Source organism: Dreissena polymorpha, chromosome 12 (assembly GCF_020536995.1).
Source record: "Dreissena polymorpha isolate Duluth1 chromosome 12, UMN_Dpol_1.0, whole genome shotgun sequence".
NCBI lineage: Eukaryota > Metazoa > Mollusca > Bivalvia > Myida > Dreissenidae > Dreissena > Dreissena polymorpha.
The window spans coordinates 25,021,206-25,093,294 of NC_068366.1; the positions used below are offsets into that span (position 1 = coordinate 25,021,206).

General features: G+C 35.4%; 1 protein-coding gene across 1 annotated transcript; it reads right to left on the minus strand.

Moving 5' to 3' along the window:
* Positions 1–41,731: 41,731 nt before the first annotated feature.
* LOC127852455 (sushi, von Willebrand factor type A, EGF and pentraxin domain-containing protein 1-like) lies at positions 41,732–51,610 on the minus strand. Its single transcript, XM_052386409.1, has 6 exons — positions 51,469–51,610; positions 47,041–47,196; positions 44,892–45,047; positions 43,646–43,777; positions 42,667–42,834; positions 41,732–41,910 (listed from the first exon to the last, which is right to left on the minus strand). The coding sequence occupies exons 1-6, from the start codon at positions 51,608–51,610 to the stop codon at positions 41,732–41,734; spliced, it is 933 nt and encodes a 310-aa protein (XP_052242369.1).
* Between the last annotated feature and the right edge of the window lie 20,479 nt (positions 51,611–72,089).

The window sequence follows — 72,089 nt, forward strand, 5'->3', positions numbered from 1 at the left end:
AATGAATAAAAAATTATTTGGTATTATATTGTTAAGAAATAATTTTATTAATAGGGGGTAAAATAAGAATTAATTTTTAAAATAGGGAGTAAATAAGAATTTGACCAAATTTTTATCTGGAGCTCTGGTGCCAATGCAGGGCCCTCAATCTGTCAAATCATGGTCGAAATTCGGCCGCATTCCCCCACCTGAAAAGTATACTTTTTTCCTCTTTTTGGGGCAAAAATTACCCCTAAAAAAAAATTCTTTTTTTTATTTTTTTAATACATCGATGTGTCCCATGATTATTATATCTCAATTCAATTTTAATTTAATCTTGTCAAACATAATTATGAAAAAAGCAATGAATATAGTGCAAACATGTACAAATGTAATAATAAGAGAGTAAGTAAAAAAATCCCCCAAAAAGGGAAACGCGACAAAGTGACATGGTGAGCTTATGTGACCGGGTGATGTCTGGCGTCTGTATGTGTGTGCGTGTGTGCGTGCGTGCGTCCGTCAACAATTTGTTTGTGTAGACAGTAGAGGTCACAGTTTTCATCCACTCTTTATGAAATTTAGTCAGAATGTTTATCTTGATGAAATCTGGGTTGGGATTGTATTTGGGGCATCTGGGGTCAAAAACTAGGTCACTAGGTCAAAAACTAGGTCAAATAGTAGAAAAACCTTGAGTAGACAGTAGAGGTCTAGGTTTTCATCCAATCTTTATGAAATTTGGTCAGAATGTTTATCTTGATAAAATCTGGGTTGGGATTGTATTTGGGTCATCTGGGGTCAAAAACTAGGTCACTAGGTCAAATAATAGAAAAACCTTGTGTAGACAATAGAGGTTGCAGTTTTCATCCAATCTTTATGAAATTTGGTCAGAATGTTTATCTTGATGAAATCTGGGTTGGGATTGTATTTGGGTTATCTGAGGTCAAAAACTAGGTCACAAGGTCAAATAATAGAAAAACCGTCAACAATTTGTTTGTGTAGACAGAAGAGGTCGCAGTTTTCATCCAATCTTTATAAAATTTGATCAGAATGTTTATCTTGATGAAATCTGGGTTGGGATTGTATTTGGGTCACCTGGGGTCAAACACTAGGTCACTAGGTCAAATAGAAAAACCTTGTGTAGACAATAAAGGTCACAGTTTTTATCTAATCTTTATGAAATTTGGTCAGAATGTTTATCTTGATGAAATCTGGGTTGGGATTGTATTTGGTTAGTCAGGTGAGCGATTCAGGGCCATCATGGCCCTCTTGTTTTGAAATCGCAGGCGAGCGAAAAGTGAAAAATACAAAAAACTAATATTGTTTATATAAATTGATACTATATTTTAACATAGCACATATATTGGTCTTATTTGAGTGCAAAAAAGACTAGTATACATTCTAGTATAATTATCCCGTGTCAAAATAGTGAGCAAAATCCAGTTATAACCCAGTTTTAAACCGGGTTAAACCCTGCGGTATTTGCACCGAGCTAAAAGCGAGTCTTTTAGACACGCTTTTAGCTTACCGACTTGGTTTTTTAGCTTACCAACTAGGGTTTTTCTAAGTTAAATCTTGGTTTATTACAGTTGTTTTAGTAATGATGCATGGGCACAAAAAGAATTTTAATTTCAATAACGTCTGCATGTCATTTAATGTATGATTGAAATGCATAAACTGTATAAAATTATGTATTAAAGTTACCAGATGATTATAATTGTCTTTGTAAATAATATTGTCCTATATGTTATTATGTTGTATACTATGGTGATTATAAAACTTTTGATATGTTCGATAGCTCAAGTTAATGTCAAACAGTCATGACAATTGACTATTCACGAGAATTTCATACCTGAACAGTTATAATCTCAACATTATACTAGTGTGTTCTTAATTGATGTTGGGTCCAATTACGTATTGCAGTTTAATTGTAAATTTACAAACTGCGAAAACAAAGTTATATCATGTTAGCATGCTTTGTTTACACTAGAATAGATCAAAAGACATCATAGAGAAGAGAATTACCAACGCAATTCATTGAGTTTATTTTTTTTGATTACTCAGTCGGTGACAAGAAATATAAGCTACACACAAATATCACACCTTAAACAATTATAATCTCAACACCTTTTACACTAGAATAAATCAAAGTACATCAAACAGATCATAATTAACAAATAATTACCATCGTTTCATTTACTCAGTTCGTATGAAAAATGGACGCTTTGTAACTCGAGGGTTATCCAGGCAAAACAATCAGTTTATCTTCTGTTTTATTAGCTTTATGGAGTATAATAGTGTTTAGTGTTCATATTGGATTTTATATTGTTTCACCGCGTGCATATTGGATTTTTAAGTTATTGTGAATAAAATGGCGTTGAGGACACTAACCCGTCAAGTGACTCATTTCTTAGTGAAGTTTCATTGCGATGGGACCTTTATGATACGAAATCGTGGACACGTGAAGACCGACGACATTAGGAGCAAAGTAAGTACTACGTTGTTTTGCAACTTTTATCGAAAAACCGATAATCCCATGTGTCTCAATTATGATAATCTAATTACTTTTGAACATATTGTTTTATATATGCGTTATGTTGTTAAGAACAATCATGTACACCTATATATAATTATATATTTGATGTGCTGTTATGGTTATTTTGTATAATAACTACTATTTAAACACATAGTAGTAACCGAATACATCCTTCATTATTTGTTTGTTTCATCAGTATATCATTGTACTAAATATATATTTTGTAAAGTATCGAATACTGACGATGACAATTTTTATCAATCCTAAATTGTACGATTGCTTAAAAAAGGTGTTGTGTCTTGCTAACAAGCACACCTTGACATAAAACTTTGTGATTTGTAATACTCACTATTAAAATTTTTACCAATCCTGTAGTAATACTTAAACCACTAATACGATATCCTGTACGAAAACATCTCAAACTTGGACCCTAAACAAATTCTATTATGCAATCAAAGAAGCATGAACAGTATTACTCCCTGAGATTTATTTGTCCGTTTCACATTTATGTACTTAATTATCTATATATTATATAAATTAAAATGTCCATAATAAGCTAATAAAAAAAAGTTGTAATGCTACAATAGGGCACAAACGGCATCGTAAAAGAAAATACGTTTGACAACAATGGGGGTAATTGATATTACGAAAAAATATCTTCTAATTTACAAAGCCATTTAATATCCGTCATGCACTTCGTTTGTAATAGGGCTTTGTTACCATTGTCACTTTAATTTTATAATTAGGTGTATTATTTCATTTATTTTTGCTCTTTTACAAAAAGCAATGCTTCCAATGCATAAACTAAACTATATTAGCACTAAATATTTCAAAAACAATTTAGGTGTCGTTTTTTCCGAGTTTCTTTTCGATTTAATGACTGAACATGAGGCCTTATCACAATATTAATTATACGTTACTGTAACTCGTGCTTTGCCAACCGGTAAATCTTAACAGTTTCATGTCGCTATGCAGAGCTCCAGATAAGGTTTTGTGAAATTCTTAAATTACTACCAGATTTTCAAAAAGAATTCTTAACTCTGAAATTTTATTCTTAACGTTTCTACCAAGTTTTGGAAAATAATTCTTATTTTTTCTAAATGACCTAAAAATAAATAATAATGGTTATTTTCATGCAAAATAATAAAAATAAACATACTAGCAACTTTATTTATACGAGTTCAACAGTGTCTTTTCAGTATTATACAATTTTATTTTTCAAATACCTTCATATGCCCAAACTGTGCTTAGATTGCATGCCTTAGATGAATTTTTACATATTTCACAATTAAAACGGGTCTCCCCTTCAATCTTTTCAACGATTAGCCACGGGACTTGTCCCTTCCACTTGTTCAATGTTTTTTGTGTGTTTAAGTTTGGACCCGTCGTGTCGCGTTTTTGTTGAGCTTTTCCGACTGTGTCGGCAACTGAACATACAACATCGTATAAGATCTTTTCTATAATGTCTTTCTAAACATTTAACTTCGGCTCATTTTGTGTACAATATGTTAAAAGCGTGTTTTTGAACGCTTTGCAGTTTTTTAGGACGCTCTCTGGGCGCCGCAATTGTTTTTTGACAGATAGACTGTTTATTGGAAAAAATGCGCTTTGTTACACAAACCCATCAACCATTCTATATAAGCACCGCAAAGATCTTCAATACGCGAAAAGAACTCAATAAAAATCGATACGAACCGATGTAAAAATAATATTCGTAACTTGATTTTGTTATTCTTAATGGTACGACAAGATTTTAAAATAAATACTTAACGGACTTGAAAATAATTCGTAATTACGAAAATACGACCCTTATCTGGAGCTCTGGCTATGTTTTTTAAGCAACATTTAGGCTTGTCAATTTTCGTTGCATTTCGTCTGTACTTAACAGATTTGCGAAGTGGTGGAAACTTTTCCCCCTCGACCGCTCACTAACAATCTGCTGTCGCCTTGCCCTTCATTGCGACGCAAACTGGAGCCACTTTAAAACAGTGGTCGATGTATCTGTTGCATTGCTCGACTGTCATTTCTTTTTCCCAGAAGTTCTCCAGACTCGCTTGCAGTTCATCTTTTGTTTGCGGACCTTCCTTTGCCACGTATCGTTTCATCTGATTCCAAACGAACTCAATTGGATAAAGATCAGGACTTTCTGGAGCAAAAAAAACATACTTAATGAAATTGTTCGTTGGCGGTATACTTTCACGAAATTGGACTTGATAGAATATACAATCCCAGAAATTGATAACTCCCTGAATACTGGCACGCGCCTCCAAAACGTAACGTACTGAAGAAAACAACAGGGACCTATATGTACCTGTACAAAACAAGAAGGCAAAACGATTGTATCGAATATATTTGAAGATTTAAAAAGTTTCTGTTATCGATCTGATAATAACATTTTAGTTTGTGCGTGTTTTTTTAAATATCAGTTATTAAGTAATTAGAAGCAATAAGGTTCATCTGCATTCAATTAAGAGAAATGAAACTCAGCATGAATATAGGGACCTACTTGTATAGGTCCCTGGCGAGAATAAGGAATTGATTGTCATTAAACATGTTATTTTAACGTGACACGTGATATGTTATCTTAATTACGGTATCTACACATGTGCAGACATGTGGTGTCATGGGCATACCCATAAACGATTTAAATCCACACTTGCGACATCGCCTCCCATTAAGCGGACCTTTATCTTATTTAAATGAATCATCCATAATAAAAAAGTTTACCTCTACCTGAAATCTAACAGAAGTTCGCTAATAAATATTTCTGGACCAATTTTATAATCTCAAACTTCATTTCGGCTATAGATTTTTATATTAACTTTCAAATGACACTTACAAGGGAAATATTAATAACGAAATGGAAAATGTTAAGACAAAAAAAGATATGTTCTATTCATTTAAAAAAGTTTGCCTCGGTCTTGAATCTTACAAGGTTTCTAATTGAGTACCTCCGGAACTATAGAAGTACGGCAATTAATAAGAAATAATACAGGCTTAAACAAAGGCAGATATGTACTTTTCAATAAAATTGGTCACCTCGTCCTTAAATCTTTCAAAGTTACGCTCATTAATATCTCCTGCACTATTTACACTCAAATCACAACGTTTACTTTGGACTTAAGATATTTCTATAACCTTTAAATTTTCATTGAATAATTTTATTCCAGAAAGAAATAATTAAATTTAATACAAAGTGATTACAGAAAGGTATGCTTTAAAAGCAAACTCGGCCTTAAACATTACGTGTTGGCTCTCAATATTGTTGCAGAGACCCATATTTGATAAATCTATCGTGTATATTTCTAATTTAACTTATATTAATTAACGATGTGATACATATGACACTTGGTTTCATGTTTCAATTGTTTTCAATCCTTCTATGCGGAGTCATAAAGTATATACTGTTTATTGGAATAAAGCGGGAGTTCACTATGATTGCGCTGTAATCTGCCAAATTCTTCAGTCACGTGATAGCCAATATGGCGGCGATCAATTCATCGATTCTGTGATTGTCTATTGTGAATGGATTAATTGAAACTTCCGTTATATGATATCAAAATGAGAGTGTGTGTAGATAAAAAGGGGCAGCGTGGGAGTTAGTTCGACATTCTAGTCTGATAGCTATCAATGTTTATTATTATGCCCCCCGTCGAAGAAGAGGGGGTATATTGCTTTGCTCATGTCGGTCGGTCTGTCGGTCCGTCCACCAGGTGGTTGTCAGACGATAACTCAAGAACAGTTGGGCCTAGGATCATGAAACTTCATAGGTACATTGATCATGACACGCAGATGACCCCTATTGATTTTGAGGTCACTAGGTCAAAGGTCAAGGTCACGGTGACCCGAAATAGTAAAATGGTTTTTGGATGATAACTCAAGAACGCATATGCCTAGGATCATGAACCTTCACAGGTAGATTGATCATGACTCGCAGATGACCCCTATTGATTTTGAGGTCACAAGGTCAAAGGTCAAGGTCACGGTGACCCGAAATAGTAAAATGATTTTCGGATGATAACTCAATAAGGCTTTTGCCTAGGATCATGACACTTCATAGGTACATTGATCGTGACTCGCAGATGACCCCTATTGATTTTCAGGTCACTAGGTCAAAGGTCAAGGTCACAGTGACAAAAAACGTATTCACACAATGGCTGCCACTACAACGGAAAGCCCATATGGGGGGCATGCATGTTTTACAAACAGCCCTTGTTCAAAGTTGATTTAATTGCAGGAGGTCTAATATATTATCTGATACCACACTGTGACTCTCATAATCCAGTTAAGATATATCTGCTGATAAGGTACCCACCCAAATAACAATAAACTACATGACGCAATATGGAATAAACCACAGCGCTCGGGTAGCTTGTTAATTTGAGATTCACTCATGATTGATATTTGCAAAAGTTAAGAGAAATAAGACAGCAATCATTCTCTGTGTGACATTACATTTAATCCAGATAATTAAAAATACTGAAAAATATTTAGTGAACAGTGAATATAAAATAAATACCATAAATTAATTAAGTATGATCCATGCACAAAACAATTAGCATTTTATATTGTGTTGTGAATATTTTAATATATTGTACCAGCAAACAATATTACTCGCATTCACATTCTAATTTCCTTATACAAAAAATAGCATGCATCGAGTCTGTGTAGAAAACAATGAATTATGTGTGGTAAATATCCGCAGTTGAGGAAATAAATTGACAAGTCAAGTTATGGTCTGTGTCACCATAAAAACTAAGTGTTAAAAACATTACGTGTGTTTATAAGTTGGATGGTATGTGTCATTTTTTATAGCTGCTGTGTAGATTCACATATAATTAGCGAAGGGTTAAACTAACGTGCTTTTGTTACCAAACCATTGATGCGTACATGTTAATAAAAAAAAGTAGCATAAATAATCCGTGTATATGATCTAGTCAAAAAGGCATAACAAAAATGTGTTTCATTGTTTCTAGTAATATTTATAAATTTAGAATATGGTTTAGCAATTTCGGAAAATACTAAAAGCATATTAAGTTAGGAAATCTGTGCTCATACAATGAGTGGTGTATTTCATACTTGATATAAGCAATCCTTGTAGTATCATAAAAATAACGACATCAACATATCTCTCCAAATTATTAATTAGTTACGTGTACTATGCTTTATAATATCCAGGTTTTTAAATCATCAAAAGGTGCATACAATGGATATTTAAGATTATGTTAAATTTCAGTTTTACTGCTTCATCACAAAGATCATAACTACAACGAACATTTGTGAATCTGAAACAATATTTTGTTTAATTTGTCAATTTACCAAAAAAGGTCCGCTAATAACTGTTGCTTATTGATAATGTGAGGCTTAATTTCAGTGTCGCTTGTTTTTTAAAAACATTCTGGGTACGACATCTTGAAAAAAATGTTTTAAAAAAGGCTTTGGTATACAGTAGTAAACGGTTATTAGCTGCGGGAAGGACATGCAAGTGTCCATCTGTTTTGCAAACAAAAATTGATATACATTAGTTATGAGCTATATTAACTTCAAACAGGATGTTACATGTATATGGCCCACAACTTGTTGGAAACTTTTAATTAAAATATTTAGCTGATCGCAATAATACATGTATTTGAACAGCAAAAATTGCTAGGCATTAGACGTTGTTTTTAACAAGTCAAGCTTAATTAAAGTCTAATGGCGTGATCAAATTGCAATCGCATTCCCCAAAGTTCATTATTAGGCACGACCTTATAAACAAACAAGCAGAATTTTTATGTAGAGACAAAGTCAGGCAAATAATTAAAAGTATTTCATTTGGATCAACAACATTAAAGCATCTGTTTTTATGCATCAATAGTATCTTGCTAAAAAAAAAGGAGATACTGAAAGATGGAATATGGTTTGGTAGTATTTGCCATAAAACAATTATTCTCGAAAGCATGGTTTTAAAATTAATCGATTAAGCATTAACGTTCCCTTTGCTCGATATAATGTAATTTGTATCTACCATCACTTGTATTAAATAGAGATTATAAACGAGCCGCGCACTCGGAAAAAGGGGCTTAAAGCACGTGCGGAAAGTGTCATCGTAGACTAGCCTGTGCAGTCCGCAGAGGCTAATCAGGGTCGACACTTTCAACCTAAACTTGATTTTCTCTAAAGTGGGACATTCTTTAAATACCATATAAGCGAAAAGTTTCGTCTATGATGAATTGGGATGATATTGAACGCAAAAACATTAAGCTCCATTTTCACAGAGCCGCGCTCAAATTGATCTATAATGTTTTTTTCTTGATCCCCATAGAGTCTAGACACGATTATATTTTCCAATCAATATCTGAGCTCAACTTAATGTTGCACAAAGACGCACTTTCAAAAATTCAAGAATAATCTCTAGTAAAGCGTGCACATTTGATCCAGTTAATTAAGGACTAATTAGCCACATTTGAGACGAAACTTCAGAAACTTAAAACAAAATGGCGTAAAGTGGCACCTGCATGTTAGTATAGCTCTTATAAGACCGTGTTGAAAAAGTTAATGTGTGTATCTAACTACAACATATAAACGCATATTATTCTTACCGGACGGCCACACATTCCGCCAATTAATTCCATTCTCTTCCATGAATCGTTTTGACAAGTTGAATCTGTGCTTCGGATCGTTGTCTTGCTGAAACTTATGTCCATCTGGGTAAGTTGTGACCTAACAAACAGAAGCAATGTTTTTTCAAGAATTTCTTCAGTGAAGAACTGGCTGTCCATGATTCCGTCGAAAATTAATATAGATGTGGGACCTCTCCGGCTTATCCCTGCCCACACATGCACTTTTAACGGGTGTTTTGGTTTGGGAATGGATGTGCGGGCAGATCCCTCAGGTCTATAGCTTTTTGTTCTGTTGTTGTGTAGCTGAACAGAACTTTCATCAGTAAAAATGATGTTATCTAAACTATTGTTTGATTCGATCAAAGTCTGACAAAAGTCTATCCTCGGTTGAAGGTTGCGCGTATTGACCATCTGCAAATATCTAGGATTACTATTAGTAAATCTAGCTGCCTTAATTAATCTCCGAGTAGTACTAAGAGAAAAAGTAGCACCATCTTCCTTTAATTCCCTGTGAATATCCGTGCTGGATTGATGGCAGTTGCGCTGCAATGAACTTTTCACTATTTCCAAATCGCAGTATGACACTGACCTAAATGCCTTAGGTTTAGGGATAACCTCATCCGTATTTAACTGTCCGTGAACATATTGCTTAATCCAATATGACACAATTTGTCGCAATACAACAACACCTGTGAGTTCCAACTCTTTCACAATGACTTTTACATTAATACCGGACTTGAACAAAGCAATTATCTTTAATTTGATATCATGCGTCACTTTTCCCATTTTAAACAGAAGGAATAATTGAATAAGTCGCTATAAAACCGAAATGAATGAGTTGATGCTATATCGTTTAACACTCGCAAGAAGTCTGAGACTGCAAGAACTGAGAACCAACATAAATAGCAATTGCAAATTTGACACTTAACTTGTATATTGTATTGCCCGTGTTTTGGGGTCGTTCGTACCCCATTCAGATATTAGGTAAAGATTGAATGAACCGACTCCTCAGGTGAGCGAACTAGGGCCATCTTGGCCCTCTTGTTTATGTACTTGTATTTTAAGTATTCATGTAATCCTACCCTACAATTATCATTTAATATTATGATGATATTGAAGATAGTGTTCAATATATATCTGTACATACAAGAATACATACGTGTACATTGTTTAATAAATAATAGGTGTATCTGGTGGGTAATGGTGTAGTATTAGGAACTTGCTTGGATCGCTCGTTGAGTTTCTTCTGCTATGACTTCTACATGCTTTCGGAAGGCAGCGTCTGGCATTGAGTTGAGAAAAGCCACCCCAGCTGATGTTAAGTCCTCACAGATGTCGTTGCACAACCTGTTCTTTGCTGAAAAGTATGCAAATGCCCCATTCATGTCAGAATGTACCCGCAAACCTGCCACATTTATACACTGTCGCATAATTCTTTCGCATGACACACCGTCCAATGATGGTGAACAAATGTGCCAAATGATTTAAAATCTCACAATGAATAACATAGTTATTGCCCGGACTAGATCATTTATGGCCATTTTCATATAAAAATCCACACTGGGATCGCAAACCCAGACAAATAATTACCATCAAAATTGCCCACAATACAGTACCTTTTTGAAATTTTGAAAACTGACAGCTTAAGTTTTACGGGACGCGATTTTCTGTATCAAGTAGGCATAAAATGCCAGTCAGGACCCATCATATTTGTTTATTTGCATCCCATATCATGTTGATGTATTGATTCTCGTAATTCTCGTAATATCAACAAGAAACTCTGAAAGACAACTGCAGTACCTAATGTTCTAGAAGGATTTACGAGTTGTCTCGGTTGTTGATATATCGACCAATTGTGTTATCGCGCACCTGCTGTTGCTAGGTGCAAAGTCCCGAGTCAGGATTATACATTGCGTAAATGTGTGCTATTTATGTCGCTATGAAAGAAAAGCTTACTGCGATTACGATAGCTTATTATCTGGCAAGCAAGATTTAACTTTAAAAATAAAATACAATCTTTAATTGTATAGGTGTGTGTTAAATCTTGGCTATTGTTTGCGTAAAAAATCGATTCCTATACAGTCTTGGACGTAACCCACTCGACCGTCGACCGAGTCGAGTGATGTTTGCGTCGGTCGAGTGAAATTCTAAGCCTGTAGCCCGATCCGTCAAGTGCATTTTTTCATGTCAGAACTAAGTAACATGTCCGAAATAGATTCATATAGATGCTTATTCATAACTGCATTTGTTATTTCCCTTGAGCACTCATTGATTAGACGCTTATCGAACAGTGTTGTAAGTCAATCTCTCGAGACGCTATAACTTTTATTACTACTGGGTGGAGAACATGCAGCGATAAATTTATTTTAATGTCTTTTCAGCGTTATTTTGAGCACGCAACGCTCACACATCAACTGCAAAAAGAGAATGAAGGTTGCAACAAAAATTATTAACAGTCAATAAAACAAAAATTGCAACATTTTTGGAAGAATAATCAGTCATGGCTACGTTTTGATGTCTCCAAGGAGACTTTGATTCTGAGCCATCATTGCTGACTGGCCGGTAAGTGCAATTCATACATAATTTAAGAAAACAACATGCAATTAAATATCATGCACTAACTTACAAGTATAGTTTTTAACATTTATTTGTCAATTTACGATTCCTGACATTAAATTCAAATGTTTATAATACTGCATTTTAGATGCTGGTACAATTGGCGACAAAGCAGATGTGGCTTAGGCAATATAACAATACTGCTAAACAAGTCGTTATATATCAAGCCGACTCAGAAGTTGGGGCAGAAAGTTACCTTCTTGCTCTACTTATTATGCACAGGTTGTATTGCTAGTTTGACATTGCATTTACTTATTCAGATATTTGAGTGGAAAATTCATACGTTGTAATATTTGTTTTTGTTTTCAGGCCGCCTTTAAGACCTGGATGTCGGTGACTCAGACAATAACCATGAATGGAGATGTCTTGTGACTTTGTGATAAATTTTTTGTCTGATATTAACTGTGAATAAAACAGAATCAAGTGTTTATTTGTTTAATGTTTATTGTTCTATGTTTCTTCAATGCAAATATAGCTAAAAATGTAAAATAATTATGCCCCCCTTCGAAGAAGAGGGGGTATATTGCTTTGCTCATGTCGGTCTGTCGGTCGGTCTGTCGGTCGGTCTGTCGGTCAGTCCGTTCACCAGGTGGTTGTCAGACGATAACTCAAGAATGCTTAGGCCTAGGATCATGAAACTTCATAGGTACATTGATCATGACTCACAGATGACCCCTATTGATTTTGAGGTCATTAGGTCAAAGGTCAAGGTCATTGTGACCCGAAATAGTAAAATGGTTTCCGGATGATAATTCAAGAACGCTTATGCCTAGGATCATGAAACTTCATAGGTAGATTGATCATGACTAGCAGATGACCCCATATTGATTTTCAGGTCACTAGGTCAAAGGTCAAGGTCACGGTGACCCGAAATAGTAAAATGGTTTCCGGATGATAGTTCAAGAACCCTTATGCCTGAGGATCATGAAACTTGATAGGTAGATTGATCATGACTAGCAGATGACCCCTATTGATTTTCAGGTCACTAGGTCAAAGGTCAAGGTCACGGTGACCCGAAACAGTAAAATGGTTTCCTGATGATAACTCAAGAAGGCTTATGCCTAGGATCATGAAACTTGATAGGTAGATTGATCATGACTGGCAGTTGACCCCTATTGATTTTCAGGTCACTAGGTCAAAGGTCAAGGTCACAGTGACCCGAAATAGTAAAATGGTTTCCTGATAACTCAGGAAAGCTTATGGCTAGGATCATGAAACTTCATAGGTACATTGATCATGACTTGCAGATGACCCCTATTGATTTTCAGGTCACTAGGTCAAAGGTCAAGGTCACAGTGACAAAAAACATATTTACAAAATGGCTGTCACTACAACTTAGAGCCCATATGGGGGGCATGCATGTTTTACAAACAGCCCTTGTTACAACATTCATTTCGGGCTAGTTTAAATTGATTCGGGCTAGTGAAATTTCCAAGCTGGTAGCCTGGCTGGGCAAGTTCCTTAAAAAAAATTAATGCCAAGACTGCCTATACTTGTAACTAATTTGACTATGACACAGGCAGCATATTCAGCAAACATTCACTGCTTTTAACTCAAATGGCATGCATTTAACTATTACCTTTTTCGTCTTCAAAAATGTAAAAAAATGGTAGTATACTAAATACAACAAATTCACAACAAAATCAAGTAAACAATACTTGCCATTAATAAAGGACCATCGGCTAAAACACGGTATTGGTGCTAATAGTAGTCTCACTCACCTAAAAAATTGAAATGTTTGATAGAACATTTCAATGAAGCTCATTATATACCTTAGGGTGTCCCCTAGTCAGATCAAGTTAGATTTAGCCTGAACATGCATGCGATTTTGTTTAACTATTATTTCAATTCTGTGGTATAACAACAGTTACAGACACTACACTTGGTGTATAACATGCAATAAAAACAGCATGAAAACTTTAAAACTTTATTTTTTTTCACAGTTAACATCAGTAACAGGATATCAACATTTAAAGTAAACAACATAACTGGAAGTGGTAAACAACTTAATAACAAAATCAAAAGATCTATGACTTTAGATATCACTCAGAAAAAAACCTAACCATGAAACTTTTGCATAACAAACATAAAAGACATAGAATAATCTTATTTAGGCCCTTATCTAACACCAAGATGAATATTTAAACAAACAAAATCATTAATACTGGCCAAAAGTATTTCAAACTACCATAAGAGTAAGAAATACATTGTCCATAAAATTGGTTACAGACACTACAAAACTACAGCATTTGAATACAGCTGCAGAACCATACATATCTCCATAAAATTAATTTAAAAACTAATTCAACATGAACACATTGACTAGAATTATTCATTAAAGGAATGTTGAAGAGTTAATAAAATGATAAAACCACATTGTAACAGGTATATGTCAAATACTTGTGTTAAAAATATGAACTGGTAATTATCACTTGAAAGTTTAATACTAAATAGTGTTTGTAAGATTAAAATATTGAAGTATCATGAATCTTCAATGAATCATAGTCACTTAAGTATTGTTCAACCCAAGGTGCTGACTCAAATACAGACCCATATGTGATTGATCTTTAAGTTTACAGACACTACACATTAAACCTTGATTTTATATTGTCATTTCAAATAAAAGTGTTTATGATTTTTTTTGCAGATTTGTCTTGAGCTTAGACAATTCAGCTGCATTAAACATGAAATGACCCCTTTCATTGACTATTTCTGGAGCTTTTACCCTGTACAAGATAGCATCTAGAGCCTCTTGTGAATATTCATCTTTTTCGGGCCAAACATACATGTTGCCAGACTTTCTCATGTATTTAAGTCTAACTTCATTATGAAGAATGTCTATTACTTCTGCTAAGTATACACATAGAGGTCCCTTCTTTGGCTTAAGTCCTACAGCAACAAATTCTCCAGGGTGGTATTTCTCTATTGGTTTCTCTGTGTTGGTTGGTGCTTTTTTGTCAACTTTGATCTTCTTTGTCACAATGTTTTGTCTTTCTGTAGACTTCCGTTTCTTAATAGGCTTTTCACTTGTTGCTGAGTTATGATCTTTTTGGTTACTTCCTTGTTTTCTTTTCTTGTCATTATTTTCTATTGTTGATGGATTCTTGTCGTTTTGTTGTTTTCCTTTCTGACTTAACAAAGTATCTTTATTGAGTACTAACTTTCTCATTTCCCAGGCATTAACATTTTCGTTGAAGTTGCAACTCCCGTCAACCTTCATGCATTCCTCACAATAACAGCTCAGATTTCTTATGCTTAGTTCATAATCATTGTTTCCTGACTTAACAGCATGTAATTTTCTTGTACCTTGCAGTGTCTGCACATCAGTTTCTTCTCTATTTCTCTCAACATCTTTAACAAGGATGAACTCCCTTCTCGAAACTATTTTAGCTTCATTATCTGTATTTTCCATTTTCAGTTTCTCTGTACAGAAATGATATACATCTTCAGCACAACCTTTAACCTTTCTATTGCTGATTACAGCTCTGTAGCAAGCATTCTTGACTGTCGCACCGAGACCATCGCAAACATTCTTTCCATGTGATGTTTCAAAATAATTTCGTGTTACAGATGGCTTTTTCCTCAGACTTATGTCAGCAAAGGATTTCTTCCCCTTATACTGGGCAGCAGAGCCATCTGTCCACTCATGGATCTCCTCTACTTTCACACCTTTCTTCTTCAGAATTTCTATAGCTTTGTTCTCAAAAGCGATGGCTAAGTCTGCATCATGTTTGGTTTCTTCACTGATGCCAATAATGGCATGCTTTATCTTGAATTCTTCTTCTCCTTGTTTTTCTGTATAGTAACACATGATTGGATGTATTGTAACTTGGTTCCTGTCGAAGAATCCAGATTGTACTTCGCTTTGAAAAACACACCCATAGTTCTCACTAAAGTCCATGATCATAGCAATAGAACCCTCACTTATTCTATCAACACAAATTCCCATCTGTTGTTGTTGCCATTTGGCCTTGAAAACATGCTCTGGATACTCTTGCATGTCCGTTTCTAAGCATGTAATTAATGTTTTTATGTCTGTTTCTTTAGGCACACAGGAGACGCAACGCTTTACTTTATCATCTTTTGCTATTTCTATACTTTCCCAATGATGCCATGATATCTGCCTGTCACTATACTTTTCAACAAATGGTTTAAGGTAACTCTGCAAACATTTCACACCGCATTGTTTGCATTCTCTTCTTAAACATTTCATAGCTGGATTGGTGTCGTATTTACAAAAAGTAGCATCACTTAAGCTTTTCTTATCTACTGAAATTTCATCCAAATCTCCATTTTCTTTCACTGCTTTTTTCAAACTTGTTAAAGCCTCACTTTTTAGGGCCACGTTACAGCACTTTTGGCATAAGCATGATTTTCTGCTTGTTTCAGACACCTTTTTAACATTCACTGGTTTCAATTTAGAAAATGAAGTTAATCCTATTTTGTGACTAGGGTTCCTTAACTTGTACTCTTTGTAGGCTTCTTCTAATGTCATAGTCATCACATGTTTTTGAAGTATTTCTTTTTGACCACCTTTTCTTACTTTCACAGTTTCACGTTTATTAGGCACTTCCCTACTGATTTCTGGACTTAGATTTTTTTAATGAAGAGTTAAGTGCATCCCTTCTTCTTTTTCTTTGTTTCGCCTCCCACCATGAAGAACTAGGTTTTCGCCCTTTCACTGATACTTTGAAATACTTTTTTAGTCTGCGTCTTTTATATTTCTTCAGTACTGCGTCACAAATGATGTTGTATGCTTGTTTCTTTGCACCCCCTTTCCTTGTTTTCACTTCTGAAATGCTCTCTGACACAGATTGTATAACAGAATCTGCCAATTCAAGTTTTTTTCTGCAATCTGGTGTCATTATCATTTTATTCATATTTAGTATCTTTGATGTTGATGGAGATTCAATTAATTTACTTATGATTACTGCTTTCCTCTTGGGAGTATTTGATAATACTTTCTTTACCCTTTTTAATTGTCTGTACAGAGTTGCTTTAGGTAACACTTTATTCATTGGTGAATCTCTGGATGACCCAGTATTTCCTATTTCACAATCAGTCTGAATACACTCTTGCTGTAAACTTTCATTCAATTTGATACGCATTCTCCATGTTTGGGTTCTTTTCACAGCTTCTTTCTTCTTTCTACTTAATTCAACAATTTTCGGACTTCTTAAATCAACACTCTCATTAACCGATAATGCCAGGGCTGCTTTTTGTTTCTTTTTCTGGCGATACCTTTTCATTTCTTCACGTTTTTTTCTTCTTAATTCTTGTTGAAGATTTGAATTGGAAAGTGATTGCTGTTTTTTTAGTAGTCTTGCATCTTTTCTTCTTTCTCTATCAATCCTTTTTAGCTCCTCATGTTTCGCCCAATTTTCCCTCTGTTTTTTTCTCCAGGCTTGTACCTTTAGCCTAGTCTTCTCCCTTCTAGCTTTAATCTTCTCTTCATCTTCTTCTGGCTTATCTTTGCTTCCTCAAATCAAACAACTTCATTCTCATTTTTGTTGCTCTATGTATACTGATGAAATTTAGACTTTACATAACATACTTGTAATAAGTAGGCAATATGCTTTCATACATAAGGAAACTGGAATAACCTGTAGATTCTTAAAGAAAAGTATCTGATTGAAAAAGAAATAGCTTAAAACCTGATGATTATTCAATATTCTAGCACTTACAATGATTGCACACTTTACTTAAAATGTAAACAACAGTCCGGTCAACTCACATGTCTAGTAGTGTCTGTAACCATTTGACAATATCAGCAATGTATCCAATACTAAGTCTGAGCTCATTGAATTCTCATAATATTTCTGTTTGAATTTACTAGTCTAGTGATATGGAATGCAAAAATACTCAGTTTCAATTGCATATTATAAGAAATCACTGAAAATGTTGCCTGTTATCAAAAATCTAGATGAAAAAAACTATAAATATACCAAAATATTACAAATTGCAGAAGACAATATGTCAAAATTTAGCCTTACACATCAATACTATAATAGGAAACATAATTTGGATTCATTTAAAACAAACAAACAGGGATTAAGTCATAGACAGTATAAAAAGGGGATATTGGTTACAGACACTACAATTTAAGAGTGTGCTTTACCAATTCAATACAAACTTACCAGAGTTGTTCCCAGAGGTTTGCTTTTGTCGTCTTCCCATGTCTTAGGGATGTACCATGGTATAGAACAGGAAAAGTAATTAGGCAGCTTCTTGTAGGATAAAAAAATCAGGTAACATTGTCTTGTTGTAAATTACTCAAACAGACAGTGCTGCAAGAATTATGCAATATTCAATCAAGAGAGTTATTGCATCACTTTTTTGCTCTTGGCTGCAGAGGTAAATAGTTGATGCAACATTACATCACATAAGATGGAACTTTCTCTTGAGAAAAACAATGTTTTAATGACAAGTAGAACAATGCTTTTATCTTTCATTTTTTTACCTGTTTGTGTAGTGTCTGTAACTTTTTTTATTGAGTTGCTGTTTTTTAATGGTACAATACAGCGCCACCAATTTTGGCCAACTTGGACATCACATGGATACACATGAGCCAATGTAGGATTTATACTTTTCCATAATGAAACAACAAAATTATTGCCATATAAACTTGTAAAGGTTACAGACACTACAAAATTTAGAACTGGAAAGTTTGACAAAGAACAAGCTCTCATTCGAATATCTTTGCTAGAAATATGATTTAAATGGTTTAACTACTTATTATAATATACAGTTGAGTTCTAGACAATAAAAGTTATAATTAATGTTATTTTGTACACAATGTTGGCATATAACAACAGATTAGTGTTTGAATTTCAGTGTTGAAACAAAACTTCTACTGACGGTATTTTGCTTATAAAATCCATAATATTTTACCGATTTCTTTAATTCAAGAAGCAACATTTGCAGGATAGAATTCTGAATAAAACCAGACCAATAAATGTACAATTTCAGTATGATATTTCGAGAATTCTCTATTTTATATTCAAGCTTTTTTCAAGTGAGACTGCATAACGCTGAAAAATGGCCATTTTTAGAGCTTGTTTCCATGCATATCTCAAGAATGGGTTACACAAACCTCTTGAAATTTTCAGGAAAGTAAGAGAGGTATATGCCAGGCTTACCAATCTTTAATATTGGTTCTTATCGTGTTTACTTTTTTTTCATGCATATAACATGAAAATTCCCTTATTAGCACCAATACCGTGTTTTAGCCGCATGCACGTGTGTGAATGAAAAGAGTGCTATACTACTAATATATCACTAAGCAATATGGGCAGGGTTGTCATTATGATTGTAAGCAAAGGATTATTTTGAAATAGTAACCGATTCGGCCAGGGATCAAGGGAGCCGCCTAGGCCCCCTTGTTGGTCCAGGGCAAGGCCCTGGTAGGGGGGTCAGGGGTGGCAAAGCCCCACGACCGAAAACGAATTCTATACATTTTAGGGACAAAGTACTTCTATTCTCAGAGCATAAAAAGTTAAAATGAGGTCTAAAAAAAATAGAAAATTTTAAGATTTTCACATTTTTAGTATACTGTACAATGTAAAAACATATTATATTGATAGATCTTTGCATGTTCCAATTCTATCCATTACCATAAGCCAGTATTATTACGATTTCTTTTTTCAAAACCAAATTACGGCCAATATTGACAATGAATGTCGTCCGCCATTTAACACAAGTGCATATACAAATTGAATTGTAGGATTGGGGAATTCCCATTGAACATGCGTGAATCACGTGACGCGGTTTTAGAGCATTGAGAACCGTTTATATTTAGTAATTCCGACAAATCAACAACTCAATCTAAATTGTTACATGTACCTCCTTTCAGAAAAGTTTGCGAAAGTAAAAGTGAATTTCTGAGAATAAAAACGCGTCTTTCTTTAAATTTTACCGAGTACTTTTAATTTCGGATCATTATATAACTTGTCAGGTCATTCATGCATGTAGACCTATATGTATGCATAGTTTGGCAATCGCAAAACACGTTATTTACCTACTTATTACATTATGTGTTATGACCATTTGTATAACAGAATACATTATTTAATTGAAGTATTTTCAAATGGTATAATGAAATGTGTTATCCGAAATCATTTTCAGATTTCATTATTTACGGGAAATTAAGAAAATTATAGCAACAGAGACACATTTCTCGTGTTTTTCATGTACAGATGAAAATCATGCCAAAATTAGACTTCATGTATAACATCACGTCATTCTTCCTCGGGGAAAGCGTGGATTTTAATATTTAGATGCTGAATAGCAACTTTATAGCGCATAGGTCGCTAATATCTTTTATTTTGGTACAGGTTTCGCCAAAACTTGAAAAATATGTCAGTCATTTGGACTGACAGACTTGAAATTTTTGTCAGTCCGAATCAGTTACTGTCAGTCCCACTGTCCGACTAAACTATAACAGCAAAACACAACAAAAGAGAGTACCTTTTAGGTGTTAATTGGTTTTGATCAAATTAAAATACAATAAAAACATGTCCAAAGTCGATATAATGAAACAGTTATTATATTAATAATAAACCACATATAAACCAAAGGCATATTAAAGTCTTTTTAGCCTCCAAAGCTCTACAAATCCCTGTTCTTGAAAAGTAAGGGTGACATCCAATCAAGTTTGACTTAATTGCACACATCCATTCACACTTCTTTGGATGACTTAAATTTCTGTTTATTAGCCAATTTCCCAAGTTCAAAAACAACACCTATTGTTAAAATATTTTCTCTTAGCTGAGGTGGTTGATTACCAGGTTCAATTAAATTAATGTCTTTCACACCTATTACTTGATAGAAAGGCCCATGATAATTACCACCATCCATTCTTGTTTTCTAAAATAACACAAAACATAATGCTACAATCTATCAACAACAAATTAACACATGTCCGAATTTTAAATTATCCGAAATATAGTACATTAGGTGGATAAACTTCGTTTGATTTCAGAAATTGTTGGTATGTCAATTAAAATATATCCTTTCCAGAACAATATAATAATGAAACTATTTAACAGAAATGCTCACAAATGCCTGTTGAAACAAGTTTTCATGCGGTTTTTGTTGTGGAAACATTAAATGGAACAAACAAAATGGCGGATGCACCCGGTTGCTTTTTAAACAAAGACCGTTGATTTTGAACTCGCATGTGATAGTCAATTCTAATCCAACTTTAAACATCAAAATGAAGGTAACAAAAAAAGGATTTTGACAAAAGTTGAACAAAACGCATTTACCTTCTTTTAATCCAATAGCACATTAAACACTTTGAGTGATCTTTTTGAAAATATTTTTCATCCGATTGTGTCAGTCAGTTGGACCGATTATCTTAAATGACTTGTCGGTCCTGAGAAAAATTTGCCCGTCAGGACCGGCGGACCGACGGTTTTGGCAAACCCTGTTGGTAGAAAATCGAAGAGCATTTTTTAATATGTGGAAACCTTTTCTCTAACTAAAAAAACTAGTTAATTACGCTCTACAGTGCTACATTCGTTGAGATACGGTCAGTAATACAATGTGAAATGTACAGCTATTTGATACAGTTTCACGTGGGTTCGGCGTGTATTTGGCTGCCTGAGCGCTGATTGGTTGACGTGCTTACCAAGAAGAATTTGATTGACAGCTGGAAAAATCAATATTGGCCACTCGCTGAGAAATTCATTAAAAACAGTAGCTCTTAGGCGGAGTTAATGGACTGACTGAATGACCGGGCGTCGCTCTACTATACTACAGTTATTCCTCATCAATTATTGTCGGTTTGCGTGATCAAAACTTCCGATCGCAATTTTAAAGATTCGGGAATAACAACCGATTTTCTGGCGATTTTAACTAGGGATGTCAACGAATATCCGAATATTCGGTCCCGGACCGAATATTCGGATACTGTTTTCCGAATCGAATATTCGGAAGAAAAAATAAAAAATAATAAATTTCAAAGACTTTGTATTCGTAAAATTTGCTTCAAACATTGTCAAAAAAGTTGTTCCTCGTGTCATAATGTTTATTCCGGTAGGCGCGATAATGCGTCGCTATGGTGATGACAGTATACCGGTCATAAATCCCGCTTAAAGCCAGACACTTTGTGTCAAAATTATGATAGGTGCAAATCGCGTCGGCAATCAAAACACCAACCTGCACTTGATCCAATGACTCGAATTACATTTAAAATTATCAAAGATTAAATGAGAAAAGCCAACTTTGTGTAAAAAACAAATAAGACCGTATGGCAATTAAAACACCGACCCGTCTTGAACTAATAACTCGAATTACATTTAAAATGATCAAATATTAAATGAGTAAAGAAAGAGCCGACTTGGTGTGAAAAACAAAACAGATCGTATGGTTATAATCACGTTGTCCAATCAAAAAAGCTTTTAGAAAATAATTTACTCAACCTCTAATGAGTATTTGCGTATCGTATGGTCCAAACATTAATTAATTACTCAATATTCAATCAGGTATTATACTTAAAGAAATGTTTTTGGTATTTCACCCTCATTTAATTGAAAATATTATAATTGCTACACGCAAAAAATAAATATATGTCCAAGCAAAATGCCACCTACGCCTTACGCTGCTTGGAAGTATTTCACGACATCATCCGATAAGAAGTCGCCGATCTAAGTGTCTTTTAAACGTGGCAACTTTAAAAGACTGACTGTTTAGTCTGTTAAACAGGTTCAAAGTGTGTTGTGGCTATGTGCATAATTCGTTTAAGTTCAGCTTTAATTATATGTAGAGCTAACTGTTTTGTCATGTAATTATTTTGACGTCATGTAATATTATGTTTCTCGTTCTATTGTTGATGTACGAAATTAATAGTTTAAAAACAGTTTTTGTCATTCAATTTTAACAATAAAAAGTAATCAACAAAATCAGCTTCGAATTAGCGACGGCAACGCTGTGTCAATATTTAGTCACTTTCGGTGAACTTCCGGTAAAAACGAAAGTAGAATTCATGGAGTAATGGTATGGTAAACAAAGTTGATTTTTTTCCAACAGATGTTTACCGAATATCCGAATATTCGTTCGGATGGGTGACGGAATATTCGAATACCGAAATCGGTATTCGTTGCCATCCCTAATTTTAACCGATGAATTCAATCGGCAATCGGTTAATAATGACAACCCTGTATGGGACCCCCATTTTTATTGACAGGACCCCTGACAATAATTAACTAGAGTCCAAGGACCCCTGAAAATTTGACATGAATGTAAAATCCTGATTTGTTCACATTCTATAGACCTTGGTGCTACAAACCTTAGCTGTTCACATTCTATAGACCTTGGTGCTACAAACCTGTAAAACCAGCTCCAGCTTCAGATATTTTGGGAGGACGCTTATTCCCGGTGGAGGCTGTCAGCATTTTTTCAAACACATTTGTCTTTAAAGGATCCTTTGTTTGCGGTCCACTTCCATCACGTTTGATGAAGAAAGACACATATTTTAATGTTTTGTCATATAGGACTGATACTTCTTGGTCGATATCTGGATGGAACTTTTTGGGTGATGTCGACGAAACTGAAACGGTGACTTTGTCGTTTTTAAAGTTTTTTTCGTCTACTTCATCAAGTAAATTATTCAACAATTTCCGCCACGAAACTTGGCTGTCGATGGTACATATTTTATTTGTGACAACCTTTTTAGTATTTTTATCCTGTTTTATTGATATAGTGAAACAAAAAGTAAGATCTATCGTCTGCGCTTTAACAGCAGACGCCATTTTCATGGAACACCGCCGATCACGATGACGGTTATAGACCTTTGCATTACTGTGCTAATATAGAGGCATATGAAATTCAAACCATCGGAGCGACCTAGGTTGTATTGCATGTTGTGAAGTCATATATATGTGACGTCACAACTTTGTTCTCAACATTAAATTACAATTTGTGACGTATATTTACCAAAAGAATGGACAGGGATAAATAGGCGCATGAATAAATATTGCAGTCGGCTCTTCTATGATCGGCGAAAATAACGAAAATGAAAAAGTACTTTTTCAGAAATGGCAATATTTTTGGGGGGGTTGGGGGGTAAAAAGTGGGTCGGTCGATAAAGACCAAACAAACTTAATTTTAATTAAGGCCTAACTAAAGAACTAATTAATTACGCTTTATCTACAGTGCTACATGTGTTGACATAAGGTCAGTAATAATCTGAAATGTACAGTTATTTGATACAGTTTCACGTGGGGTCGACGTGTATTCGGCTGCCTGAGCGCAGATTGGTTGATGCGCTTACCAAGAAGAATTTGATTGACAACTGAAAAAATCAATATTGGGCTTTCGCTGAGAAATTCATTTAAAACAGTAGCTCTTAGGTGAAGATAATGGATTGAATGACCAGGCGTCGCTCTACTTTACTACGGTTATTCCTCTTCAATTATTGTCGGTTTGCAATATCAAAAGTTCCAATCGCAATTTTAAAGATTCTGGAAAAACAACAGATTTTCTGGAGATTTTAACCGATTAATTTGATCCGCAATCGGTTAATAATTACAACCCTGAGATATTTTTAAGTTCAAAGACTACGTTAAATGGTTCAGTAATTTTCCATTGTAGTTTTGCTTCCTCGTTTTAGATGATGCTAATGAGTGTCATTGCCACTAATCTCTTTCTTTTTATTTCAATTTACCAAACATTTATACATTAGTTAATTGTTGATTTGGTTAATCAGGTATTGATTTGAAATTATTCGCTGTAACTTGCATTTTCTTTTATACTCTTCAAGTGCAAGGTACCTAATAAACTTACTAGAATTTGGGTGATCCTTTATATAACTGGACATACCATCTCTCCGTACATCAACAGATACATTATATACTCTCCTAGGGTGAAGTATTCTATTTTGTCTCAAGATTCTGAATAGAGTGCTTCTGAAAAGAAAAGAAAACAAAATAGACAAGTCTATAATATGCTAGCAGACAAGTAATATTCGCACTATGTATTTTCATTTTAATAGAAATAAAAATACTTTGTACTAAACATTAATGTCATACATTAGACTACTTATACTGTATCAATACTGTCGGCTTTAAAAGTCTCTTCTTATTTCATTTTGTATATAAAGAGAAGCAATAATGGCAAATAGTTGATATCCAAGGTAGCTTGATGAAACATGCATTTCAATTTTACATTGCTGCTACATATATGTTTATATATTTGAAGTTGTGTATATATATTTTGAGTATAACTGTACATAGGTATTTTCCATTGAACCGCAATATATAATAGGTAATATATGTATTATTCTCTTCTATCCAACACTCTAAGGAAATAAAGATAAATAATATTTAAGGAGGAAGAAAGTGGCAATCAACACAAAATCAAAACCGTTTGATTATTTTGACGTACGCAGAGTTGTATATTTAGCATGGCAAAAATTCATGTATTATACACCTAAGGAAGAAGATTATGGCATTATCGCCACAGGCTGCAGACTGGTACATTTTGTACAAGCAAGTCTTAACTGGAAAGTGTCTCACTTGTGCATTTTGCTTCCAAGAAGACCATCGTCAGCGATTCTAATCACTCTGAATCCCCTATCCAGCAGGAGCTGCAATTGGTCTTGATCAATGTGGTACTGCGATGGTCTCCTGGCACTATGTCTTACTCGAAACCGGCCTCAGATGAAGTGTAGAGCGTATATTTTTAGGTTGTGCAACACTTAACAGTTAAAACTGTATTTCTCCATTAAAATACAATGGAAATATAAACTGGACAAATGGAAAAACATGATTAAAAAGCGACCTGTGCCAACAGTTGGATAGTAATTGAGTGTCTCGTTAAATGATTTCACTTTTAAAACTGATCATTTTGTTTTGCTTATAATCAACATCATACAGAGCAATATATATTAGAAGACTTAACTTTTTAACTTTGTAGGCCTCTTTTTGATGGATCTATTTTTTCCCATAAGAGTCGTCCATTTTCCGATTTACATTCTTGCATCTTAGTAGCACTTATTGTAACATGGTCACACATCACCACACATACCATAATTATGATGGATGTTCAATAAATACACCAAGTGTGCCCATTTGATGACCCTTAAAATAATTAAAATGCAGTTGAAACAGTTCTACACCCAAATAAACAATTTCAAACTGTATAATTTGTTAAACAAACAAACCAACAACACGTACAGATCTTTTTTGTCATTGGGTTGAACAGTCTTTGGTTGCATCTGGATCAGAGTTCATACAAATGTACACATTCTAGATTATACCATTTTTAAGCTCACCTGTCACGAAGTGACATGGTGAGCTTATGTGACTGTGTGATGTCCGGCGTCCGTATGTGAGTGCATGCGTGTGTGCGTGCGTCCGTCAACAATTTGCTTGTGTAGACAGTAGAGGTCACAGTTTTTATCCAATCTTTATGAAATTTAGTCAGAATGTTTATCTTGATGAAATCCGGGTTGGGATTGTATTTGGGTCATCTGGGGTCAAAAACTAGGTCACTAGGTCAAATAATTGAAAAACCTTGTATAGACTATAGAGGTTGCAGTTTTCATCCAATCTTTATCAAATTTGGTCAGAATGTTTATCTTGATGAAATCTGGGTTGGGATAGTATTTTGGTCATCTAGCATCAAAAACTAGGTCACTAGGTCAAAAACTAGGTCAAATAATAGAAAAACCTTGTGTAGACAATAGAGGTCGCAGTTTTCATCCAATCTTTATGAAATTAAGTCAGATTGTTTATCTTGATGAAATCTGGTTTGGGATTGTATTTGGGTCATCTGCGTTCAAAAACTAGGTCACTAGGTCAAATAATAGAAAAACCGTCAACAATTTGTTTGTGTTGTCAGTAGAGGTCACAGTTTTTATCCAATTTTTATGCAATTAGGTCAGAATGAAAACTGGGTTGGGATTGTATTTGGGTCATCTGGGGTCAAAAACTAGGTCACTAGGTCAAAAACTAGGTCACTAGGTCAAATAATAGAAAAACCTTGCATAGACAATAGAGGTAGCAGTTTTCATCCAATCTTTATGAAATTTGGTCAGAATATTTATCTTGATGAAATCTGGGTTGGGATTGTATTTGGGTCATCTTGGGTCAAAAACTAGGTCACTAGATCAAATAATAGAAAAACCTTGTGAAGACAATTGAGGTCACAGTTTTCATCCAATCTTCATGAAATTTGGTCAGAATGTTTATCTTGATGAAATCTGGGTTGGGATTGTATTTGGGTAGTCAGGTAAGCAATTCAGGGCCATCATGGCCCTCTTTTTTCTTTTCTCTCAACTTAGAGGGATATTAATCAGCATATAGCTTTTTAGCTCACCTGAGCACAACGTGCTTATGGTGAGCTTTTGTGATCGCCTTTTGTCCGTGTGCGTTGTGCGGTGTCAACATTTGACTTGTTAACTCTCTAGAGGCCACATTTATTGTCCAATCTTCATGAAATTTGGTCAGAAGATTGGTCTCAATGATATTTTGGATGAGTTCGAAAATGCTTATGTTTGCTTGAAAAACATGGCTGCCAAGGGGCGGGGCATTTTTCCTTATATGGCTATAGTAAAATCTTCTTAACACTATAGAGGCCACATTTATTGTCTGATCTTCATAAAACTTGGTCAGAAGATTTATCCCAATAATATCTTGGACCAGTTTGAAAATGATTCTGCTTGGTTGAAAAACATGGCAGCCAGGGGGTAGGGCATTTTTCCTTATATGGCTATAACTCTTGTTAACACTCTAGAGGCCACATTTATTTTCCGATCTTCATGAAACTTGCTCAGAAGATTTGTCCCACTGATATCTTGGATGAGTTAAAAAATGGTAACCTTTGCTTGAAAAACATGGCTGCCAAGGGGCGGGGCATTTTTCCTTATATGGCTATATATGGCTATAGTAAAATCTTGTTAACACTCTACAGGCCACATTTATTGTCCAATCTTAATGAAAGTTGGTCAGAAGATTCATCCCAATAATGTCTTGGATGAGTTCGAAAATGATGCCGCTTGGTTTAAAAACATGGCCGCCAGGGGGCGGGGCATTTTTCCCTATATGGCGATTGTAAAACCTTGTTAACACTCTAGAGGCCACATTGATTAGTGCTGCAACAATATACCGGTATATCGGTATATATCGCAATTCGCAATCCGCATATTGTATTGCGATACGATTTTCATCATACCGGTACGAAAATTTTACAAAAATTCATACACATTTCGTCCAGAAAAGCCATTCGAAATAATGATAACAAGGTAAACAAAACAAAGCAGTGTATAATGTTTTTCATAGAAAAAGCATTCTGGAAAGTGTATTATACGGAGTAGCATTGTTACATCAGAGCATTCGTTCGATGCTTTTGAACAGATTATCGTTGAATTAATTGCGCACAGCTGTAAATGTTTCGTTCGATTCTGAATTGAGCATTATTAAATTTGTAATCCGAATTTCGGTAATACGCTTCCAAATTTAAATGCTAATGCGACAATACAAAATTCTAGCGTCAAATAAAAAGTGCTTTATTCTTTGTCTCAATAAAAAGCGCGCGAAAATTATGCAGACATGTAGAACGTAGCATGGAAAGTATGGGTGTATTTTGTGTTGTATAAAAACGGGAACATCACGTAAGGTGAATAACGCGTGTTCAGTGGAAAAAAACGCCCCGGTTGGACGTTATTTCATCACATCTTTAAATAGTAACAAATGCCAAAATGTATTTGATACTTAAGAAAATTTGCGAATGTTTGTGTTTCTTGTTATTCTTGAGCACATTTATCGTAAATATTTACCAGAATTTGCTTTAAAACTGGAATATACGGAATTATCGGGTAATTGGCAAGTTATAATTTTGGTACAAGTTAGCAATATATTGCGATATATTGCAATACGGGTTTTTGAATTGACAATATATTGCAATACGGTTTTTGGCGTATTGTTGCAGCACTAACATTGATTGTCCAATCTTGATGAAATGTGGTCAGAAGATTTGTCTGAATGATATCTTGGATGAGTTCGAAAATGGTTACGTTTGCTTGAAAAACATGGCCGCCAAGGGGCGGGGCATTTTTCCTTATATGGCTATATAAAGTTATAGTAAAACCCTGTTAACACTCTACAGGTCACATTTATTTTCCGATCATCATGAAACTTGGTCAGAAGATTTGTCCCAATGATATCTTGGATGAGTTTTAAAATGGTTACGTTTGCTTAAAAAACATGGCCACCAGGGGGCGGGGCATTTTTCCTAATATGGCTATATATCATGCTTTTGTAAAACCTTGTTAACACTCTAGAGGCCACATTTATTGTCTGAACATCATGAAACTTGGTCAGATGATTTGTCCCAATGATATCTTTGATGAGTTCGAAAAAGGTTCCGGTTGGTGAAAAAACATGGCCGCCTGAAGGGGGTGTGGCATTTTTCTTTATATAGCTTTAGTTAAACCTTGTTAACACTCTAGAAGCCGTATTTATTGTACGTTCATCATTAAACTTTGTCACAAGATTTGTCCCAATGATATTTTGGACAAGTTCGAAAATGGTTCCAGTTGCTTGAAAAACATGGCCACCAGTGGGCATTTTTCCTTATATGGACTTATGAATCTTCATGAAATTTTGTCAGTATATTTGTTTAAATGATATCTTGGATGTGTATGAAAATGGTTTTGGTCTGTGGAAAAAGGTGGCTGCCAGGGTGTTCACTAGTCATGAAAGATGGTAAGAACATTTTGTTCTAATGACATCTTGGGCTGCACAGAACAGGTCAGTTCCTTTGAATCTCAGGTGAGCGACTTTTAGCCTTTCAGGCCCTCTTGTTCTGTTAAAACCCAGAGCTTAACATGCTTTGTGATGCAGAATATAGCCCCTAATGATAGATAAGATGCATTTTAAAGATTCCCAATTCATCAATTTTGCGACTCGAATTTTTCCCAATTCATTGATTTCGCGACTTGTTTTTTTCCCAATTTTAAGATTTCACGACTCAAAAAATTCCCAATTGTAGGGGTACAGGTACCCTTACCCTTTGGGGAAAAAAACGCTGAACGACCGTTTCTTAAGTAATCCACAGTGTTGCTTGCTCCACGCGTTGCTTAGCCAACGCTCCAAAACAACCTTGTCCACCCATCCTTTCTCCTGGACATGCATCCCAGCAGGGAACTTCTCTTTCGGGACGGTTTTCCTCTTGAAAACCACTGCAGGGGGCAATTTTGTCCCGTCAGCCATGCAGGCAAGAATCACCATAAAGTGACTCTTCTCAGAGCCAGTGGTCCTGATTGATATATTTTTCTCGCCGATCGGATTCACCGTGTTTGAACCCAGAATGTTGAAGCACATCCATATTCTAGATCGGAAACAACTAGAAATTAAACTCCTTCCGCTCCTTAAGCACGAATTTGTTGAAGGAGTCCACTTTCAAATCCACATCACCAGGCCACTTCTGGGCCATGTGAGTCCTTTGGTGTCAGGCCAAACCCACGAAGTGGGTACACCAATCCGCCGATGCATTGAACACCGAAACATCAATGTCGTATTTCGATTCCTTCGCCATCATTAGCGCCTAAGTCTGATGGCATTGCGCAAAACAGCAAACCGACATTGCCTCTGATCTACTATTCAAACGTTGCAAGTCCATCTCCATAGCGTCATACGGATCAGTCCGCACAACACGCCGTTTCTGTTTGCCGGGTCCACTCACAATTGTGTCCTTCATTTTACATCAATCACGCACCAGTTTTTCACTTATACCAAACTCACGTTCAGCAGCACTATTGTTATATAAATTCTCCGCAAACTCTATCACACGTATTTTTAACGCATTGTCATAAGCCTGCCGTTTGCGTTTGCCAGGCATTTTCAAAGATTTAGCGTAAGTCCATTGTGTTCCTACTATAGTGGGGAACTGATATTGTTTTTGCCCTGTCTGTTGGTTTGTTTGCGCCAACTTTAACATTTTGCAATAACTTTTGCTATATTGAAGATAGCAACTTCATATTTGGCATGCATGTGTATCTCATGAAGCTGCACATTTTGAGTGGTGAAAGGTCAAGGTCATCCTTCAAGGTCAGAGGTCAAATATATGTGGCCAAAATCGCTCATTTTATGAATACTTTTGCAATATTGAAGATAGCAACTTGATATTTGGCATGCATGTGTATCTCATGGAGCTGCACATTTTGAGTGGTGAAAGGTCAAGGTCATCCTTAAAGGTCAGAGGTCAAATATATGTGGCCCAAATCGCTTATTTTATAAATACTTTTGCAATATTGAAGATAGCAACTTGATATTTGGCATGCATGTGTATCTCATGGAGCTGCACATTTTGAGTGGTGAAAGGTCAAGGTAAAGGTCATCCTTCAAGGTCAGAGGTCAAATATATGTGGCCCAAATTGCTAATTTTATGAATACTTTTGCAATATTGAAGATAGCAACTTGATATTTGGCATGCATGTGTATCTCATGGAGCTGCACATTTTGAGTGGTGAAAGGTCAAGGTCATCCTTCACAAGGTCAAGGTCATCCTTCAAGGTCAAACGTCATATAGGGGGACATTGTGTTTCACAAACACATCTTGTTGTTTATCTAATTATGCCCCCCTTCGAAGAAGAGGGGGTATATTGCTTTGCTCATATCAGTCGGTCGGTCGGTATGTCGGTCCGTCCACCAGGTGGTTTCCGGATGATAACTCAAGAACGCTTGGGGCTAGGATCATGAAACTTCATAGGTACATTGATCATGACTTGCAGATGACCCCTATTGATTTTGAGGTCACTAGGTCAAAGGTCAAGGTCACGGTGACCCGAAATAGTAAAATGGTTTCCGGATGATAACTCAAGAACGCATACGCCTAGGATCATGAAACTTCATGGGTAGATTGATCATGACTTGCAGATGACCCCTATTGATTTTGAGGTCACTAGGTCAAAGATCAAGGTCACGTTGACCTGAAATAATAAAATGGTTTCCAGATGATAACTCAAGAATGCATACGCCTAGGATCATGAAACTTCATGGGTAGATTGATCATGACTCGCAGATGACCCCTATTGATTTTTAGGTCACTAGGTCAAAGGTCAAGGTCACGGTGACCCGAAATAGTAAAATGGTTTCCGGATGATAACTCAAGAACGCATACGCCTAGGATCATGAAACTTCATGGGTAGATTGATCATTACTCGCAGATGACCCCTATTGATTTTGAGGTCACAAGGTCAAAGGTCAAGGTCACAGTGACCCGAAATAGTAAAATGATTTTCTGATGATAACTCAAGAACGCTTTTGCCTAAGATCATGACACTTCATAGGTACATTGATCGTGACTGGCAGATGACCCCTATTGATTTTCAGGTCACTAGGTCAAAGGTCAAGGTCACAGTGACAAAAATCGTATTCACACAATGGCTGCCACTACAACGGACAGCCCATATGGGTGGCATGCATGTTTTACAAACAGCCCTTGTTAATAAATTATTATTATAATGTTTGCACTCGATAACCCACACTAGTAATAATCCACAAACTATTTTCCGCTTTTAATCCAATAAAACAATGTTATCACTGTAATCCAATCTTTGTACCGGTACTTTTAATCTGACTGTCAAAACAATTGATTAGTGCCTCGGTAAAACACGTTTTTATAACAATTATTGACATAACCAATAGACCGCTAACTCCACCTTTGTTCTACATAACAGTTTCAAAGTCGGAGCTATGCACATACTCAAACATAATTGGACGATAACCAGTGAATAACAAACTCGCGATTTGTTAAACACCAGGTTTTTTTTCCACTTTTTGGGAAGATAGCCCCATGGCTTTGGAATTGGGAATTTTATCGGCATTTTCACGAAATTGGGAAAATAAATTCATTTGCCTTTTTTTCCACACGAAAAGTCCACTGATTAGGGAAATACTAAATTTGATTTAACTCTTTATAATCATTCAAATTAAAAGAAAAAAATCATATAATACTTTGTTAGATGTAATTGAATTAAAATTGAGATGAAATAAACATAAGACTTCTTTCTAAAAAAAAAAAAAAAAAAAAAATTTTTTTTTTTGGCAATTGGGAATTTTTCCCACATTTTGGGAAAAAAGTATACTTTTTGGGATTGAGAACATAGCCGAATTTCGGCTATAAAATCGGGCCAAAAAAAACCTGAAACATATCGCTTCACAAATTAAAGGATTAAATTGTATTTTATCGGCGAAAAGGGATCGATGCTTTATGGCTTCTTGACAGGAAGCGGCTTTCCTTTGATGATGTCAAACTGTCAATTCATACATATTGCGAATTTTGGCGAGGCTTTAAATGATGTCCTTGATTCTTTGTTTACATGAACAGTAAAAAAAACAACACCTGCTAACATGAAGACTTTGGATTAAATTATCTAAAAACAAAATCAAAACGTCTTATCATTACAACTTTCTTGAAAAGAGGTAACTCAAACAAATTGTAATTCTTGGAACTATCTTGTATCAACATTGACCAATGTGTAGGCAATTTTTATCATTTTGTTCTACTAGAATGAAAATAAAATGAAATCTGATCAGAAATACTTTACATTATTTCAATAAATTAAAATAAATCGTACAAACACGCCACAATTGTACTACATTATTTCAAAATAGTTTCATTTTGTTAAGAGCGACTTTTCTTAACAATATAGATTCTTTAAAAAAACTGGATAATACGGAGCGTGGGTGCTACTTTAAAGGCACATGTGACTAAATACTTATGTAAACCAGTTAAGGCCAATTTAATCATGTGCAGATTACAATTGTTGATTGTTTTGTTTTACTTATTACTCCCCAATGCTCCTTTTCTGGTCATGCATGAAGTATTCATTCTCAAATGTGTGGAACTACCTAGTTTGTTTTATCTTAGCACTCGTGTTTTTTTCGGCGTAAGCTGCATAAGCCAGCTTTTCACCTTAGCCTGACCTTTGTAAGTGTCCAATAAAATTCCAATAAAATTTCCCGCGGCTAGGTACGAATGAATACACTTCATTTATTCCATTGGCTGATTTGAGTATACCACCAGAACATTGGAAACATTTCCGCGTCTTTGTAACACTGTTTTACTGTATGAAACAATTTTATCTCGAATGAAAAGGCTTAATAGATAGAACAGTTTTACACTCAATTCTCGACATCAATACAGTTTGTGCGTACACCTTTTATTTTCAGAGTATTACCAGCGCAAGAGCGTTTATACTTAAAAGGCTATGTTCTCATATTTAGTACTTACTTCCTTATTCATGTCAACATGTTAACATGTAAAAGTATAAAGAGCAATGGAAGCGAGGCCTCACTTTAAAGCATTGCATTTCAACCCGCGAGGTATATCGGGTCGATTCGCGGACATTCAGAGTTTATATACAGGTCATCACCGGAGTTGGCGGCCAGTAAAATAATCGTTATATAATAAAGACGCTATCCGTGAACTAGCCCAAACAAAAAAGATCTTTAGCAAATTGTACCAAAATTGTCAATAAATTGGTAATAAATCTGAGAAATACAATTCATTAGCCCCTTTTATTGACAATTCATTCAACGAATAAGCAATAAATTGGTTTCTTCAGTGAAAGCCCTAACCCTATTTGTTGTCAACTCATTATTAAGGCCCGATTTCTGTACAATTTATTTGAGAAAGCAAATACATAGAGTACTCTTTATTGCCAATCCATTGTAACAGAAAAATGTTTAGTACTATTTATTGCCAATTCACTATAGATAGAAATAAGACGAGCACTATTTATTGCCAATTCATTATAGATAATAAGAAATAGAGCATTATTTATTGCCTATTCATTATCAATAGAAATAAATCAAGCACTATTTATTGCCTATTCATTATAGATAGACAAAAATGAGAAATTTGTATTGCTGATCATTATTTTTGCGTAATGAAAATCGTTTCCAGCTAATTTCAAACATTATTTGTAAGTAGCGATAAATTGGTAGATTTTATTTAAAATTACAAAGCCATAAAAAGCTGGTTTCTGTCAATTTTAACATGATTAATTTATACAGTAAGCCTGATTACAATTCTTGTTTATCAGAAGACCAGCCATCTTCATACTGAATTCAATACTAATTTAAATATATATTTTTTGGCAATAAAACTGATGAAGATCAAAGATATTTGCAGTTATGTCTTCCATAAATTAAGGTCATGGACGCTATACCTTGCTCATTGCAGACGACACAGCTAACACGAAAGCAAAATTTGTTTTTCTATGTAAATGAACATTTCTTTGTTTGTTTTTAATCCTTTTAAAAATGTTTTGTCAAACAACAAAACACAGTCAATGAGAAACAAACACATTATTCTAGCAGTTTGTATACATTTTTAACAAAACCTATGCGCTGGCTATATCGATCATATGTAACCGTATAATATTGCGCTGCTTACTTCCCTTTGGTAATATCAGTGTTTGTTCACCTACGAATGTTTGAAGCGTTTGCCGCCATTGCTATTTCGGCATTTTCTTAAGACGTTTATACCGGTTTATAGCCCCGAATGGTGTAAGTTTCCACATGTTATCAATACTATATAACTTGTATTTTGTGAAGGCATTAACTATTTTTGAGGTATATTCATTCATTTTGGGTTTTCAGTAAATGCTATTCGTATCCAAACTACGTCATACCTACCATTTCGACCCAGTTGAGGCTATATGTCCTAAATGTTAGGGTAACTTCCAAAGCTTTTCTTTCGTAACTATGTCATTGTTTATTAATTTGGGAAAGGCTATATGTTTTACCTTTTTTCAGTCATTTTAAGTATTTTTTTTATTACAATACACCATTTTCTTTGTATCATTGATACTTAATTTACTGCCAAACTTAACGTCTTATATTTTGTTTTGCAGCAATTTACCACAGACATCGAGTTGAATCTAAAAATAAAAACTGAATACCACCACATACAGTATTCTTTTTTGACACGATCGGTTCACTATCTGTTTCCAGAACAGAATAGTAAATTGACATACACTTTGCTAGTAGCAGATGGAGATGACAGGTACTGGACATCGAACTAAAAACACATTCAAAATGGTCACACTCAAGTCTCATCTGTATTTGAACCGGCTTTAGAAAGTTTATTGTATGTCAACACAGCGTGAACGTCTGTTATCTGTATAAGGAATGGCTCTTTATGAAGAGAGAATTGATGACTTTAGGATGCGCTGTTCTGCTTTATGGCGCAAAGTGGCTGAAAGTTTGGACAAATTAAGTAAGAAGTTTAACTTATGAGAGTTATGTTGGTTAAATTAACCTGATTGAACAGCAATTACAAGAAACCTATGAAAGTTACGTAAAAGTAAAAGACGCATTTGAAGTGTACTTAAAAAATGTGTAAAGTGAAGCAAGTCTTCAAGAATTATTGGCTCTTACTATACAGACCCGTTGCTACAGGAAAAAGCAAAGTTACACGCGCTGGAAAATATTGACCAAATTAAACAATAAATATTAAGAAAAAAGTCATGTTAAGCATGAAGCTAAACTCTGTTTATGGTGGTGTGAATTAAGACACACAGTTCGAGATACTAGCCGTTGGAGTGAAGTTCAGTGAACTCATCGCATTTAAACAAGCAGAAGCCGAATCTGCAAAGATAAAACAGAAATATACTCAACAGGAAGCAGCTCTTTTAAAACAAAAGGCAGAATCAGAAGCAAATTTTCAAGTTCTTTCTCAGCAAAAAGCTTTTAAAGCCGCGGCTGCATAAATAAAGGTACTACAAGAGCATGATGTCGAAGGCTCTGATGGGTCGGAAAGTCATGTTGCACCAGACATTCAATTCAAATTGCAAACTTTGCCTGTTGTAAAACCTGACAATCTAGTTCAAGACTACATCAAGAAATCCACAAAAAATCCAACAGTATCTGACACTAATATTGGAGAAAATCTGTGCAAATTCCTCCATAAAAAAGACGCCATGTGATTGTCTGTTCAAGTTCAATGAACACGTGTGAATTAGTAGACTGTTTAACTTTCTCTGTATCAATACAATCTGCGTATCTGTACTATAAGTATACCATACCAGTCTACATACAAGGTGTGGGCTTCCGCATACAGGTATATGGACGTTCTATGACCTACGGTTTAGCGTTCAGAACGTCGTGCACATTAGCAATATTCCTTTTTTTCACTATTTCTTTACTCGCAAAAAATTACTAGTGGCTTAAAATTTAACTCGCAATCCGTATTTTTCACTCGCATTTTGCGAGTGTTAATTTCGAGCCCTGCAGTGCAGTTAGCTTGAGATCATCGTACCGCAGAGATCCAGTCTTAGCATGCGAGAAACTATGATCTCGACTGGATGAACGTTATGGAAAAGCGGAGATTGTTCACCAATCTATCACAAGGCGTATTGAATCTTTCCCTCAGTTGACCTATAAAGACTCAAAAAATGGTATGTGCTTAGTGACTTTCTGAATGAAATACGTGCCTTGAAAGAAGACAATGAGTTCTCAACGGCTCTATCGTTCTACGATACTTGATTGGCTTAGCCCCTATACTAGCCAAGCTTCCAGCAAATGTTCAAAAACGTTGGGCAGCCAAAGCCAACGATTACGAGAAGAAACATATCGTTAGTTTCCCTCCATTCACTGCCTTTGTGGAATTCATAAGAGACCAGGCTACTATATGTAAATTGTAAATAACTAATATTGATAAAGGCACCTGATCTGTACATTTACGCAAAACAAAACTCTGCGCAAGTTTTCATTACTTTATAAGAATTATAGAGCTACAATTCATATTTTTAAGATAAAAACATAGTTACATAAATTTTACATACATTTTTGTGGTCACTACCATTTTGCGTTTATTTCGATCCCCTAATTTGAAGAGTATAACTATAACATTTTTGAAACATATTTGAAATATATATTTCATTTTATATACAATTTCATATCATTAAGCTTGAATGTTGATTTTTCTTCGAAAAATACTCTCCATTCTGTATGGTCTCAGACAATTAAAGGCTATATTCTTTTCCTTCAATTACTTCCAAATGATTTCATCATCAATACTACATGTTGTTGTACATGTACATGTATCTATAGCTTACCAGATATCTGATATATTGTATAATGCCCCACCATTAACTGGCAATATATTTCTTTGTAATGTATTATATGTGGAATGATGGGCATATTGCCTTTTTTCCTGAATATATATGGCCTCACAATATGTGTTCATGAACTTTTATTAGCATAAACAACGCTTTCTTATTATACAGCCCATGCATAAAAAATCTCTGTAACAAACCAATACATTTAAAAAGAAAAATACAGGAACAAATTAATACTTTGTTACTTTTAAATTTCCATCAGATTTTTTTTCAGTTTTCAGAATTTATCAACACTATTTATTGCATACTTGTTAAACCGATTTATTGTCAATTTATTGTGTATAGGCTTTGTACTTAAGTCCAATTTATTGTCAGTTTATTGAACGTATTTATTGACAATTCATTTATCATGTATGAATAAATTATTTACAATTTATTGCCGATTTATTGATCCAATTTTTTGCCAATTTATTGCATATTTATTAGATACCCTATTTATTGACAATTCATTTATCATGTATGAATAAATTATTCACAATTTATTGCTGATTTATTGATCCAATTTTTTGCAAATTTATTGTATATTTATTAGCTCATTTGCATGTGATTTGCATTGGCAATAACTATGCAATAAATAGCTTATTTATTGACTATTAGTTAACCATATTGATTCTCAGATTTTTTTTGTTTGGGAGGTGACCTGGAATTTTCTTTAGACCAGAAATATGTTAAATGAAGATATTCAGCAATATAATTATGGTATGTAAATAATAGATTCTTAATGTGTTTTCAACAATACAATGATAAATATTATTGTTGATAAATTTAACAATAATTATTCGTCCATATTGCCTAATGTACTAAAGTGATATTATGAGCATGTAACAGTTTATAGGTGTCTATCGCAACCGTTGATTATTTTTGATGTTTCTACTTCATATACACTTATATTAATTAATGCAGCATCATCATACTAAAACAATATACCAGAAAGAGAAAAATAATGCATTTGAATATCAACCGTACTTTCGTTTGACAACTGATCATGCGTTTACGAGTTGAACCTAAATTTAGTTTTAGTGCAGATTTGTTCATACGACACAAAGACACGAAATTGTTTTACGGATCATTTCAGCTTACAGGACTGGGTGGGTCACGTAAGAATATCGAATATAAAATATATTTTTATAAACAACTGGTAGCAAGGTGAGTTGCAGATAATTAATCAGTAACCACATTTTAACTAACTATTTTGACCTGTTAATTCTTTTCAGCTCAATTCAACAGTGCAAAATGCCCATAATATCACTTTAAGCATTAGCACGATGATAATTGATACTGTTAATAATCGAATCAAATAGCAATGCCCGACAAACCACTAAAACAGGTTTGTTCGAAGAACGCGCCTATAAATACGGATACTTCTCGTGTGGCCGGTTGACTCATATGTTTAAATTTCACTTCCATTCTTCTTTTGGTTTTCTGTTTTGTATCTATAGGTTTATGACCAGCAATATGTTATAATGTAAAATAAGCCGCGAAAACTCCCCGTAACATCCCGTACTGCGTGTGATGCAGCTACGAACTGCACAGAAAAAGATATTCGCTATACTTGATCTCATTCATTAAACTATTTACGCCGTATATCTTTTTTAAAGATATTTCTTGTCATATTTAAGTTGAATTAAGAGCATTTCGCAATATTGGTTTCACACCAAAACATTTTAGTTAGTATGACTGATTTTGGCAACACTTGTTTCCTCTATTACCTTCCACACATGTGGGTGCTTTCCCGTCCCATCCAGTCTCATTTCTACACGTCCTTGAGGTTGTTCCATCAATTAACTTGTATTGTGTAGCACACGTGTACGCGACTGTAGTACCTATTGGCGCTGGGAAGGTTGCCAAAATAGTTGCTGATGTTATGTATCCGTTGCTTATGGTAAGTTCTTGACAATCTATTCAATAGAAATATCCATACATTGAAAGTTGCATCGGCAATACTGAAATATGTCACTGAATGTTTACAAGCATAATCAGCCAACATTAATATGTTAAATTGTATCCATGCAAGGCTTTGAAATGTTCCTGTTCATTGTAATTAAAATTCAATGTTTTATTCAATCTCGTGCTATGTTTATGAGTTGACTTAAAGGTTAAGTTTACATATGAGATTATGAGAAGGCTATTTTATGTCGTCTTATTTGCGAGAAAGCATGATATACCTTTAGCGTGTTTTTGGTAACGCATGTTAAGCATCTATTTTACATATGGTTATTGATATATGCAGTTGTTGACTTACGACAAACGGGGGCCGCCCCGCTCCAACCAGAGACTGCTGTACAAGTTCGTTCTTCGTTTCCGACCCGAGTGAACCCACTTCTGCAGGAGTATGTTGCCTTTGTATTGATAGCCACTTTACCATCGACTTCAGTCAATGTTATATATCCGTTTTCCGGATTAGCCAACGCTTGGCATTCTGGTAATAAATATTAAAACCAAACATAAACAATTAACGCGATATTAACGCTGGTGCTGCTGCTTATGATTATTGTTTCCTTATTACACCCTATGGCCTACAACTAATAACAAACACAAAAACGCATGATGCAATAGACATACTATGAACTGAATGGTGCAACGTTTATCATTTCCTTTTCAATGACCAAAAGACCAGACTTAAGCATTAATCAATATCTAGACATATATAGCGTCATATAACGTGCGTACTACATTCGGGAAGCATTCCCCAGCCAGCGGTCGCTTGGCACGTCAGTGTTTCGTGTCCCACACGATCCAACCCAGAGTTGCATCTGAACATTGTTGAGTCACCCACAGGTGTAATTAAGGTACTGGCGTTCCCCGATGATCCGCCATTGATGTTAGGTAGTATTTCACAACCTGAAATATCAGAAGGTAAATGTTTAAACGTTTTAGGATTTTTACAATTATCTTTATCCAAACAGCTTGAGGCTTGACCTTTAGCCTTTCTCGTTTGTAAAAACTATTCTCTGTTAAATCAGTTCTTGAAGGTAAGGCTTTGCTGTTTCTTCGTTTATCCAGAAATAAAGAATTACATCTTAAAAGCAGTGCTGTTTCCTTACTGTTGACAAATGTTTCGATAGTGTGATTAAGTTCATATATATAAATATTTCCCAACATTACATTTCGTTGTTATTATCTTGATAAAGAGAAATAAAAATCTGTGTTCCTTATCAGTGTGTTAATTTATCTGAATTCTTTAAGTTACAAATGATGGGGATTAGAAATTTTTTATTAAGCAAGTGTTCCGTTTGTATCATAAAAATGCAATTATTTATTTGGTTATTGTGTAATTTAATGCTACGTTAGATCCTTTGTGAATTGTCATTAATCTTGAAGGGGCTTTTTACAGATTTAGGCATGTTTTTAAGTTTGTTATTCAATACTTTAAATTGATAAATGTAAACATTTGATCTTAAAAGCTCCAGTGAAAAATCCAAGAATAAAATTTGAAAAAGAAAAAAGTAACCCTTAACAGGGCTCTTACCCCTGGAGCCCTGGAGTAAAAACCTATCACATATAATGATGGATGTATTTTATACTTTATATAAGCAATCCTCATAGTTTCACAAAATATAACGACAGCAACAGAACTATCCAAATTATTCAATCGTTTCGCGTTGCGACGCTTTATAAGTTTCAGGTTTTTAAATCGTCAAAAGATGAATATGATGGCTATTTTAGAGCAAGGTAAATGTGCAATATTACTGTTTCCTCACAAATATCATAACTAAAACGAAACTTCGCGAATCTGAAACAACTTTTTTAATTTTGTCAATTTACCAAAACGTGAAAAGGCCCCTTTAACACTAACAACCGTACTATATATTTACTTTATTAAGGTAGATGCCGTTTCATGTATTATGGTTAAGCATGATACGTTGTTCAGAACGTACCGCATGTGGGCTTAGTACTATTCCAACCGTTGGCTGTGCATGATGGCTTATCTACACCGTTGATGACAAGATTGGGATTGCATGTGTAGGTTGCTAGTCCACCAACAGCTGTAGTGATTGAATTCTTGTCCACTGATCCATGTTCAGGAGCTGTTAACACTGGGCACTCTGAAAACGCAATTTTAAAATGAACTACAAGACGCATGTAATTTGTTTAAATAACAACAACGAGAAAAAAAAACATGACAAAGCTATAGCATGAATTGGCTTCATTAATGTTATTTTTGCTATTTTGTTCAAATAATAAAGTGCGTCCATATTAACCCTGACTCACTGACTTTTAGACCAACAAAACGACCGACAGACCAAATGACTCAATCACTCACGACACACTGACTCACTGACTTACTTACACACAGCTTGACTCACTCACTCACTCATTAACTTAATTACCAATTGACTGACTCACTTATTTTATTTCTCCCTCAATCAATCATTCAAGGAATCACTCACTGAATCAATGACTTGACCAATTATAAACTCACTCACTCACTGACTATATTGTTCACTCCCTCACTTACTCAATCTTTGTGTCACAGCCAATTAATCAACAACTCAATTCACCCATTACTCAATAACGAAGTGTTATTTCGAGATCAATAAACACAGAAAGTTAAGCATTATTTATTGACACAACGCCATTAGAGCGCCTGAACAAATGGAAACACATTTGTTAACTCGTTTATATTATCTCTATGTAACATACTGTAATGTCGCGTTCTACCGATGTTTATTTTTCAATACTACGCTATATCTTGTGTAATTTATCTATACCTTAAACTACCCAACTAAATCTAGACCTCTGATTAGGAAGATGGTGTTTAAATTATTATATTTTTTACATAAGCGCGTTTTTGAGCGTACCGCATGTGGGTTTTGTACTATTCCAACCGTTGTCTGTGCATGATGGCGTATCAACACCGTTGATGACAAGATTGGGATTGCATGTGTAGGTTGCAACTCCACCAATAGGTGTAGTGTTTGAAACCTTGTCTACCGCTCCATATTCAGGAGATGTTAACACTGGGCACTCTGAAAACGAAATTTTAAAATGAATTACAAGATGCCTGTACTTTAAAAAAAACAACAACAATAAAACAAACAATGGCAAAGCTATAGCATGAATTGGCTTCAGAAATGTTATATGTGCTATTTCTTTTCGCATAATGAAATAAGTCTATACATACCCTGATTTACTGACTTTTAGACGACCGACCAAACGACCGACAACCGTCAGACTGACATAACAACCGACCGACAGACCCACTCACTCAATCACTCACGTCATATTTACTTATTAAGAAACTCATCGACGCACTGACTTACTTACACACCGCTTGACTCACTCACTCATTGACTTACTTAATCATTGACTGACTCACTCATTTTAAATCTCCATCAATCAATCATTCAAGGAATCACTCACTGATTCGGTGACTTGACCAATTAATAACTTACTCACTAACTATATTTTTTACTCCCGCACTTACTCAATCTTTCTGTCACTATCACAGCAATTAAACAACAAATCAATTAACCGATTAATAAAAAACGAAGTGTTATTACGAGAAGAACAATAAACACAGAAAGTTAAGCTTTATTTATTGACACAACGCCATTAGAACGCCTGCATAGAGGCACACACAGTTGTTAACTCGTTTATTTTATCCCTATGTAACATACTGTAATGTCGCGTTAAACCGGTATTGTTTTCTTTTCAATACTACGTCAGATCTTATGATATGTATCTATACCATTAACTACTGAACTAAATCTAGAGCTCTGATAAGGAAGATGGTGTTTAAATTATTATATTTTTACATGAGCGCTTTTTTGAACGTACCGCATGTGGGTTGTGTACTATTCCAACCGTTGGCTGTGCATGATGGCTTATCTACACCGTTGATGACAAGATTGGGATTGCATGTGTAGGTTGCTTTTCCACCAATAGGTGTAGTGGTTGAATTTTTGTCCACTGCTCCATATTCAGGAGCTGTTAACACTGGGCACTCTAAAAATATTGATTAAATCGCAAGATGCATGTCATTATTTTAAAATAACAACAACGACATAAAACTATTCTGTTCAATCAATTGACAATTAAACAATGGCTTGTTCAACTTTGTTATATTAATGAAGTTCGTCTTTATATTGCCTGAGTAAATGACTGTTCAAATGACTGATTCGCCGACCGACCGACAAACCAATCGACTCACTCCGTCACTTATTCACTCACACTCACTCATTCACTAACTAGCTCACTCACTCACTCACTTACTCACTCACGCATTCACGCATTTACTCACATACTCTATATCTCACTCAATAAACTAAGTAGTCACTGTCTTATCGAATAATTTATTACTGACTGAGTGTAAACCTCACTCTCTTATTAAGTGACATACTAACTTACTTAATGTAGAAATTACTAAATGACTAACTCTTTCAGTGACAGACTGGCCTAGTTACTGAAAGACTTACTGTGTGACTGACTAACCAACTTACAATATCGCGCATACACACTTAAATAATGACTCCCTGGCTGTTTATTGTACTTAACAATTGCAAGTCAATGATTGTAATAAACGCATAATTGTTTATAGCTTTCATTGGATTAATGTTTATCAAGATTTTGAAATGTCCATGGTCCTTTCTACATTTATTCTACATTTATCAAAGTCAATAGATGGGCGGATGCAAAAGGATGCCCAATTAAAGACATTTGCTTAATACGTTTATAATATACATTTTTTGTGCAAGTAAGGTTTTTTTATAACATGAGTTAAACTCCCTCCCTCCCTCCCTCCCTCCCATTCACAGAAAATTGTTTTAATGAATCACACACTCCTCGATGAATGTAATGGTGTGTAATAAACTTTTATTATGCTCTCCTACAAAAATTCAAGGATAAATTTGCATAGTGCTATATACATAAGACACATATTAATTGAGGACTGTTTGTCACACTTTGATATGCTTTCGGGCTCCACTTAGGTCTTTATACATCTCAATTTAATACAAACGAACCGCATTCACAAGCATATTGCAATCTACTGCCATCACATATTGTATATCCAAAAACAAATCACCACAAGGTGCTGGTGTTGTCCATCCCGTGGCCTGACACTGTATGTTTCCTGTTCCAGTTAATGGCGCGTCGAAAGTGTATGGTGTCGTTGCGCCAACCAATGTTGTAGCAGGTTGTGTAACTGTCACACCAGCAATGACCGGAACAGCACCACAGTCTGTAATCATGCGGTAAAGGTTCTGTATACAAACAATTAACACTTGTGTCACTAACATTTGAGAAACTGCTTGTCTGAAAATAATTGTGTTTTTCTCATTATGCTATAATTTAATTAATTATGCGACGCTTTTTCGTTTGGGTTTTCATAAATCATTTCAAGATCGATTGAACATATTACATAAACTCAAAACGTTTAACAAGAGGGCCAAGATGGCCCAAGTTCGCTCAACGTTTTCTACAAGGCCTTGTTCATTTATTACCGGTAGTTGAAAATTCAGTACTCTATAGCATATTAGATTGGTTCTCTTATGTTTACTTTTGCAGTGTGAGCATATGATTCATTCTGATTGAGTACTGTCAATTTGCATGTTTTTTTTGCAACGCTTACATTTGCAAGTAATGCTAATTCTCCCTCCCTCCCTCCCTCCCTCCCTCCCTCCCTCCCTCCCTCCCTCCCTCCCTCCCTCCCTCCCTCCCTCCCTCCCTGACTCACTCTCTCACTCACTGACTCACTCACTCACTCACTCACTGACTCACTCACTGACTCACTCACTGACTCACTCACTGACTCACTCACTCACTCACTCACTCGCTCACTCACTCGCTCACTCACTCACTCACTCACTCATTAACTCATTCACTCACTGGCCACTCACTCTTTCAATTCTTTAACCAATTACTTAATAAATCTATAAACACATAAATCATATAATCAATAATTCGCTCTCTTAATCGATCACTCAATCACTTAATGACTAATGGACTGACTGACAGACGAACTCACTCATTTACTCACTGACTCATTGACTAACTCACTCAACTACTCAATCACTCATCCACTTACTCATTGACTCACTCTCTCACTCATCACTGACTCAATCACTTCCTGACTAACTTACTCGGGCAAATACTCCCTCAGGGACTCGCGCACTCAATCACTGACTTAACGCTGACTCCCTTACCGTCTCATTCAATCACTGACACATTTACTCACACAATCTCTCACTGACTGATTTACTAATTGATTGACTGACTTACTCACTAACTCACCTACTCTTTGACTCATTCACAAGATGCATTCCGTTTATTTAGTAACAATCCTTATTACCATCAGTATCAGTTGCTGCGTTACATTCCCAATTAGACCAGAAGTTTAAAACATAAGTGTGAATGAAATGTCTTAACTTCAATACATTTAAAAATTAAGTATAAGCATATTCATGTCACAGTAATTAGTTGATATAAGCTTTTAGTATATTCTACTAATTGTTTCAACTATCAACATAAAACATTTTAAATATTGTTTAAGAGATTCACCATAACATATTATTGATGTAAATATTCGATAGCATTTCAAAACGTAAGTGTAACCACTTTAAAATTATATCATATTGAGAATACTTATGTCATTACAATATCCATATATAACGAACACAGAAAACCTTTTACAGACCGAATTATTTGAAAGGCATATGACAGAATGCTGGCGTTTCATATGATTCATCAAAATGGGAAGCCATGAAATCACGATTTCAAAGTCAACGGCCAACGTATTAAATAATTATTTTGCAATCGAGGCTATATTCGCTTTCTCACAAGACACACGCACAACACTTCTCTAAAAAGACACATCATAGCACGATCTAACAAGAAATGTTAACGATTAAGACAATCAATGTACATGTTCGAACGTTATAAGATCAGTATGGCTAATAAGAAAAGAAAATGTTTTAATGAATCACACACTCCTTGAAGAATGTAATGTTGTGTAATGCAATATTTATTATGCTCTCCTACAAAAATCAAGGATAAATATGCATAGTACTATATACATAAGACAATTATTAATTGAGGACTGTTTGTCACAGTTTGATATGCTTTCAGGCTCCACTTGGGTCTTTATACATCTCTATATTGATACAAACGAACCGCATTCACAAGCATAATGCAATATACTGCCATCACATATTGTATATCCGAAAACAAATTACCACAAGGTGCTGGTGTTGACCATCCATTGGCCTGACACTCTATGTTTCCTGTTCCAGTTAATGGCGCGTCGCAACTGTATGGTGTCGTGTCGCCCAACAATGTTGTAGCAGGTTGTGTAACTGTCACACCAGCAATGACCGGAACAGCACCACAGTCTGTAATCATGCGGTAAAGGTTCTGTATACAAATAATTAACACGTGCGTCACTTACATTTGAGAAACTGCTTGTCTGAAAATAATTTTGTATTTCTCATTATGCTATCATTTAATTAATTTTGCGACGCAGTTTCATTTGTGTTTTCATGAACCGTTTTAAGATCGGTTGAGCATATAAAATTAGCTCAAAACGTTAAACAGGAAATGCACAAGATGTGAAGGCGTGTATGCTGTACTAGATTTGGCGAAAAAGAATTTTACTTTTTTCGGACCCAAAAGCCGCCCTGAAAATTACAGCTGAACAATATACGCCAAATACTAGAATTTGATTTGCGATAAAATTTATTTTTAAAGCTTTTTTAGAAATAAGTCAATATAAATCACGTAACAACTGGGTTTGACAAGTTGTGACCACAGGCAGGTTTTCACCCAGTTGACATAATTTAAACCTTGTATATACACAGCCAACATTAAACATCAAAGCATTTGTTGCAGAGGACACTATTTTATATGAAATTGTGCTTTAGAAGTCCACAATAAACGTTTGACATCCCGGGCCTGGTCGGGTTTTACTTATTTGGCTTATTTAGATAGCTCTTCGTAGAGGAAAAACCAGACGATGCTACATACTAAATAAAACACCCAGGCACCTTCGGCTTCAGATAATTTATTTTGCAAATAGGGCATATTAATAAAGGCATTCCAGGCTGAACACAAAAGGGAAAGCATTTTGAATTCTTTAATGCATACTGATGAAAAACGCACATGTTAAACCGCATATCATAAGGACACAACTTCACGTTAGAACGAGGTACGTTAACAAGTTGGGATTTTTTTAAGACGAACAAATATACGGGTGGACAGACGGATGGACAGACACACAGACGGACGTTCAAGTTGACCTCTATATAACCCATTTACTTTGTTACGTGGGTAATATAAAAAAGTGGAAATAGTCTTTCAAATAGAGAATATAAGGTTATTGCATTTCATACATGAATTATTTTAAGATTTGAAGTTATGTTGAAAGCCGTTTGAATGAGGGTCGGAAATGCGCGTGCACAAAGGCACAACCGTATTTTCTCCTTTTTTTTAAATTGTTTGATATTAAGGAAGGAAAGTCCTCGTATCTGACAAAAATGTGCTGTTCAAGCCCAATAGCCTTAATCCTATTACAGTATGTACATAGCCCATTATTATTTTTTTTGCCTTTCATTTCCAGTTAAAGGTAATTGCCGTTAAGATTTGAAGACAATTTAACTTAGTATCGACATGCTCATTCATGTGTTCTTAATTATGAATATAAACATGCAATATTACTTTTTAAACCAATTAATCGCATAAGAATAATAACGAAGTCCTCTATCCAATGCAGCTTTCTTTTTTATGTTTAAATTAATCGAAAACAATCTACAAGCTGCCCTCGCTTTCCTGATGACGTAATTGTTGTATTGCATTATGCCATACGAGTGTCTAGGCATTTTCAAACAAAGCTGAATTAACGTATACCGTATTGGTGTGTTAAAGATTGTTTATTATAATAAAATGTGAATACAAGTGTTGAAATCTATGGCTCGAATGAAACCGACAGGTGACACTGCAGGATGGCGATGAACAAATGCAGCTTAATTGTCGTGTGCAGGTTTCAACTTAACATGGAAGCAAACAAAATTATTATGACGAAATTAAGCCAAATGGTTTCATAACTTAAATGCATAGAGCAAGAGCCAGTAAAGATTTGACTTTTAGAAGACTTTGGTAAGACTGTTTATGTACTAAAATTAACAATATCGGCGGCAATAAATGATACACGATGCTTGACGTAGGGTTACACATTTTTTTAAAATTGAAAATGGAAGTTCTTTTTTATATTTTGCTGAGGTCAAACAATAGTTAAAGCTTAAACAAAACCTTCTGTGTTTTACTTCAATGTACGATTGACATGTTTTCGGTTAACAATCCTCTTATCTGAATCAAATTACCGAATGACTTTTACATCCCATACTGTAGGTGCGTCCGAATGTGTAGCGATAAAAAATACACAAAAACAAATAAAAACATTACCTTTTCAACTCAGATCAACAACAACAAAAATAACAAAAGTATGCGGAATGCACTCTACACATGTCTTATCGTAGAGGTGACGGATAAGCAGTTTTTTTACGACACTTCTTTGAAGTTTGTATATTCTTATGAAGGCCCAAGTTCACTTTCGGAAAAAATGATATCTGATCTTGCTATGTAATGCTAGCTTGGGGATTTACTTTATTTTGTTTTTGATGACTCCTTTTAAAGCACAAATAGCGTCATCAATCTTATCTACAATAATGTTTCAGTTGCAATCGCTATTTTAATAATGCCAAATGTGTGCTGTGTTTAATCATTATTTTCGATTTGTTCGTTGATTTGTTAATATTAATCATAGTTTGCTAAGACTGAATGTTGACACCATTTTGTTCATTTAAGTCTCGCTATCCGCTTATTTTGAGGTATTTCCGATAACTGAATTAAATGTGAAATTCTCAAGACTTACCGATGAAGCAATTAATAAGAAAAAAATCATGACTTTAATTGTGCCCTTTATGTATACCGGTACACTTGTTAAATTAAGTAATGAAAGAATATGTCAAATTTTAACAAATGTATTTAAACATGGTCATGTAAAACCCGTCGGGAATTAACATTTCCTTTCAAGATGGTATGAAGTGTTCAACCTTTCCCAGTTTATGCTTCACTTTTTTTCTTACATATTGTACATACTGCCTGCTAAGAATTTATGGTGATATAGCTCTCTTAAAACTTTAATGGAAGTACATGATATCGTTTAATACGAACAATTAGCAGCAAACATTATCTGGTAAGATGTTTAAAAAGCTTATTAAACAAAATAACAACCTTTGAGTCTGATTTCGGATTAATGGCAAACGAAAATTCGTTTATAGCTTTTACTGGATTAATTTTAATAAGATTTTAAAAATGTCCTTGGTCCGTTCTACTTTTATCAAAGTCAATAGATGGGCGGATGCAAAAGGACGCCCAATTAAAGACGTTTTCATAAGGAGTCTTTTCACGTTTAGGTAAATTGACAAAATTGAAAAAAGTTGTTTCAGATTCGCAACTTTTCGTTTTAGATGATATTTGTGAAGAAACAGTAATATTGAACATTTACCATGTTCTAAAATAGCCATTATATACATATTTTGACAAGTAAAATGCCCGAAAATTATAAAGCGTTGCAACGCAAAACGAATTAATAATTTGGAGAGTTCTGTTGTTGTCGTTATATCTTGTGAAACTACGAGAATTGCTTATATATAGTATAAAATACCTCTGGTATTGTATTCGGAAGAATGGTCGAGTGGTCTAAGTGGTAGATTTTTTACTCCAGGACTCCAGGGGTCAGTGGTTCTAGGGTTACCTTGTTTTCTTTTTTTAATTTTATTATTGATTTTTTACTGGAGCTTTTTGTATTCAATGTTTACATTAATCAATATGAAGCATTTAATGTCAAACTTCAAAACATGCCAAAATCTGTGAAAAGGCTCTTTAATACGTTTATAATATTTACATTTTTAGTGCAATTAAGTTTTTTTATAACATGCGTTAAACGCATTAACTATTGTCTGGAGTGTTTACCTTACATTGGGAGTTTTACGCATAATCGAGTGGAAAATATTTAAATTGGTTAAATCATCATAAGAACATGCAATTCATGCACTGAAATCACCAATTAATAATGATTAAAAGAAATCGTCATCTCTTTTCAAAACGGTTTTGACTTACAATACTTGATATCATTTTAGCTCCAAGTGTTAATACATATGTGAGTTAATCAGAGCTCAGTCAAATATCAGACAACCCACTGAATCACAAACTGACATGAACATACCTACTCAAATACAGACAAACTGAAACGCTGACTAACTAACTGACCATCGTACTGACTCACTGACCGAACAACCGACCGGCCGACTAAGTGACTGACTGACTGAGGTACTCACTTATTAACTCACTCACTTACTGACTCACTCCTAGTCTCACTCACTTACTGACTCACTCATTCAATCTCACAGTCACTCTCACTAACTCACTGAATAACTCACTGACTCACTCACTGACTCACTTGCTGACTCACTCCCTGACTCACTCACTGGCTGACTCACTGACTCACTCACTGACTCGCTCACTGACTCACTCATTGACTCACTCACTGACTGACTCACTGCCTGACTCACTGACTAACTCAATGACTTACTCACTTACTGACTCACTGACTGACTCATTGACTGACTCACTCACTGGCTCACTCACTGGCTCACTCACTGGCTCACTCACTGTCTCACTCACTGACTTACTCACTGACTCACTCACTGACTCACCCACTGAGACACTCACTGACTCACTCTCTGACATACTCACTGACTCACTCACTGACGCATTAACTGACTCACTCACTGACTCACTCACTGACTCACTCACTGTCTCACTCACTGACTCACTCACTAACTCACTCACTGACTCACTCAATGACTCACTCACTGACTGACTCACTTACTGACTCAATCACTGACTCACTCACTGACTCACTCACTGACTCACTCACTGATTCACTCACTGACACACTGACTGACTCACTAACTGGCTCACTCGCTGACTCATTCACTAACTCACTCACTCACTGACTCACTCACTGACTCACTCACTGACCCACTCACTGACTCACTCTCAGACTCACTCACTGACTCACTCATTGACTAACTCACTGACTCACTCACCGACTCACTCACTGACTCACTCAATGACTCACAAACTGACTCATCCACTGACTCACTCACTGACTCACTCACTAACTCACTCTCTGACTCACTCACTGACTCACTCACTGACTCACTACTTAACTGACCAGGTAACCGACTAACTCATTCTCTTACGCACTCACTCACTCATTCATTCATTTACTAACACACATAATCAATGCCTGTCTCACTTACTCCCTCACTGATTCACTCACTCACATACTCAATCACTCACTTGCTCACTCACTGTCTGACTCACTGCCTCACTCGCTAACTCATTTACTCACTCACTCACTTACTAACTAACTCAATCACTCGTTCACTAACTCGCTCACTCATTCACTGCCTGACTTTCTTACTCACTGACTCACGCACTCATTCACTCACTAACTCACTCACTAACTCCCTGCCTGACCTACTTACTCACTGACTCACTCATTCACTCATTCAATTACTCACTAACTCACTAACAACAACTCACTCACTCTCTTTATTTATTTCACTCACTTTCTTACTCACTGACTGACTGACTGTCTCACTCACTCACTCACTCATTCTCTTACTCTCCCACTGACCACTCACTCTTTCAATCATTTACCCAATCACTGAATAAATAAATAAACAAATAAATCATATAATCAATAAATCGCTAACGTAATCGATCACTCTTTCACTTACTGACTAATGGACCGACTTACAGACGAACTCACTCATTCACTCACTGACTGACTGAGTGACTCACTCACCTACTCCCTCACTCATTACCTAACTGACTCACTTAATTATTGAATCACTCTCTCTCTCACTCATCACTGACTCAATCACTGCCTGACTCACTTACAAAGGCAATTACTCCCTCAGAGAGTCGCTCACTCAATCACTGACTTTAACGCTGACTCCCTTACCGTCTTATTCAATCACTGACTTATTTACTCAAACAATCTCTTAATGACTTACTGACTAACTTATTGCCTGACTAACTTCCTAACTCACTCACCCGTTGACTTATTTGCAAGATGCAAGTCTTTATCTAGTTACCACCCTTATACTTATCAGTATCATTTGCGTCATCGCCTTCCAAATTAGACCAGAAAATGTCTTAACTTCAATAAATTAAACAATTAAGTATTAGCATATTCATGTCACAGTAAAAAGATGGTTAAAGCTTTTAAAATAGTCTTATAATTGCTTCAACTTTCAACATAAAACATTTTAAATATTGTTCAAGAGATCCACCATGACATATTCTTGATGTAAATATTTAATGACATTTCAAAACGTCAGTGCAACCTCTTTAAAATTATATCATATTGAGAATACTTAAGTCATTACAATGTCCATATATATATAACGAACACACAAAACCTTTTACAGACCGAATTATTTGAAAGGTATATGAAAGGAAAGCTGGCGTTTTATATGATTCGTCAAAATGAGAAGTCATGAAATCACGATTTCAACGTCAACGGCCAACGTATTAAATAATTATTTTGAAATCGAGGATATATTCGCTTTCTCACACAAAAACGCACATCATGGCACGATCTAACAAGAAAATGTACGACTAAGGCAATCAATTAACATGTTTGAACGTCATAAAATCAGTATGGTTATTAAGAAAAGAAAATGTTTTAATGAATCACACAATCCTTGATTAATGTAAAGGTGTGTAATAGAACTTTTATAATGCTCTCCTACACAAATTGAAGGATAAATATGAATAGTACTGTATATATAAGACACATATTAAATGAGGACTGTTTGTCACAGCTTTGCTTTCGGGCTCCACTTGGGTCTTTATACATCTCTATAACTAAGGCAAACGAACCGCATTCACAACCATAACGCAATCTCCTGCCATCACATATTGTATATCCGAAAACAAATTACCACAAGGTGCTGGTGTTGTCCATCCAATGGCCTGACACTCTATGTTTCCTGTTCCAGTTAATGGCGCATCGCAAGTGTATGTTGTCGTGTCGCCCAACAATGTTGTAGTAGGTTGTGCAACTGTCACACCAGCAATTACCGGAACAGCACCACAGTCTGTAATATGCGGTAAAGGTTCTGTATACAAATAATTAACACGTGTGTCACCTACATTTGAGAAACTGCTTGTCTGAAAATAAGTTTGTATTTCTCATTATGATATCATTTAATTGATTTTGTGACGCTGTTTCATTTGTGTTTTCATCAACCATTTCAAAATCGGTTGAGCATATTAAATAAACTCAAAACGCTAAAAAAGTAATGCCCAAAATGTGAAGGCGTGTATGCTGTACTAGATTTCAATGGCGAAAACGTTTTTTTACGGACCAAACGGCCGCTTTAAAAAGAACAGTTGAAAAAGATTTTAAAAACTATACTGGTACATATACTCGTGTGTACATGTAATTATAGCTAATACAAGTATACCAAGTGCTTCGTATTATTTTTGATACCTGCATACCAATGGGATCAGTCATACAATATTGCAAGTGTTTCAGTAACATATTCTTCTGCGGCTTATAGGTAAAGTCCTTTTAAAAATGGAGAATATGTTTTAATGTCGATACATGGTTAATTCTCCAATACTAATTTCAGTAATGATAAACGGTTTCAATTTAGATCCGATGTCAATAACTATAACAAAGACGAGAGCACCAAGAATGATATAAGCAATGCGAGGGCAAAACATTGGTTAATAACACCGGTGAAGACGATTAAACCAACAACTCAACTCCCACGTCTTTACTTACTTAATGGTGAGCGAACAATCATGTGTATAAACAGCAGAAGACGTAACGACGTAGACGAATGAACAATGAAAAATAAGAAATTTCTTCAAACGACAATCGGCATTGCATTAATTAATATCAAGATGGGATAATATAATAAAAGGCAAAGGATCACAATCATCGGTAACGTACTTTCTCTCGTTACCAATTTCTTTATACAAAAAAATAAAGCTTGCCACACTAGTGACGGAGAATGCTCTAAACGCCGCCCGTCGAAAAAAAATGTAGCGAATTCACACAAGTAAGTCATCGAGCGTGGCTAGTTTCGGCAAAAGAGTTATAGTTTTAAAACGCTTTAAGACATGACTACGTTTAAACATTTTCCGCCTGATAATTGTTGTATCTGGCGGAAAATGTTTAAACGTAGTCATCTTGTTAGATTCATACAGCAAGTATTTTAATGTTGTGAGCGATACGACGCTAATATAAGCGGCCCCATAAAAAATGCATGATAATAAGCATTATAAATGTGTTTCTTTCTCGTTCAAAATCTGCACACGACATGCATGGTGCATTTGATTTATATGGACGTATATCCCAAAAAAGCGTTACAAATACATTTTTATGGTGCCGCTTATATTAGCGTCGTATCGCTCACAACATTGAAATACTTGCTGTATGAATCTACATTACATGACGCTACGCGATCCGCATTACAGTTGATGTTCTATTATACAGTGCAATCATCGATAGCTGTGTACACAAAGCAGGTCAAACAGATCAAATAATATCCACGGACAAACATTCTATGACATATTAACGCATTTCTGATTTCAGACAGTCGATAACTAAAGTGCATGTTAAAATTCCAAGACTTAAATAATGTCAAACGATTCATGTATCACTTACAAAACCATTATTCTTTAAAGATTTTGTATTTCCTTCATTTCGCCCTTTATACACCTTTTTAATAACAAACTTAAAGCCTATGTCTAATTTTCACAAAACACTTCATGAATTCATAGTTTCCTTATCGTGTGGTATCTAGTGTTGAACCATCTCAGTTTGTGTCGATACTGTTGTTACATATTCAATCGAATTATTGCCTGCTAACAATGTATGGTGATATTGCGCTCTTAACGCTCTAAGAGAACGTCATAAATACGTACATTATGTTGTTTAAAAAGAACAATGATAACCAAAAAACCCATCTGGTAAGTTGTTTAACAAGCTTATTAAACAAAATACATTCTGTAATAACCTTTTGAGCATGCTTTCGGAATAGGATTACCTCCCTATGTCACTATGTTTTATGTGTGCCAGACGCTAGCTTTTAAATTGTCAATCAGGTCCAAGCGGATTATTATTAAGCCGTACCGTTCGTGATTCAACCACAAAGACGACAGCAACAATGTGATTATCATCGGAGCAGCCAACTGTTATTTAAGTACCCCCAAAACCAACGCATACTCGTTATTTGTTTCGATTCATATACAAAGTATTCTGAGACTTAACATAGAAACTTTAATCGCCCATAACCGCACTGTATTAAAGTAAAATTTGGATGTTTACATCCTGATAACATTTATGAAGTTGCATCAATGCAATCCGCATTCATAAACAAGGTGCGCATTACGAACGCTATGTCATAATTTGTATGATTGTTATATACATTTTGTACAAAGCAAACACATTTCATGCAGTTTCTGTGTCTACAAATGCTCGATAAACAACATGAAAAGATCAGTATTGCAAAATGAATAAATAAAGCTGCTAATCCCGATTCTACAAAACCACAACTTAAAGCAAATATGGCTCTGTAATTGGAACAATAAGCGTTTCCGACACTACACAAATGGGCAATATTTAGCTGTATTCATCATCGAAAAATACATGTTGATGCGAATTGCGATACAAACGACTATATATGTTATATATGCTTAAACTCCTAGTTCGAACTGTGGTGATATTAACCAGTAGCTTACCAAACAGACATTGCGTTTGAGCTGCGTTAAAGTTGTAGCCTGTGTCGCAGATGCATGTTCTAGTTCCTCCAACATCGCAGATACTTTGAGTGTAAAGTGCAGTGCAGTCATCATTATCGTCGCACACTGAAACAAAATCATATAACGCATTTCACACACCGTGTTTCACAAAGAAAGCATTTCTATTTGACGATGTTTGACGCCAAGGCATACTTAATAAATATAGTCATAAACATTGCAATTAGACATTTCTTATATTTTAATAAACGTATGATGGAAGTCATATCTATCATATTATAATAATTAAATATTGTGTATATAGTTTCAATTAAAACGAACAATCGTCAGCAACATTTATGTTCAATTAAAATGGAAAATACCTGTGTTTATTACCTTTTTCTGGCATTGTGTGAGAATGCACCAGAGGACTTAGTAAGACAAGACGTAGACGAACAACAAACAAAAAATGTCTTCAAAATCGGTCTTGCACTCTATATTAAATTTGGTAACCCTTAGTAAAAAGCAAAAGAATACAGATGATCGGCAACGTCATTTCTCTCGGAACCCATTAGTTAGTACATGCATAAACAAACAGAGGTTATCACTCTTTTGACGGAAAGTACCCTAAACTCCACTTGTCAACATATCGACCGACAGACCGACCGATTGAATTTCAAATATTTCAATCATAAATATTAAATAAACTCAAAACGCTTTAAAAAGTAAGGACCAAGAAGCGGAGGCGTGTTTGCTGTACTAAATTTCAAATGTAAAAACGAATTAATTTTTTTTGGACCCAATGGCAGCCTGTAAAACAGTTAAAAATAACCAACATTTAAAAAAAATACGAAAGTGTTTCATATTATTTTGTATACCTGTTCACCGATTGAGTGAGTCATAAAGATATTGCTAGTTTTCAGTAAAATCTTCTTCAGCGGATAATCGGTAAAAAAAACTTTTTAAAATGAAGAATCTGTTTTAATATCGAGAGGTTAATTCTCCAATAACAATTGCAGTAATGATAAACAGTTTCAATTTAGATCCGATGTCAATAAATTGAACAAAGACGATAGTACCAAGAATGGCATGAGCCATTCGAAGGCAAAACATTGGTTAATAACATCAGTGAAGACGATACAAAAAAACTTCAACTCCCACGTCTTTAGTTACTAAATGGTGAGCGAATAACCATTTGTATAAACAACAGAAGACGTAACGACGTAGACAAATGCAAATTAAGAAATTTCTTCAAAACGACAATCGGTATTGCAATTCACATCAAGATGGTATAATGGAATAAAGACAAAAGGATCAAAATCACCTATTTCTTAATTTAAAAAATAAAGCTTGCCACACTAGTGGCGGATAATACTCTAAACGCCGCCTGTCGAAAAATGTAGCAAATTCACACAAACAAATACAAGTTAGCAATCGATCGTGGCTTGTTTTGGACAAATAGTTATAATTTTAAAACGCGTTTTTAAATAACTACGTTTACATATTTCTCCGCCAGATACTGCAATTTGGTTAGTGAGAAACTATTGATTGTTGTAACGCTTTTTTGACACATAAATCCATATAAATCAAAAGCACCATGCATGTCGTGTGCAGATTTTGAATAAGAAATAAACACATTTACAATGGTTATTAATGCATCTTTTAATTGGGTCGCTTGAAGCATTGAAATATACTTGCTGTAGGAATCTTATTGGTGTTTCGTTTAAGTTAAGCTTGACGTTAAGTTTGGTTGAACAAACCTCAACTAAGCGGACCAAAGTTTCAATAAATATTATATTGTTGTATAATGCATACCGGGTGCAATAAAGTACTGTCCGTTCTGTTCTCTTCTGATTTTTATCGCGAATTTAATCAACGTGTCAACTTCCGCAAATCAACTTCTACCCACACGTCACAAATTAAATGATGCGACGAGTAAAACGAAACGATACTGCTAATTACAAAAAAACTAACGTTTGTTTATAAAAACTTAAGTAGCGGTTTACTTTGTTCCTGTACACATTATTAACTCCCTTCGTCGGCGTGACATGTTGTTTGAAGTACGATCAAACGTAAATTGGATGAAGTACGATCAAACGTAAATTGGAATTATGTCGAGACATGAATTTTGTAGAATTATTCCTTAAAAAATACATTTTATTTATTTGATAAGAAATGTATTTAATCCAAAACAAAAAAAAAATCGAGAGGGTAATCAGTTAACGTGTTAAATTTCTAAATACTCTTAAGCATTACATTAAGCTACGCGGTCCGCATTACAGCTGATGTTCTATAATACAGTGCAATCATCTCTGTGTACACAAAGCAGGTCAAACAGCTCAAATAAAAATCACGGACAAATATTCTATGACTTATAAATGCATTGTTGATTTCAGACAGACGATAACTAAATTGTATATGAAATTCTCAAGACTTAAATAATGTTAAACGATACATGTATCACTTATAAAATATTATAAATGAAAGATTGTGTATGTCCTTCATTTTGCCCTTTATGCTTAAATCTGTTTAATAACATACTGAAAGCTTATGTGAAAAATTTCACAAATAAGCCATGCAAAACACTTCATGTATTCAAGTTTCCTCATCTGGTGGTATCTACTGTTGAACAGAGGCGTATCCAGAAAATGTCAAGAGGGGGGGGGGGGGGGCTCAACAGGGGAGGGTGCGGGAGGGGTGTCCCCTTCCTTCGTCGAATTTTTTTTTAAATGGCATCTTGAAATGATGCGATTTCCTGCTATCTAATCAGCATTTTGCATGATAAAAGTGCATGTGAAACAAATAAGAACTTGAGTTCACACATCAAGTGTGACAGACACACGGACAGACAGACACACAGGGGTAAATCAAATGTCTCTCAAACCACTAAAGTGGTGGGAGACATAATCTTTATCCATAACTTTTTTAACGGAGTTAGATAGGTGGACCTCCTATTTAACCTTGTTGGATATCCTACTAGGTCATCTTAGGTAAAACATTAAAATGTCCATGTCCCTATGAATGGAAAGCAGGCACACAGCGGATAACCTGTCCTGATTTTGTTCAGGTATAAACTTCAATCCCATGGCTGCCTTAGTCTGCAAATCACAGTTAGCGCGATTTGTAAAAAACCCCAAATCAAAACCAAAAAAAATAATTGCCATTCATTAAGTGTGCAGTTGAATTTCACTGGCAATAACTTGTTTCTCAAAAAGATTATCACTCTAAAGAGCTAATACCAATTAAATTCATCAAAGAAATTACCGAAAAAAAATAATTATTGTCCATTGTGTTCGTCTAAACTCTTTAATTGCTACAAATTGAAACATCACAAGTCTCATGCGGCAGCCATTTGTTATCATTTATCTATAGCTAAATGTATGGATGAATTTCATTAGTTGAATGTATCTTCTTCAGCCAATCAAATAGCGCAGTTTATTACTTACAGTCATTGAAGCGTGCACTTTAGCTGACGAAGGTTAGATCGTCTGTACACATGCCTGGGGGCTAATCACACAAATCGACAGCTGTTTATGGCTTAATTAGGGACATATGACAGGAAATACACAAGTGGATTGAAACTGTTAGGGGCTTATTTTTATTAAAAACGTGTCTAGCCAGCCAGCTGGGGGCGGGGGGCTTTAGCCCCCTAGCCCCCCACCTAAATACGCCTTTGTGTTCAACCATCTCAGTTTGTGCTTCCATCTAAACTGTAGTTACATATTGAATCGACCATTTGCCTGCTAACAATTTAGGATGATATTGATCTCTTAAAGCTCTACGAGCAAGTCATTAAGACGTGCATTATGTTGTTTTATACGAACATTTATCACCAAAAAACCCATCTGGTAAGTTGTTTAACAAGCTTATAAAGCAAAACAATAACCCTTTGAGCCTGCTTTTGGGATAGGATGACCTCCCTATACCACAATCTTATAGGTCTGTCAGACGCTTGTTCTTAAATTGACCAACAGGTCTAATACCTCAGTCACAAATAATCCGGTCGGCCGATGTGTCCGATCTCCAGGCATCGGGAGGACTGGACACGTCGGAGCCGTCCTTCGGCCGATGAGTGACAAAGTTAATGCCTCAGTCACAAAAAGAGACGTATTTTTCCGCTCATCGTGCTGGCTCCCGACCGATGATCACACGGACATCGGGGCATTTTGTAACATCGGAAAGATTATTTTTTTTAATTTCACACATGTTTACCCAACATCGGGCCCGGGAAGGAATCGAGTTGAGATCGAAAAAAGATCGGACGATCAACGAACGGTTATCTTCCGGCGTGCGCCCGACATCGGATTCATTGTACGTGTATCATAATGAACGCCACCCGGGGTCCGTCGGTCATCATGCGGAAGCCCTCCGGCAATCAGGCGGTCGCCGGCCGATGTATATGACCTGAGAAATACCGTTTATTTCACCAATACACGTGCAATAAATCCAATGTCGGGCGATCGCTTGGCGATAACGAGGCGTTGATCGTCCGATCTTTTTTCGATCTCAATTCGATTCCTTCCCGGGCCCCATGTCGCGTAGCACACATTACATTTCAGAGTGAGACTTAACATTAATCCGGACCCCGCCCGATGATACAAAATGACCCGGTGTCCGTGCGATCATCGGCCGGGCGCCAGCCCGATGAGCGTAAAAAAGCGTCGTCGGCTGATCGGACGGTGATCGGTCTCAATTTGTGACTGAGGTATTAGCGGAGTATTATTGCTCATTATGCCGCACCGTTCGTTATTCAACCATAAAGGCGATAGTAACATCAGAGCGACCAACCGTTCTTTAAGTGCCACAAAATCCAACGCATACTCGTACTTGTTTCGATTCATCTACGAATACAGTATATTGTGAGACTTAAAATGGGAACTTTCATCGCCCATAACCGTCCTATATTAATTAATTCGACAAAGTTAGTTTTGAATGATAACAAGTCTTTATTTCTTGATAAAATTTCTGAAGTTCATGAATGGAATCCGCATTCATAAACGATTAGCGCATCATGAACGCGATGTCATAATTTGTAAGATTGATGAATACATAGCAATCAAATTTCATTCAGTGTCTGTGTCTACAGAATCTCGATGAATATTATAAAAAAAATTAGTAGTGCAAAATTGATAAATAAAGCTGCAAATCACGATTCTATACAACCACAATTTAAAGTTAATATGGCCCTAACGTAATATGAGCAATAAGCGTGTATTGTCCTACACCACACACAAGGAGAATATGTGGCTGTATTCATCTTTGAGCAATACATTGGGATAAGAATTGCGATACAATTTAAAAAGCGCGATTAGAGATATTTTATATGCTTACACCCCTTGTTCGAACTATGGTGATATATATATATATATATATATATATAGGTAGCATACCAAACAGACATAGCGCTTGAGCTGCATGGAAGTTGTAGCCTGTGTCGCAGATGCATTTTCCAGTTCCTCCAACATCGCAGATGCTATGCACGTAAAGTGCAGTGCAGTCATCATTATCGTCACAGTCTTAAACATAATCATATAACGTATTTCACATACCGTGTTTCGCAAAGAAAGCATTTCTACATGACGATGTTCGACGCCTAGGCATACTTCATAAATATAGCCATAAACATTTCAATTAGACATTGCTTATAGTGATATTAATGTATAATGGAAGATATGATTAATTTTATAATAAGTTGATAATATGTATTTAGTTTCAATACCAATAAACAATCGTCAGCAACATTTTTTTGAATTTAAATTAAAAATATGTATGTTTATGTTTATTACCTATTTCCGGTATTATCTGAGAACGCACCAGAGGACTTAGTAATCCAATTAGCACAGAGAAAGCAAACACTGTTAAATTGTCCACCATTATGCTATTCCAATGTATTTACTTTGATTGGCGAAAGAAATAAGTAACAAAATAACGCTCAATGATTTGGCCGGTATTTAATAAGGTATTATTGTTTTAATTTACAACGCAAAGTATGCCTGCCGTTTTAAACCAGCACAGTCATTATTCAGTTTATGTTTTGCGTAGGTATGTTAAATTTGGATTTGATAAATAGACATGGCAGGAATGTAAAGATTCAACGTCGGGACTCACTTTAACTCGCATATGCATGCGTCTTGATTGTGAATGCTGTATATATACAGTGGGTTACGAAAATGAAGGTGTTTAAAATTCAAAGCATTTCTGTCATAACCAAAAGAAGGGAATTGCGTGGTTGTAGTTTTAGTTCCAAAAACAAGCTTATAAAAAATTTAACATTAACGTTATGTGTAAGAGAATTATTTCATTACAGTTTATCGGGTTCCATAAAATGAAAATAATGAAATAAAAAACGATTGTACTTTACCATCGGAGTGACATGTGCGCGTTTGTAAATCACCCATTTAAAAAGTAAAAAACAATAACGATTATAACGATTTTACATGAGAATAACATTGGAGTATACTAGGGTATGTTGGTAAAAGTTGATCGTCAAAAGGTAATTTAAATTGGACGCATGCACGTTCAATAGGTAAAATATTGGACGGTAATGTGGTAAAACTGACGCAAACTGATTGGGTGGTATACATAGGTTTATACCTTGTATAGAACTCTTTACAGAAAATGTTTTGCATAAAATGGCCTCGAAGTTTAATTATAAAACTAAACTACGTCGATGATTATAACTTAAATAAATTGCTATACATTGACATTAAATTTATTATCACATTAATATATACATGTGTATGGGATGTGTCAAACAATGGTAAATGAATAATGGTCATCATAATACAAGTAATATAGAAAATAATAACAAACGTAGTTTGCCTTTTTTCAAAAGATAAAACACGGTATACTAAAGGTGACAACTTTTATCGTAAGTAGGTAATATACAAACGACGTTTAAAAAATTTATATAAACTAACACCTTTAACAAAATTTTTACCCAGTTTAAAGAATTGGCACAGATATTGTTCATTTTGGTTTTGTCATAACATCTTTCACGACAGCCAATCTAGATAATCCTTTTAACGCTGAATATTAATTTACAATAAGGCATTCACTGCTTAATGGTTTTAAGTATTCAAAACGAGCATACTCATTTGTCGATTGTGTCAGTAGGGAATATTATTTACGGTGTACCACATTGATCGTTGTAGTGTTTTATAATTTTAAGACAAAGGATGGTTTACACACCACAAATGCTGCCAACCGACATTGATCGAATCAAGTATAATTCATAATACGCTTAGATCAATGTTCAATTAACATGTATAAAACAGTCGCTGACTGTTGAACACGTTAACAAATATTATGGCCGTATGCTTCTATATTCATAAGAATAATGTATACTTATCATGAAAAAGTAACCCATTTTCACACATGTTCTTGTAGAAACTCATAGCCTTATGTTGTATTATAGAAATATTATTAGGTACCAACTCCTGGTTTAATAATCAATTCAGTACTAGCATTATTTCCTTCCATCTACAATGCGTTGCTTTTGTTTTATACATGCAAAGCTAACATGTTTTTGAAGACGACTACATAGTCAGTATCTTGCTAGATCAGTGGTGTTAGGCACGGTGGAAACGCTCCCTCCCCTCAATGGCGAATAGCATGACAGACTCGGGCGTTTCTGCGTTTAGGCTTGCTACCACCATACGGGACTTGTGGGGTTTCCATGAAGAACTCGACTCAAACCACTACCAAAAGAAACATCTAATAAATAAAAAAGTGGTTTCTTCATTAAAACTGTATATGCAGATGCACTCAAAAGTACACACGCTTTTGCAAGCACCACGCACGCATGAACGATCAAAAACACACACGCTTTCGCAAGAACCACGCACGCATGAATGCTCAAAAACACACACGCTTTTGCAAGCACCACGCACGCATGAACGCTCAAAAACACACGCTTTCGCAAGCACCACGCGCACATGAACGCTCAAATACACACACGCTTTCGCAAGCACCACGCACGCATGAACGCTAAAAAACACACACGGTTTCGCAAGCACCACGCACGCATGAATGCTCAAAAACACACGCTTTCGCAAGCACCACGCGCACATGAACGCTCAAAAACACACACATGCTTTCTCAAGCACCACGCACGCATGGACGCTAAAAAACATACGCTCGCGCAAGCACCACTCACGCATGAACGCTCAGAAACACACACGCTTTCTCAAGCACCACGCACGCATGAACGCTCAAAAACACACACGCTTTCGCAAGCACCACGCGCACATGAACGCTCAAAACACACACGCTTTCGCAAACACCACGCGCACATGAACGCTCAAAAACACACACGCTTTCTCAAGCACCACGCACGCATGAACGCTCAAAAACACACACGCTTTCGCAAGCACCACGCGCACATGAACGCTCAAAACACACACGCTTTCGCAAACACCACGCGCACATGAACGCTCAAAAACACACACGCTTTCTCAAGCACCACGCACGCATGAACGCTCAAAACACACACGCTTTCTCAAGCACCACGCGCACATGAACGCTCAAAACACACACGCTTTCGCAAGCACCACACACGCATGAACGCTCAAAACACACACGCTTTCTCAAGCACGACGCACGCATGAACGCTCAAATACACACACGCTTTCGCAAGCACCACGCACGCATGAACGCTAAAAAACACACACGGTTTCGCAAGCACCACGCACGCATGAATGCTCAAAAACACACACACTTTCGCAAGCACCACGCACGCATGAACGCTCAAAAACCCACATGCTTTTGCAAGCACCACGCACGCATGAACGCTGAAAAATCACACGATTTTGCAAGCACCACGCACGCATGAACGCTAAATAAAAACACACACGCGCTCAAGCGCGCAATGGAATTGATATATTTATCATTATCGCTGCCATCAAATATGGGATTTATTTAGAAAACCAAATATGTACGATAATATTTTTTTTAAAAACGAATCAGATGATTACATTGACAGTATTTTTAATGGAAATAATAACAAACTTTCAATAGTTCACTTCAACAAATACAAAAGGGTTTTTACAAATGCAAATACAGAGTAATGTTGTTACGAATAAGCCTTGAAGTCCGTAATATTCTATTGCGTACAGAAGCTAACATATTTTCAATAAGTATGCAAAGTTTAATTGTCGTTTATGATAGCAGTTACGATGAGTTGGTTTAAATATTCAAAAAAGTCCGTCGTGCCTGAGATTGACTACAGAGACATATTCAAGTTGAATATCAATAAGTAATGTAAAGCAAAAATACATCAGTGTATTGAACGATACAGGTGACACTTTCAACATTCAATATTAAGAAATTCCCACTGTTTTGATTAAATACCTGCACATAAAAATAAGTTATTCATGCAACGCTATTATTATCCAACAGTTGTGCATGCAGGTTACACAGAAGTCACGTAAATTAAATACGTTATATAATATAGTCCTGTATTATAGTACGTACACACAAATAATTCCATCAACGAAAACGAATTATACGCGATAGTCGTGCAGGGTAGTTCCCGAGTGCCTTGTACGACAGTGATAACAAACAAGCGATTGATACTTGCTATGGGAAAAATGGACTTAATGCATTTGCGCAAATTGTCGGCACAAATTAGCCTGTGCAGTGTACATTGTCTAATCAGGGACGACACTTTCCGCTTCAATGTTTTTTTTCGTTTGAAGGAAGTCTTTACTAAGCGCAAATCCAGTTATGGCGAAAAAAATCGTCCCTGATAAGCCTGTGAGAACTGCACTAAATAATGTTGGATGACACTTTCCCACATGGATTAAGCCCCGTGTCACAAAAAGGAGGATCAATCGTATGATGCACAGTAGATAATATATGTAAACGACTTGGCGGCCTAGCGCCAATAAGCACAAATCAAATAGTTGAGTGTTGTGTGTTTTGTTGTCCACAATATGTTAAACATGTATTAAACAAAGAGCCCAATAGTCTTTCATTTGGAGGTTATACAGAGCATTCCTTAGCCGTAGATTCAACTGTCAGATCGGTCTCATCACTGTTCCTACTCATGTATTCACCATCTTGACTTGGTCCCGTCTGTTAAAAATCAACACTTCACAGTAAATCCGGTTTGTACGATGGAAGATAAGTACATACGATAATAATGTTTTAAAAAGTACATATACACATATCAATTAATAAGAATAACTATTGAAGCAAATGTGTGTAAATATACAATGTTATCTAAAATACTGCAAAGTGTTATGTTAAAATTTGTTAAACATATTATATGCGTTCTTGTAGTTTTATGCCGGTTCGAAAAATTGATTGCAATATCTTAAAATTAAACATAGCATATATATATATATATATATATATATAGACTGGAGCTTATATTTGCATCTTTTACTGATTTCGTGTCTGTCTGTATTCCTTGTATATTATTCAAAACATGTTTGCATATTAAATGCATGCATTTCCTGTACAGAATTTCGCAGAAAAAACGTCGGTCTTTTTGTCTCTGATTTTTATTTCGTAAGGGTTCATTCTAATCTTGATAAAAAAATTCTTACCGGAAATCCATGGATCGCTTGGCGAGAAATATACACGTCATCGTCCCTCGAACTCTTCTCAAATTCCGGTGCGTACTTCCGGTTCTTCATTAAGATATTCTTCCATGCTGCGTTGTGTTTATCGAACACGGAAAAGGAGACGATCTTGGAGAAAGGGTTGGGTCGCGGAGGTGGGTGCCGTGTAGCGAGATCGTCGTTGAGACTTATCGAGGCTTCTTTATGGTTCCGGCCGTATATCTGTTCAGTCATATAATGTTGTTGTGTACAAGTGTGTGCGAACCAATCACTTATAAGAATATGTAAGGAAATATTTGAACAGCGAAGCGAAAATGTGTGATTATCAAATAAAAATCAAGATTATGTAATCGTTGTGGAGGCGGATTGGCTATGGCGAGATCGTCGTTTTTACTTATCGAAGCTTCTTTAGGGTTCTGCCGTATATCTATTCAGTGATATAATGTTGTTGTGTACAAGTGTGTGTGAACCAATCACTTATAAAGAATATGTGAGGAAATATTTGAAAAGCGAAGCGAAAGTGTGTGATTATCAGATAAAAATCAAGATTCTGTAATCGTCTTTAAAATAAATGACAGCCATGTGATGTATGTAGCTTCTATTCATATGAGTTTATAATATAAACACATCTTAACATGTACACGCTAAAGCATTTCATTTGAAATGCAAACTTTGTGAAAACTAGAAATATTTTTTCTTTACTTTGCCTAGAACATTTTTGAATGGTTAATGACTTTTGCTTGTATATTTTGTGTTTGTTTTTCAATACATATGCAAGGGTAATTAAGGTGTTTCACTGTTAATTGACATGCACATTATGTTTGGATTTTAAGCGTTAATACGATCCGAAAACGTTTTCGGTTTGACCATCGGATTGTCTCCAAAGTCTATAAATTCGCTCATGTTATCAACGTCCTCCTTGGATAGACCATCGATATGATGTGCATAAATACAGCATATGAGTTGAGTACGGCATAACTATTAGATTAAAAAAAGGCTTTCTTTACGCTGATGAGCTCTGGGCCTCAAGGGCGCTAAGAATGTGTGCGTGCCGAGAACAATAATCTCAATCTTTATCATACACTCACCAATTATGAAACAATTGTAATAGTTTAATTTCAAAATCTTAAACAATTTCGTTTCAGGCACAAACAGATCAAAGTGACACAAATATTAACAGACACAAAAATTATACATTAAACACAAATAGCGATAACATAATATAACTGAATGTTCTTAAAGGTACCAGACGACGATAAAATGTTCATGTGAATAATTTAATTGGTTGTTGTATTTCAAATGCTTTCGGTTTTATAACGGATGACAAATCAATCAATATTCACCAAGAGAGGCGGTTAAGAAGAATAGAATTGGCGATGTTAAAGTAATATGTACGTTATAGCTGCAGCTTGCAATTACGTAAGTATGGTAGTTATTTGAAGAAACCACAGGGCTATGTAAAAGGAATATTGAAATTAAGAATAAAATTGAATGCATGTTAATATGACTGCACTGTTAGGCTCCGACCTTTAGCGATACCACATTTAACACAACTGCTGTGAACTTTTTTTATAAACATAATTTCGAACGTTCGGTCCTTACCTCTGTTTTCTTATGAAACTTGTACATGAGAAAGACAATGGTAACAAAACATATGAACGAGAATGATAAATAACACTACACCGCCTAGGGCCAGGACAATGCCCGGGAAAGAAACACAAAGGCGGGAACAGTCAATTAATCAAGTAAACCATCAATGGACCCGGCGGAGAAAAGTATGATAGCTCTTCCTTTCATGATTGAACCACGTTTGTAGTACAGGGATAGTTATTTAAAAATGTGTTACTATTAATCACCAACACTCAAGCGCGGCGTTGTTCAATGCAGTATTGATAAACCAATCTATGGTAACAATCTCGATTTAGTGGCATGCGAGCAAACAACCAACACACATGCAAAAACGCAAGTGAACACGCCAATCATGTTCTGAATGAATTAAACATAAATAAGTTGTATCAGTTGACTTTTCAGCTGTATATAGTATATCAATCTATATCAACGTGCCTAAAGATAAGATAATGTTTATCGACTCGAAATCATTAGAGCCTCGTTCTGGGAAAACTGTGCGTTAAGTGTCTTCTTTTGTTAGTTTGTGCTGTCCGCACAGGCTAATATGGAACGACATTTTCCGCAAAAACTGGATTTTATTTTAAAAGAGACTCTTATGTGGCACAAGTTGTTATTCAAATTAGCTATCCTTTTAGAGGATTGTAAAATACATGGATTTGCAAACATGTCTTGAGAACTGGACTCGTTTAAACTATCACCGATTGGTGAACACGGCACCGCTTCACAAACTTTTGAAATTATACCGATTTGGATCATTTGTAATTATTTCGACACCTTTCCAATTTTCAATAAATATCTTGGGTTCAACTAAAATACGTGTTATTAAAACACTGAACAGATTGATTTACGTTTTTGACATCATGAACAAATATGTAAAAAAAACGTGTACAGTGTCGTATATTACATTTCAGGTAGTTATGTTTGTTCTGCGGTATTCAATACTTAAAAGCTGCGTTTACCATCGTCTGCCGATAAGTAATTATAGAATATAAGAATATATCGTGTGTTAAATAGAAAACCTTAACTAATTATGTTTATTTTTTTTTAAATCGGCATTGAAGTGAGCTTAATACAATTTCATAACACGAATGCTATTATGACTACCAAACGAGCACTTTGGTTCAACGTCGCTTCAGCGTCCATCCAGCTGGCACGTTCGCACAGGCTGCTCGAGCAGATCAGACCCGGCTCCGCACGAGTACACAGTGATCTGGCCGGTCGACGGAGCGTCCGAGTAGATCATCCAGCCGTTCGGGAATGTTTGGGCTTCATGTAGGTGACTGCACACTTAGTAAGGCGTAAATGTCAAAATTATGTAACATCCTTATTTACAAATGATTCTTTAAGCAATAAAGCTTTACTGAAATTAGAAAAATTGGTGCTTTACAAATGTGATCGTGCATAAATGAGAAAAATACACTTCCTTGTTTCTACATTACATTATGAAAATCAAATTATTATAGAACTGCCTGACCCATTTATTAGAAAATAACTATATATTTTAGTTAAGGTCTTATGTATATGTTTTAATCATGCAGTGATATAACCCTTTATGAAGATTAACATCCTCTTTTGTTAATACAATCATTCTTGCAGCATCTTTACATCTTAACTCAACATTATTGACCAATAGGAGTATTTGATGTGAGATTTTCATTGCTCACTTGTTTTATATATTGCCTCGCATAAACCAGTTTTCTGTTAAATTATATAAAATTGGTTACATGTAATTGTCTTAACAGATCATGTGTCATCTTCTCTATTTATTTTGTTTTAAGACAGTCAACCCAGTAAATACAACTTATTGCGATGATACGAAATTCTGCATAAATACATTTTAAAATCAACGCAAATTCCAGCAGTATAAATGCACAAATAAACTCAAGATGTTTTTTGTGACAGCTTGCAGTTTATCAGTTAAAAAACACATATCTATACAATATGTATCAAAACGGAACTGCAAAGCGTTGTCGTACAGGTTACAGCAGCTGACCCCACAAGTGCGTATCCATAATAACATGAGCAGATATGGACTGGACATAAGTGTAAATGTAGGTAAAAAACCTTTTGAGAAATATGAAGGAACTGCGCAATCTACAAACAGAACCATAGAACTTTAAAACAAATTTCAGGGGAACAAACTCTAACTTAGCTCTCGAACAACATCCGCTGTTCGCGAAAAAGAAATAAACGGTGATGAAGACCCGTCGTGCACAGAAACCGGTTGGAGAAGTCTTGAACACACATTCGGTACGTTAACGAGAAACACACTTTGCGGAAGATATTACGGTGGTGTAGACTGAAGATTGTTCCGAATGGATAGATACTCTTTTTTTTTTGGGGGGGGGGGCATCAAAGTATTTGCGTTTCTTTTAGATTTTATGTTCATTCTAGTCAAACAAATAAAGAAAAATCGCCTGCCCATGTTGAGTGAGGATTATTCCAAATAATCACCAACTTTTGTGTAATTTTCTTTAAAGCATGTTTTAATGGCAAAACGTTTTGCAAACAGTTTGTCAATTTTTGATAAGCTTGGTTGACATGTCGATCTTCCAATTATTCTTATTAAGGATTATATCAAACAATCCTTAAACGTTCAGGTCATGTCATGTAAAATTAACAAAGCCGCTAAAAAATAAAGCGATGTTTTGCAATAAATTGATGAACAACGACCCGCGTCATGTAAATAAGGGTTTTATGAGATAAAGGGCCAGCGTATCTCCAGAGAAGTCTGCACATCCGCGCAGTCTGGTTTGAAGCTACATGTACGCTGGCATAATACACATTCTCGCATGAAGCAGTTCATATGATGGCTGCCTCGTGTTCGTAAATCGGCACACATGGAAATATTAAATAGTTATTTCAACATATATATATACTTCTTGGATGATCAGGTTTATATTTAGCCGCGCTATGAGTTTACCGAATTTAATGCTTGTACGTAAAGTGTCGTCCTAGATAAACTTGCGTACAGGCTATTCGGACACGATATTTTCCACCTAAACTGGACTTTTGTTTAGGAGGGTCTTCTTGTAAACACACAATTCTATCAAAGCGGACTGTACTGGCAAATCTTTGACGTTAATTTGTGCACATGCATTAAAGGGATCTTTTCACGCTTTGGTAAATTGACAAAATTGAAAAAAGTTGTTTCAGATTCGCAAATTTTCGTTTTAGTTATGATATTTGTGAGGAAACAG

Coding starts and splice junctions, on each gene's coding strand:
- LOC127852455 (XM_052386409.1), bottom strand. CDS start 51,610: ATGTCAGAGAGTGAGTCAGTGAGTGTCTCAGTGGGTGAGTCAGTGAGT. Junction 45,048..47,040: donor GTCAACACCAGCACCTTGTG/GTAATTTGTTTT, acceptor GCATGATTACAG/ACTGTGGTGCTGTTCCGGTC. Junction 43,778..44,891: donor GACAACACCAGCACCTTGTG/GTGATTTGTTTT, acceptor AATATGGAGCAG/TGGACAAAAATTCAACCACT.